Source organism: Python bivittatus, unplaced genomic scaffold (genome assembly GCF_059951505.1).
Source record: "Python bivittatus isolate LINGU-HERP-01145 unplaced genomic scaffold, Pbiv_v1 ctg000470_np1212, whole genome shotgun sequence".
Classification (NCBI taxonomy): domain Eukaryota; kingdom Metazoa; phylum Chordata; class Lepidosauria; order Squamata; family Pythonidae; genus Python; species Python bivittatus.
Genome location: NW_028277065.1, coordinates 149,748 through 221,836, shown reverse-complemented (window position 1 = coordinate 221,836; position 72,089 = coordinate 149,748). Strand labels below are relative to the sequence as shown.

The 72,089-nt window shown below is 36.0% G+C and overlaps 6 protein-coding genes and 1 pseudogene across 7 annotated transcripts; all 7 read left to right on the top strand.

Moving 5' to 3' along the window:
• The first annotated feature begins 73 nt into the window (after nt 1-73).
• On the top strand, nt 74-1,042 carry LOC148215498 (olfactory receptor 6M1-like). The gene has a single exon (XM_088142900.1). The coding sequence runs from the start codon at nt 74-76 to the stop codon at nt 1,040-1,042; it is 969 nt and encodes a 322-aa protein (XP_087999026.1).
• A 15,363-nt stretch (nt 1,043-16,405) lies between these two features.
• LOC148215497 (olfactory receptor 6M1-like) lies at nt 16,406-17,374 on the top strand. The gene has a single exon (XM_088142899.1). It carries the CDS (start codon nt 16,406-16,408, stop codon nt 17,372-17,374), a length of 969 nt encoding a protein of 322 aa, XP_087999025.1.
• A 21,989-nt stretch (nt 17,375-39,363) lies between these two features.
• On the top strand, nt 39,364-40,218 carry LOC148215496 (olfactory receptor 6M1-like; annotated as a pseudogene).
• Nucleotides 40,219-44,066: 3,848 nt separating this feature from the next.
• On the top strand, nt 44,067-53,528 carry LOC112542532 (vomeronasal type-2 receptor 26-like). Its single transcript, XM_088142898.1, has 6 exons — nt 44,067-44,086; nt 45,634-45,925; nt 46,688-47,527; nt 48,389-48,616; nt 49,171-49,297; nt 52,627-53,528. Exons 1-6 carry the CDS (start codon nt 44,067-44,069, stop codon nt 53,526-53,528), a joined length of 2,409 nt encoding a protein of 802 aa, XP_087999024.1.
• Nucleotides 53,529-54,436: 908 nt separating this feature from the next.
• On the top strand, nt 54,437-57,966 carry LOC103049287 (olfactory receptor 5AP2-like). Of its 2 annotated transcripts, XM_088143039.1 has the most exons (2): nt 54,437-54,473; nt 57,029-57,966. In XM_088143039.1, the coding sequence occupies exon 2, from the start codon at nt 57,043-57,045 to the stop codon at nt 57,964-57,966; it is 924 nt and encodes a 307-aa protein (XP_087999165.1). In that variant the 5' UTR covers nt 54,437-54,473; nt 57,029-57,042. The 2 variants fall into 2 exon arrangements, with proteins under 2 accessions (XP_087999165.1, XP_007442270.3); XM_007442208.3 differs by lacking the exon at nt 54,437-54,473 and having other exon boundaries at nt 57,025-57,966.
• Nucleotides 57,967-63,099: 5,133 nt separating this feature from the next.
• LOC103049041 (olfactory receptor 14A2-like) lies at nt 63,100-64,020 on the top strand. Its single transcript, XM_007442207.1, has one exon. The coding sequence runs from the start codon at nt 63,100-63,102 to the stop codon at nt 64,018-64,020; it is 921 nt and encodes a 306-aa protein (XP_007442269.1).
• A 5,084-nt stretch (nt 64,021-69,104) lies between these two features.
• On the top strand, nt 69,105-70,067 carry LOC103048804 (olfactory receptor 5F1-like). Its single transcript, XM_007442206.3, has one exon. It carries the CDS (start codon nt 69,111-69,113, stop codon nt 70,065-70,067), a length of 957 nt encoding a protein of 318 aa, XP_007442268.1. The 5' UTR covers nt 69,105-69,110.
• The last annotated feature ends 2,022 nt before the right edge of the window (nt 70,068-72,089 follow it).

Below are 72,089 nucleotides of genomic sequence, written 5' to 3'. Positions count from 1 at the left end.
AGAATTCATAGAGATAGAAATAACATTGTTGTGGGGGGATTTTTGCTTGTTTATTTTACAGTTACCTGGCCCAATGATCTTGAGTAACAGAGAAAATTTCTCAGAACATGCTGTCACAGAATTTGTTTTACTTGGCTTTTCCAATCTCCAGAAGATGCAGCTGCCACTCTTCTGCCTTGTCCTGATCATGTATGTGTTATCATTAATGGGTAACACTCTTGTTGTCCTCATGGTCCGCCTGGACTCCCGCCTCCACTCCCCTATGTACTATTTCCTCAAACACCTCTCCTGGTTGGAAATTATCATCACCACCACTGTCATACCAAAGATGCTCAGCATTCTCATTTCAGAGAAGAAGACCATCTCCTTCTTTGCATGTGCCATTCAAGTCACATTATACTTCCTTGCAGGAACCACAGAAGTCCTCCTCCTGGGAGCAATGTCTGTGGACCGCTACCTAACCATTTGCAACCCATTGCGCTACACAGCCATCATGAGTAGCCAGGTCTGTTTACTGATGGTGCTTTTCTGCTGGATCATTAGTTTTGTTTGTATTGCAGTTGGAGTAGTTTCCAAATCAGAACTGCCTTACTGTGGCCCTAATGTCATTGATCATTTCTTCTGTGACACAGGACCCTTGACAAAGTTGCTGTGTGCAGATACTAGCCTTGTTCAAGCTATAGAATTTGCCTCATCATGTTTTACATTGCTTTCCTCTGTGTCTGTCACCACCATCTCTTATATCTGCATCATTGTAACAGTGATGAGGATGCCTTCTGCCCAAGGTAGGAATAAAGCTTTTAGTACTTGCAGTTCACATATCAATGTGGCCTCACTCTACTATGGTAGCTCCATATTCATCTACGTGAGGCCATCTGGAAGCTCATCCATGGATTTCAATAAGGTAGCAACAATGCTCAACACAGTGGTAACCCCCTTGCTCAACCCAATTATCTATAGCTTTAGAAATAAAGCAGTTAAAGATGCTTTGAAAGATAGAGTGAAACAGCTTGGTTCTATCTTTGCAAAGTCAGTAGATTAAGCACTACATTTTTTCCCGAAGTTCCCTTGTGATATGGACATATCAGGGCTTAACATAGTTGCCTTTTTTCTCCAATAGAATTCCAGTTCCAAAGCTTTCTGACGAGGCATGAGGGGCTTTAACTGCTTATCAACCAGTTTCCTAGCAGGTCCTAACCATTATAATCTCAGAGACTTGTTGATAATGATGAAATAGAACATACAAACCCGTCATCTTCTGATATGATCTTGTGATATTGCTGAACTATTATTTAAAAATGTGATCTCATCAATCCAGACTATTCAATTAAATAATTTCCTTCATAGTGGAAAGGAAATAAAATGGGGAAAAATGATACTGATACAGAAGTGCCTTTTAAAGGCCGCTTAAGCTCATGCTCTTTCTCTTGATAGAGTTCCATTCTTTTCTTTTCTGTTCTGTTCTTTTCTTTCCTTCTTAAAGAAAAAAAAACAGTTGGTTAAAACTACACTGAAGTGGATTACAAAGCAATGTTAATAGGAATAACTGATCTCTTAGAACAATTCAGCAATAGTTCAGTTTCCATAGAAATTATTGTCTTCCTGCCTTTTAAAAACAAACAAACAAACAAACAAACCTAAGCAGAAATATTGTGGTTATAGTTTAGATATTGCATGATCTTTGTTTCCCAATAGACAGGAGTATTAAATACTCTTTTGCATAACTGGTACTAAAAGGAGACTAGGAATCAGCTATCAATAGACAGTTTCCCCAGGTTGTTCACCCAAACTAGCCATGCCTAAAACTGAAGCACACGATAAACCCACAAGCGCTGTGATCAAATAACTGTATGTGTCAGGTTGTTTAATTTATTTTTTCAGTTGAGGAATTTTCCTTTGCTTCAGAATATCACAGGGGGAGCTGAGTTAAGAAATCCTGCAATTATATAAAATTAGTTCCTGAGCTGTAGCCAGAAGAGATGGAAATATGGAGAAAGTAAAGAAATTGGGAAATTAGAGAAGTAAACTGATGAATAATGTTATATTTATTTGACCCTCTTTATCGGTATGACACATTTAAAATTATGTACTGGACGTTAAAGGACAGGAGAGTGACCAAAATCTACAGTGGGCATACAGCATGTAACAAAATCATTCCATAAAATTTTAATGACATGTCCTGGACAATTACGGAGATGAAAAGAGAATATGGACATATAAATTTTTACAAAATATACACAACATCAAACCTTTACCAAATAGTATCTTGACAATTCAGTTAGACCTAAATTTCCGATTTCATTGATACAAAGTTTCAATATAAGTTCCTAATGTGGTAAACTTGCCTTTCACTTCAAACATGTACCAAGAAACATCTCAACAATTCAGAATATGTTAAATAAACATGAAGAATCTCTTCTGCTTGAAGAATAGTTTTGGCTTATGTTATTGATAGAAATCCTATTAGTAAATACTCCATAAATAAAATGTAAAGATATACCTTAGAGTTTCTCAAATAGTTCTATATCAGTTCAATCAAGTCTGATAAGCATGAAAAATGACAGCCATGAGTAGCCTTAGTTCATTTTCATGGTGAAGTAAGGAGATGATAGATTTAATGATGTTTGATCCTTCATCAGGAAGAAATCTAAGGATATGCGTGCTAAGAAATGATAAACAAAGAAATGATGTAAAGATACAGCAGTAAATGATGTTGAGAATACTTGTATTCATTATGTGGTTGCTGGCTTCCTCTGATATTTCTACAGCTGCATGAAAACTGTGACCCAACAAGCTTAGCCAACAAGCCAAAGTTCAGCAAAGAGCAAGAAAAGGAGAAGGAAAAAGACAAGGAGAAACCATTTCCATTCTACGTATTTTGTCATCCTCATGCAAGGGAAAAAGGGTGTTTGAAGTTTTTGAATGAAAAGGTATTAAATTCAGGTGCAGTGGAAATCCATGAGGAAAAGAACAACATTTGCTGTACAAATGACCTATTTGACATTAGACTTTTGTTCTTGAAAATGGAAGTAGCATACACTTCCCAAGTAGAACATCATATTTTCCATGAAATGTTGACATATTCTGTAATTAAAAATTGACACTTGGCATGATATATAAATTGGGCATGGGATAGCGTGGGGTGGGATCCATTTCCAGCAGCAATCTAAAGCTGCTTAATCACAGATAGGGAGAGGTTATTTTGTTGCTGTGTTTTGAAAAAGCTAAAAACCTCAGATAGGAATATGGTTTCCTGACTTCCATAGAGTAATAGCTCAATTTTCTTTCTGCTACATTCAGCCACACAGGGTAAAACAGAAATCTCATTCTTCCCTTCCTTGATAGTAGCTTCTCCACAATGGATCATTTGAGTACCATCAATTTACTGTATGACTGGGAAAAAAATAAAATAAACATTGCACAGAGTATGTTACCTGCATATGTAGATCACTCAAATATATTTATAACTAGTGTGGAAGCCAATAAAAATAGAGCAAATGAAATAGACGCTTTCCTGGGTCTTCCCCCAACCTCTGTTTTTTCCTTTCTTCTTTCCGTCTTAGAACATCTAGTTATCTCTCTTTTCTAAGACCAGATATGTGTTTTCAGATATTGATATTCAACATATCAAACATTTATATCTTTACAACCTGGAATGGTTTCCAACCTCTGAAACATGAGGATGCAATGCAATCACTAACAGGTTTCTGATCACAAATATTTCTCTTATTGTTGCAAATATTCCACTAAGACAGTGATAAATCTGTAAATGCTCAGTCCTAAAATGAATCAAATTTACTTTTTGGCCATGCAATTGACATATATAAATTCTTGATTGAAGTCTTCATGCATTGTTGTCATACTATAGTGATACAATTTAAAACAGAATCATCTTTCATTTGTGAATACAAACAATTCTAATTTGGTAGCTTAGACATGTACATAAATGACACTGCTCAGTATTCATGTTTTCTATAAACCAACTCTAGAAAGGCATGGTAGCTTTCAAAAAGCAAGTATTCTCAGATTTTATATGTCAAAATTAACAAATCAGTCTGGGCATTGGCATTGATCAAGTTATTAGTCTTCTTGACAACTAAAAACATTGTAGGAAGAAAACCGTGAGGGCCTAGAGTACCCAAAATCCAGAAAGAGTCTGCTGGCACCTTTTGAGAACAATACATTTTACTTTAAGGTATCAACTTTCATGAGCTACAGCTCAATTTCTGAATTTTGTAAATATAAAGCAATTAAAATGCATATTCATTGAAATATGAGCTTCTAAAGATACTTTAGACTTCATCCAAACTAATCCGCACAAGATACTTTTTTTATGTGAGGGACAGAAGAAATATTACAAATACACATTTCTTAGTACAGCTTTCCTTCTCTCAATTTAGTGATGCATAGTCATTTACCAAATGTGTTACTCATGTTTTCAAAGAAATCTATTTGAACTTGTGTATAGGTTTTGAATTGAATTTATTTACAGTCTCAAACCAATAAAACAGAAATACAGAGTATAAAATACAGAAAGACCAATAAACACATATATAAAATAAATAAATAAATATTTTATATAAAGTTTAAAACTATATTTTTTTCACTGGTCAAAAATAAGTAAAATGTTTTATAAATGATCAAATGAAATAAGTTGAAACCTTGATTAAAACAACCAAATATAACACTTTGCTAATGAATCACTGAAGTGCTTTTCAGAAACTATGCGATTAACTTTTTCAATGAATTAAATTTAATATTATAAAACACTAATATTTATTTCCAGAGTCACTGAATTCAGTACAACCTCCATTTTTCATAAAGATGTTAGATCTATAATATTTGGCAGGGTATACTCATTGTCCAAGCAAGGGGGCTCTGTGGAGGACCACTTTCCGGAGTCTACCCTGGAATTCCTCTGAGAGTTTCACATGCTTTCATAAGCATCTGAATGCAAAACATTATTCATTGTTATTTTATCACAAAGATGCTTTTCACCTTGTTCCAAATATTCATTTTTTGGCTGTATTTTCTTCCTAGATATTATAAAAACAAATAGCCTCCCTGTCTCAATGAGGAACAGATGTGAGACAAGATCCATTAAGTATGTTTTCCTCAGTTGCCATGTTTCTTCTGATCAGAAGACTTTGGGGAGCTTATTGTGAACTACAGTATATAATTATCTCAAATCATGGCAATGTTCTTTCTTGCTTAAGTTTGCACAAATGTTCAGTGCACACTTTCACAGTCAGAAATACAACAGATCTATGCCTTTCAGAACTTGACCTGACAGATATTGGGAGAGGAAAGCTGCCAACATTTCTTTTCTTTTCTTTTCTTTTCTTTTCTTTTCTTTTCTTTTCTTTTCTTTTCTTTTCTTTTCTTTGTTCCATGGGTAGTGGGTAGGAACAGGAAGAGTTGTTGAAGATGGATTGGTATGACAAAGCTAAGATAATGAATTAGACTGGGACAGTGAACTTTACTTTGGAGGAAAAAAAAAATCATTTTTATATTTGCCATGATCTTTTCATTGCTATGTCTGCTGTTCTTATGGCTGGTGTTTCTGCCCCAAACTGAATGCAAGACACACCACATAGTTTGCAAGAGGATTGAAGCCCTCCAAATCCCACATGAAAATTAACAGCCAGGTGACTTTGTCATCGGAGGGATCTCTTCTCAGTTCTTCTCCTTTTTCAAGGCTCTGTCTTTCCAGGAACACCCCAGATCAATATTTATTGAAGAACCTATGTAAGGAATTTCTTACGTCAATGAGATATCCATGAGAACATTATTATAATTCCTAAGAATAAAAAGCAAATTTTCCTTTTTTACATATGAGTAAAATAATTTCAAAAACATTGTACAAAATATACCTTTACAGCTTTTTCAGAACATCATTTTCTCATTTCTGCCTTTTGCCTTTCTTTTCCTTTTGTGAGAACTACACTGTCCATCGCACAACATTTTTCAGTAGCTGTCAAGACACAGCTTATTGAACCCCAGCAACTTTTCTTTATTATATTAGGCACTTCTTTTATTTTTGCCTCTATGTTTGACTACAAATTGGTTCTTACTTGTTGTAGTTTCACCTTAATGACAATTGTGTCTCTTATAGTTTGTATTTCACAAAATAAATGAAGACGTTACATGGTCTCTCTTTCTGTCAGTCCTTCAGTTTCCATTCCTTTTTCTGTCATTTCTTGTTTCAAAGATAGATGGGACGCTTCTCTTGATCAATAGCTGCTAAAAAGTAAGCATAAAGGATAAGACAAAGGGCAGGCTGCTCCGAGTGTCAGACATGGGCTGGGAAGAACCATATTCAAATTCTGAATTGACTCAGTGGATGCTTTCTGAACATAATCTTTGTCACAGGGTTCTTATAGGGCAAAAAGAATACAGAAAGAAGAAAAACACAAGAAATGCTTCTCGTAATTAAATCTTGGGTCACTTCTATATACCTACCTTTCTAGTTTTTCTCTTGTAAATATGGTCAGTTTGGTAAATTCCTGAGCCAAATCATGCTACTGACAATGAACACGTCATAATCATGAGCTAACTCAAAATTAAATTAAATGTATAAAAATAAATGAGGCACAAGGGATAATGACTGTAGGATTCACTGGATGAAATCTAAAAGGACAATTTTATAACAGGTCACTATAAAGAAATGACACTATAGTTTCCTCCTTTCAGTTTTCAGGACAAAAACCCCAAAGAAAATAATAACACTGTAGTGAAATTGTAGCCATATTTTTTGACTAATCCCCAATGCCTGGATTTATGCATCACATTAAGCAGGAAAAAAAAAAAAGTCTTATCCTTCTTTAGTGGTAAGTCTGAGCCCAGCCGACTGCTGCTTTTCTAACGTATACTTCCTTTGTATTTGTTGCTTCATCATTCTTTTCCCCCTTCAGACATGTATTTTTTAAAACTGAAAGAACAAATGGGAATTTGATTTCTTTTGACCCACAATACTGCCTTCACCTGCAGACAGGTGGACTCTGTCCACTTATTATAGGCAAAGCACCGGAACTTCAGAGAAACTCATAAGAGTCTTGTTCTCTCCCTAACCTAATTGAATAACTGGTGTGAATGCTTCACAATACAAGAAAAAGTATTTTTCCCTGTCATTTCTCAGTAATTTCAAAGTAATATGTGCTTTATTCCTACTCAAGAATGTGATTGTTGCCACATCCTGAGTGCCATGCTGAGAAACAGATGTCTCTGTAAGAAATATGTGGTTTTGATTAAGAAGGTCTAGAATATTCACAGGTTATATTCATGCTTTCATTGCAGTGCAGTGATAAAGAACTATCAGCAAGTCTTGGCCTTCTGGTTTGCTGTGAAGGAGGTCAGTGGAAATCCAAGGCTCTTGGCTAATGTAACAATGAGATTCCACATCTATGACAGCTACTTCAATGACAACTTAACCTTTCAGACAACCCTGAATCTCCTCTATAGCCTGAAAACAATTCTACCATATTACAAATGTGATTCAGAGAAAAATCTGGTAGCCATCATTGGGGCACTTCACTCAGAAACTTCCTTTCATATGGCCACTATGTCAAAGATCTATAAAATTCCACAGGTAGGGAAATGTATATATGTACACTGACTTTCATAACTCTTGTATCCTTCCCTTTGCCCTGTTCAAAGGATAATATGAACATGAGTGAGTACTGTATGTGAAGGACAGAGAGAGAAAATAAGAGTTTCATACTACAGAGGCTTCATCCAATGATACAGCTGAGTAAGTTTGTCTTACATCCCCCCCATTTAGAAACCCTTGTTTCTTATTTAGAAATCAGCATGATTTTGCTCTAGAAATGACTCATATATGAAGTACTATATATTTGCCTTGTTTTTTTAAAAAAATAAGGCAAACATATAGTACTTTATATGTAAGTCATTTCTAAGAAACATTTCGTATTGAATAGAATTATTCCGAGGCTGAAACGCATTTTATCAGTCCAGCTAGTGATGTTGGAGTTATATACAGATGTCCTTATCACATACTGCAGTTATGTAGGGACCCCTTGTTTCAGAACCTTAGATTTCAGCTCTAAAATCCAGTCTAAACCATACCACTTATATGACATTTCTGAAGTTACCAGAAGCCATTATAGCTGTATACAAAAATGATTATTTTATATTAATAATAATATTAATAATAATTATTATTAAAGTACATGGAGACAAAACCGTAGCTTTATATATAGAACTGTAAAATGCAGTTGAAGATGATAATACCTCCATTCCACATTGTGGTCCTCTGCCAATTTATAGCATTGAAGAACTGCAACTCACCTCATTTGTCCCTTTCCTCTCCTACTTTCTGAAATTCCTTTCTCCTTTAGGCGGCCCAAAATTACATATTTAAAGTAGGAAGTCAAGGAGTAATCGGAATAACAGGCAAGTTTGGCCTTGGAGTACAAAATGAAGCAGGGCAAAGGCTAATAGAGTTCTGTCAAGAGAACAAGCTAGTCATAGCAAACACTCTTTTCCAACAACACAAGAGACGACTCTAGACATGGACATCACCAGATGGTCAATACCGAAACCAGATTGATTACATACTTTGCAGCCAAAGATGGAGAAGCTCTATACAGAGAGCAAAAACAAGACCAGGAGCTGACTGTGGCTCAGATCATGAGCTTCTTACTGCAAAATTTAGGCTTAAATTGAAGAATGTAGGGAAAACCACTAGACCACTCAGGTATGACTTAGATCATATTCCTTGTGAGTACACAGTGAAGGTGATGAATAGATTTAGAGGATTAGATTTGGTAGACAGAGTGCCTGAAGAACTATGGACGGAGGTCCGTAACATTGTACAGGAGGCAGCAACTAAAACCATCCCAAAGAAAAAGAAATGCAAGAAAGCAAAATGGCTGTCTGATGAGGCTTTACAAATAGCTCTGGAAAGAAGGAATGCGAAAAGCAAGGGTGAAAGGGAAAGATATAAGCAACTGAATGCAGATTTCCAGAGAATAGCAAGGAGAGATAAGAAAGCCTTCTTAAATGAACAATGCAAAGAAATTGAGGAAAACAATAGAATGGGGAAGACTAGAGATCTCTTCAAGAAAATTGGAGATATGAAAGGAACGTTTAGTGCAAAGATGGGCATGATAAAGGACAAAAAAGGCAGGGACCTAACAGAAGCAGAAGAGATTAAGAAGAGGTGGCAAGAATACACAGAAGAACTATACAAGAAAGATCTTAATGTCCCTGATGTCTACGCTGGTGTGATCGCTGACCTTGAGCCAGACATCCTAGACAGTGAAGTCAAGTGGGCCTTAGGAAGCATTGCTAACAACAAAGCTAGTGGAGATGACAGTATTCCAGCTGAGTTATTTAAAATACTAAAAGACGATGGTGTTAAAGTGCTGCACTCAATATGCCAGCAAGTTTGGAAAACGCAACAGTGGCCACGGGATTGGAAAAGGTCAGTTTACGTTCCAATTCCAAAGAAGGGCAATGCCAAAGAATGCTCAAACTATCGCACAATTGCACTCATTTCACATGCTAGCAAGGTTATGCTCAAAATCCTACAAGCTAGGCTTCAGCAATACATGAACCGAGAACTACCGGATGTACAAGCTGGGTTTCGAAGAGGCAGAGGAACTAGAGATCAAATCGCCAACATTCGCTGGATCATGGAGAAAGCACGAGAGTTCCAGAAAAATATCTACTTCTGCTTCATTGACTATGCAAAAGCCTTTGATTGTGTGGATCACAACAAACTGTGGCAAATTCTTAAAGAGATGGGAGTACCAGACCACCTTACCTGTCTCCTGAGAAATCTGTATGCGGGCCAAGAAGCAACAGTTAGAACCGGTCATGGAACAACCGATTGGTTCAAAATAGGGAAAGGTGTACGACAAGGCTGTATACTGTCACCCTGCTTATTTAACCTATATGCAGAGTACATCATGAGAAATGCCAGGCTGGAAGAATCACAAGCCGGAATTAAGATTGCAGGGAGAATCATCAACAACCTCAGATATGCAGACGATACCACCCTAATGGCAGAAAGTGAAGAAGAACTAAAGAGCCTCTTGATGAGGGTGAAAGAGGAGAGTGCGAAAGCTGGTTTGAAATTCAACATTAAAAAAACTAAGATCATGGCATCTGGACCCATCAATTCCTGGCAAATAGAAGGGGTAGAAATGGAAGCAGTAACAGACTTCATTTATTTGGGCTCCAAGATCACCGCAGACGGAGACTGCAGCCATGAAATTAAAAGACGCTTGCTCCTTGGGAGGAAAGCCATGGCAAGCCTAGATAGCATATTAAAAAGCAGAGACGTCACCTTGCCGACAAAGATCCGCATAGTCAAAGCTATGGTTTTTCCAGTAGTAATGTATGGCTGTGAGAGCTGGACCATAAAGAAGGCGGAGCGCCGAAGAATTGATGCCTTTGAACTGTGGTGCTGGAGAAGACTCTTGAGAGTCCCCTGGACTGCTAGGAGGTCAAACCAGTCAATCTTAAAGGAAATCAATCCTGATTGCTCATTGGAAGGATCGATAATGAAGCTCAAGCTCAGATACTTTGGTCACCTAATGCGAAGAGAGATCTCCTTGGAGAAGTCCCTGATGCTGGGAAAGATTGAAGGCAAAAGGAGAAGAGGACGGCAGAGGATGAGATGGTTTGATAGCATCACTGAAGCAATGAGCATGAAACTGAGCAAACTCAGGGAGGCAGTGAAGGACCGGAAGGCCTGTTGCAGTATGGTTCATGGGGTCACGGAGAGTCGGACACGACTTAACGACTAAACAACAACAACTAGTTCCAGCAGCCAAAGGCAACCTATACATGGGAAAGGATAATGGGAGTTGTAGTTAAGTAGGACCCCATAATTAAAGCATAGGCTATATTCACTGTCTATACTATAGCCAAAACCAATCAAATCTCCTATGGCTTAGGGCAGTGAGTACGCCTCACCATAGATGTGCTTTATTGGCTCCTTGTCCAAATAACATGCATACAGTGTTTGTACAACTCTAAGTGTGTTATGAAATATGTCCACAGCTGCATGCTACTAATATTTTAAGAAGTTGGTCTAAATTTCACCATTATTTGTTTTTACGAAATAAATTAAATGCTACATTTATTTGATTGATTGTTAGATTGGTTGACTGATTGATTGATTGATTGATTGATACCCATCTTATGCACCATAAACCTAGGTGTCTTACACACATAAAATGACTTTAAACTCTAACATGTGTATTATTACGTATCCATGGTTACAATAGCTTTTTCGCATATAGAGATTTTCAGAAGGATTTTAATTAAAAATCCATCCATCCATCTATCTGTCCACCAATCTTATTGTGGGATATGCTAAATATTCACGCTTTATTAATCTATTTCAGTTCTGTTTCACATTATATTTTTGTGCATCTTGACTTTTTTTTTCACATTATTTTTGGAACTTCAAATATTTTGTTCAATCATTCCCAGTAGAGAGTCATAACTCCATGTGGGACTAGTTAATAAGTTCCTACTTCATTACTACTTTAGTGGAAAAGTTTGTTCATTAAAATGTATTGATATATAGAGGGTTTTTTTTTTCTTTCTTTCTTTCCCATCTTCCTCTGATTTGAAAATTCTTCTTTGAGGACTGCAGAGAAAGAGAATTCATTGTTCAGTCAAGAAGTAATTGTCAGAAAATACATATTCCTTATATATGCGTATGTGTGTGTGTATATACACACACACACACACACACAACCACAGATAGATAGATAGATAGATAGATAGATAGATAGATAGATAGATAGATAGATAGATAGATAAACTTTTAAAAAGAAAGATAAAACTAATGCAAACTAATGTAAAGGATTGTAAATAAGGAATAAAAAGGAAGAAATCAAAGAGGAAGACAAAAATTCAAGAAAAAAAGTAAAAGAAAAAGAGAAAAGAAAGAAAAACAGGTGTAAGGCAGTGGTTTCCGATATTCTGCAATGATATTTTAACCTCTTTAAAGTTAAATCATGATTCTCTTCTTTCTATAGCTCTAAAGGTCTCTTGTTTCTCAGCAACATCCACTCTTTCATCCAGACCAAACAACAACCTGCAAAATACTAATTCATATCTGGTAAACCCAGTCCTCCTCTTTCCTCTACATCTTATAACGCTTTATATTTAACTCGTGGTTTTTTCCCCTCGTCATACAAATTTAGATCTATTTTTCTGCCATTGTCTGAATTGTCTGCAATAAAAGCATCAATTCTTGGCAAAACATTCATTTTTATCAGAGGGATTCTCCTCCACAGGGACAATTTTAATTCTCCCATCTTAATATGTCCTACTTAATTTCATTCCATATCTCTGAATAATTATTTTGAAATAACATACATTTCATATTTGTTATAGTAATAACCAAGTATTTTACTTTTTCCTCAATCTTAAAATCAGTTTTCTCCATCAGTTCTATTTGATATTCTAATTTCAAGTTTTTTGATAAGATCTTTGTCTTCTGGTTATTAATCTTAAAGCCTGCTAAGAGACCAAAGTCCTTTAGTTTCCCATTAATGTTTCTACTCCCTCTAGTGGGTCTTCCAAAACTAACACCAAATCATCCAGATGTGCCCTTAACTTATAAGTTTCTTCTTTAATGTTAACTCCCATAATTTTCTGATATTGTCTTATGTCTCTATTTGGTACCTCAAGAACTAAAATGAACAAAAGTGGAGGCAGTGCACATCCTTATCTTGTCCCTTTTTGAATCTCACAAGGTTTTGTTAAGAATTATATGTGCTCTCTGAGAAGTATAAATCAATCTCACCCATTTAGTAAAATTATCTCCAAGGTTCATATGTTCCAGAACTCTAAACAAGAAAATCCAGTTCAAATTATTAAAGGCCTTCTCTGCATCTAAGAATATGAATGATCTTTTTCCCCCGTTATGTTGTTCCAAGTGCTCCAGAATATCCAAAACATTTCTAATATTATCTCATAACTGTCTTTTAGGCAAAAAGCTACATTAATCTTCATGAATAAAGCCCTATAAAATTAACTTCAACCTTTCAGCCAAATGCATGGTAATTCTTTCTCCAAAGAAACTTCTTGACTTTTGTATAAAGTAGTATAGCGGTGTTTAAACAGTTTTTGCATATTTGCAGTATCTGTCACTAAAATCTTTCCTTCTTTTAGCTGTAATATCACTTTCTTTTCTTTTTCTTTTCACAACCTCTATGCCAACCATTTCCCGATTTAATTGCAAATTCAAAATGTCTTGTTTTTTCATAATTCATCTTTATTTCCATCTCTCATGGTTAACATGGATAATGCCCTCTATAAAAGCTTAATTTAGGGAGTAATAGTTGCCCTCCCTGGGGATTTTTAAATTCTTCTTCCCTCTTTTTTTTTTTTTAATCTCATCCAAAATCATTTGTATTTTCTCTTGCCTTTTTTTTTAAGTTCACTATTATGGTGCATAAAATATCCTCTTACAAAAGCATTACTTGCATCCCAAACCACCCTTACTTCTTTGCCTTTACAGTGGTACCTTGAGTTACGAACGGCTCTGCTTATGAATTTTTCGTGTTATGACCAGCTCCGGCCCGAAAAGTTTGCCTCGTGTTGCAAACCACCTCGAATTACGAACCGGATCCGAGGCCATTTTCCCTCCCATGACACATGGTCCGCAGCCATTTTCCATCCCTGACATGTGGTCCACGGACATTTTTCCGCCCCTGGCACGTGGTCCGCGGACATTTTTCCACCCTTGACACGTGGTCCGTGGCCATATTTCCGCCCCGGACACGTGGTCCGTGGCCATTTTCCGCCCCTGACACGTGGTCTGCGGCCATTTTTCTGCCCCTGATTCTCCCTCCAAGCAATAGCCGCCTCCCTGTCCTCCACGCCAGAACAGATTAATGGTAATTACATTGAACCTTATGGGAAAATTTACCTTGTGTTGCGACCAATTCGAGTTGCAACCAGAGTTACGGAACGGATTAAATTCGGAACTCGAGGTATCATTGTATTTAGATTATTATTAAAAAGGTCCTTTAACTTCTTTTTACAATCCTCCACTACCATTTATAATCCTCCACTACCAAGATATATGTGTACTGAATTCCATTATGACCATGAGGCAGGATATAATATAAAGAAAACATTTATAAAAATTCAGGAGAGAAGTGGCATTCACATCCTCCTTCCTCCTACACATGGTCAGTATTAGCCTTTATAAATGCATTATGGAATTCAGGATGAAATTCAGCCAATAATCTGGCGTTTTGCCTTAAGGTTTGCCAGTAAATATCAACCAAGACAGGAAATGCAACCTTCCTTGGGTGGATGAAAGAATAGGTCATGTCTCTAGGACAAGTGCTTGAGTTTAGCTTAACAGTGGCTTAATTCAATAAGCAAAAATTGCTGGCCAATATGCAAGTGAGGCATGTTATGACGGAGCATCTCCAGAGTTATAAACCGCTTTCCAAACTAAAACTACGAGATAAGTAATAGCAAATATAACAAAGTCATTCCCATTTCTCAGAAAATAAGTGAAGCAGGAATTAAATAACTTTGCTTTGCTTATGCGTTCCTTGAACATTCCCTGTGAAAGTGGGGAGGGACCCACTTACAAAGTACAGTGATAAAATGCCTCCTTTGTGCCATATAACTTCAACAAGGCAATTATTTGCATATGTCTCAAAAACTATTTTTACAATTTATAGGAATGATCAGTATAACTGTTCAGCACACGTGGCAGTTCCTTTTGTTGTATCTTCAAAACAGCAAATTTGTGTGGTAGATTGTCCTAAATGACAGTGATTGCTGAAGTCAGCCAGGGACCTCCTACTGAGGTGGAAACTGAACCTCTATCCTATTAATCCTATTATTTCAGAAGTCATCAAGGTAATATATACAGATAAATGGTTAGTTAGGTCAAAATCCACAGGCACAAAATTCTATGTAACTACAGTTCATCCCTCCAAAGTTGAACTTTTTCTTGAACCCTAACAACTTGACTGAAATAATTTGGAGTTGGGGGACATGCCCCTGTCCTAACCCCTTCAACTGGAAGCCAGCCAGAGCCAAGGTAATTACTTTTTAACTAAAGAGCTCATTCTTCTATCTCATAAACAAGATATAACCTATGAGCCTCAATTATCTCTGAAAGTTCTCACTCAAAATGAAATTTCAATTTTTCTTCCTCAGCCCCATGTATCAATACCAATTAATTATCTCTCAGATTTTACAGAGGTCTTGATGTTAGTCAAATGACAGCGCCTCCTTGCTGTGAGAAGCCAATGTTTATTTAGTTTTGACCCAACAGATTTCCCAGCACACATGCCTGGATCTCCAAAATCCCTACTTAAATCCCCAAGTGATTACTTTAGCTTAAATGAAATAAAGCTGAGAATTATTATAAGCGGGCAGTGGGGATCTTCTGCAGGTCTTTTGTAATAGTTAAGAACTTCAGGCCAAGCAGATAGCATTTCTTTTCTTTTTTTTTTTTTTTGCCTCTACCTTATATTAATATTCTTATATGTTCAGGAAATATATTTTTATCAAGAGTTCAGAGTATGTTTTCTTAGAGAAATAGTCATTCCTTAATGAAGTGCACTGCATAGCAGCTTTTTATTTATCGTATTTAATTATTTAAATATTTTGATTAAGCTTGATCAGTACAAAAAGAGATAGGGATAGAGTTGCTAAAGATTGCTACTAAGTAATATGCAAGAACCACTTCCCTTCATTAATAATTTAATCCTGAACCTTTTGAATTGCATCTCTCCCACCCTCAACTACATATAAAGAATTTTTGCACATACTGAATGAAGAATTCAAAACTGCAAAGAAATTCCTTACCCTGAAGGTAAGTAGTGTTATTTATGATCAACAGTTAGATGATTCCTTTGGAAGTAAAATTGTGTGAAATGTATTTCATACATGCATTCGATCATTGCTTGGCTTTCTGGACACCATCTTACGATTTTCGCTTAGCCAGATAAATGAAGAGAGATTAATTTCAAATTTGTTGTGTTTTATCTTTCACGTCACCAGAAAAAAATCCTAACCATTTTTTAGAAGAAAAACAAAGAAAATAAGCCAGACTTTGGATGAATGTGTCTGTGAGTGTGTGTACATGTGCCCGTGTATGTGCACACGTGTCTGTAAAGTCTATAAATATATATATATATATATATATATATATATATATATATATGTCGTATACACTATATAATATATCCTGTCAGATGGTCTGAATTTCAGAAAGTAGACCCAAGCTCCAAATTCTTCAATGGTTTGGTATATCCAAAAATTATTTCACAATGTCTCCTACTTTGCTTTATTCTCTCGTCCAGGCTCAGAATTCATAGAGGTAGAAATAACATTGTTGTGGGGGGACTTTTGCTTGTTTGTTTTACAGCTGCCTGGCCCAATGATCTTGAGTAACAGAGAAAATTTCTCAGAACATGGTGTCACAGAATTTGTTTTACTTGGCTTTTCCAATCTCCAGAAGATGCAGCTGCCACTCTTCTGCCTTGTCCTGATCATGTATGTGTTATCATTAATGGGTAATACTCTGGTTATCCTCATTATCCGCCTAGACCTCCGCCTCCACTCCCCCATGTACTATTTCCTCAAACACCTCTCCTGGTTGGAAATTATCATCACCACCACTGTGACACCAAAGATGCTCAGCATTCTCGTTTCAGAGAAGAAGACCATCTCCTACTTTGCATGTGTCGTTCAACTCGCAATATACTTCCTTGCAGGATCCACAGAAGTCCTCCTCCTGGGAGCAATGTCTGTGGACCGCTACCTAGCCATTTGCAACCCATTGCGCTACACAGCCATCATGAGTCACCAGGTCTGTTTACTGATGGTGCTTTTCTGCTGGTTCATTAGTTTTGGTTGTATTGTAGTTGGAGGAGTTTTCGCAAACGGAGTGCCTTACTGTGGCTCCAATGTCATTGATCATTTCTTCTGTGACACAGGACCCTTGGCAAAGTTGCTGTGTAGAGATAACAGCCTCATTCAAGCTATAGAATTTGCCTCATCATGTTTTACATTGCTTTCCTCTGTGTCTGTCACCACCATCTCTTATATCTGCATCATTGTAACAGTGATGAGGATGCCTTCCGCTGAAGGTAGGAATAAAGCTTTTAGTACTTGCAGTTCACACATCACTGTGGCCTCAATCTACTATGGTAGCTCCATATTCATCTACGTCAGGCCATCTGGAAGCTCATCCATGGATTTCAATAAGGTAGCAACAATGCTCAACACAGTGGTAACCCCCTTGCTCAACCCAATTATCTATAACTTTAGAAATAAAGCAGTCAAAGATGTTTTGAAAGATAGAATGAAACAGCTTAGTTCCATCTTTGCAAAGTCAGTAGACTAAGCACTACATTTTCTCCTGAACTTCCCTTGTGATATGGACCTATCTGGGTTTAAAATAGCTGCCTTTTTTCTTCAATCGAATTCCAGTTCCAAAGCTTTCTGAAGAGCAACGAGGACTTTTAACTGTTTAGCAGCCACTTTCCTAGCAGGTGCTAACCATTATCTCAGAAACATATTGATGAGGAAGAAATAGAACATACAAACCCTTTCTCTTCTGATATGGCCTTGTGATGTTGCTCAACTATTATTAAAAATGTGATCTCATCCATCCAGACTCTTCAGTTAAATAATATGCTTCATTTTGGTAAGGAAGGAAAGGGGGAAGAAATGATACTGATACAAAAGTGCCTTTTAAAGGATACTTAAGTTCATGCTCTTTAGTTTGGTAGAACCCCTTTGTTTTCTCTCTTCTCTTCTCTTCTCTTCTCTTCTCTTCTCTTCTCTTCTCTTCTCTTCTCTTCTCTTCTCTTCTCTTCTCTTCTCTCCTCTCCTCTCCTCTCCTCTCCTCTCCTCTCTTCTCTCTTCTCTCTTCTCTCTTCTCTCTTCTCTCTTCTCTCTTCTCTCTTCTCTCTTCTCTCTTCTCTCTTCTCTCTTCCCTTGCCTTGCCTTGCCTTGCCTTGCCTTGCCTTGCCTTGCCTTGCCTTGCCTTGCCTTTTTTCTTTTCTTCCTGAAGAAAAAACAATTGGTTAAAACTACACTGAAGTGGATTACAATGCAATGTTAATCAGAATAACTGATCTCTTAAAACAATTCAGCAATAATGCAGCTTCCATAGAAATTGTTTTCTTCCTGACTTTTAAAATCAAAGAAACAAAGAAACAAGCAAACACACCTACGGAGAAATATTGTGGTTATAGATTAGATATAATATGATCTTTGTTTCCCAATAAACAGGTGTATTAAATACTCTTTTATGTAACCAGTACTAAAAGGTGACTAGCAATCAGATGTCAATAGAGAGATGGTGTCCCCAAACTGTCCACCAAAAGTAACCAAGTCTAAAACTGAGGCTCACAATAAGCCCACAAGCGCTGCGATCATATAACGGTATGTGTCAGGTTGTGTAATTTATTTTTTCAGTTGACAAATTTTCCTTTGCTTCAGAATATCAGAGGGAGAGGTGAGTTAAGATATCCTTCAATTATGTAAAATTAAATGTTGAGCTGTAGCCAAAAGAGATGGAAAAATGAAGAAAATAAATAAACAGGGAAAATGGAGAAAGTTGATGAAAAATGTTATGTTATATTTATTTGACACTCTATCGGTTTGACACCTTTAAAATTAGGAACTGGGTATTAAAGCACAGGAGAGTGAACAAAATCTACACTGGGCAAATGGCACCTAACAAAATTATTCTACAAAATTTTAACCACATGCCCTGGACGATTATGGAGATGAAAAGAGAATATGAGTATATAAAACTTTACAAAATATACAGAACATCAAACCCTTACCATATAGTATCTCAACAATTCAGTTAGACATACATTTCCAATATCAATGATACAAAGTTTCAATATAAGTTCCTAATTTGGAAACTCACCTTTCACTTCAAACATGTACCGAGAAACATCTCAATAGTTCAGAATTTGTTAAATAAACATGAAGAATCTCTTCCGCTTGAAGAATAGTTTTGGCTTATGTTATTGAAAGAAATCCTATTAGTAAATACTCTGTAAATAAAATTTAAAGAAATACCTTGGAGTATCTCAAGTAGTTCTATATCAGTTCAATGCAAGTCTCATAAGCATGAGAAGCCATAGCCATGAGTAGCCTTAGTTAATGTTCATGTTGAGTAAGGAGATGATAGATTTAATGTTGTCTGATCCTTCATCATGAATAAATCAAAGCATATCTGCACTAAAGAAAGATAAACAAACACATGAAATAAAGATACAGCAGGAAATGATGTTGAAAATAATTGTATTCATTATGTGGTTGCTTGCTTTCTTCTGATAATTTTACAGCTGTATGAAAGCTGTGACCCAAGACGCTTAGCCTACAAACCAAAGTTCAGCAAAGTGCAGGAAAAGGAGAATGAATAAGACAAGGAGAATCCATTTCCATTGTACATATTTTGTCATCCTCACGCAAGGGAAAAAGGGTGTTCAAAGTTTTTTTATGAAAAGGCATTAAATTTATATGCAGTAGGTATCCGAGAAGAAAAGAACGTTTGCTGTACAAATGACGTCACTTGATATTAAACTTGTCCCCTTGAAAATGGAAGTAGAATACTGTTATTCATATTGTTATTATTCTTACTCTTGTTCTTATTATTGTTATTGATTGCAGTCTTCATACATGGTAGTCATACTATAGTGATACAATTTAAAACAGAATCATCATTCATTTGTGAATACAAACAATCCTAATTTGCTAGTGTAGACATGTACATAAATGACATTGGTTGGCATTCATACTTTCTAAAAACCAAGTGGAGAAAGGCATGGTAGCTTGTGAAAAGCCAGTATTCTCAGATTTTATATGTCAAAATTTGCAAATTAGTCTGGGCATTGGCATTGATCGAGTTATTAGTCATTTTGACAAATAAAAACATTGTAGGAAGACAACTGTGAGAGCCTAGAGTAGCCAAACTCCAGAAAGAGTCTGCTGGCACCTTTTGAGAACAATACATTTTATTTTAAGGTATCAACTTTCATGAGCTACAGCTCAATTTCTGAATTTTGTAAATATAAAGCAATTGAAATGCATATTCATTGAAATATGATCTTCTACAGACACTTTAGACTTCATCCAAACTAACCCTCGCAAGATACTTTTTTTTTAGGTGAGGGATAGAAGAAATATTACAAATACACATTTCTCAGTACAGCTTTCCTTCTCTCAGTTTAGTGATGTATAGTCAGTCACCAAATGTGTTACTCATGTTTTCAGAGAAATATATTTGAACTTGTGTACAAGTTTTAAATTGAATTTATTTACAGTCTCAAACCAATAAATCAGAAATACAGAATATAAAATACAGAAACACCAATAAACACAAATATAAAATAAATTAAAAAATATTTTACATGAAGTACAAAACCTTTCTTTTTTCACTGGTCAGAAATAAGTAAAACATTTTATCAATGATGAAATGAAATTAGTTTAAACCTTAATTAAAACAGCAAGAAACTTCCCTTCATCTCATTTGTCCCTTTCTTCTCCTACTTTCTGAAATTCCTTTCTCCTTCAGGCTGCCCAAAATTATATATGTAAAGTAAACTACCTTTTCCAGCAACCAAAGGCAACCTATACAATGGGAAAGGATGATGGGAGTTGTAGTTTAGTAAGACCTCATAATTAAAGCATGGGCTATATTCACCGTTTATACTATAGCCAAAACCGATCAAATCTCCTATGGCTTAGGGCAATGAATACGCGTCACCATAGATGTGCTTTATTGGCTACCTTGTGCCACAGAAGGTGCATACACTATTTGTACAGCTCTAAGTGAGTTATGAAATATGTCCGCACCTTGATGCTACTAATATTTTAAGAAGGTGGTCTAAAATTCACCATTATTTGTTTTTTAATAAATAAATTAAATGCGACATTTATTTGATTGATTGTTAGATTGGTTGACAGATTGATTGATTGATTGACTGATATAAACACCCATCTTATGCACCATAAACCTAAGTGTCTTACACACATAAAATGACTTTAAACTCTAACATGTGTATTATTAAGTATCCATGCTTACAATAGCTTTTTCGCATATAGAGATTTTTGGAAGGATTTTAATTAAAAATCCATCCATCCATCTATCTGTCCACCAATCATGTTGTGGGATATGCTAAATATTCACATTTTATTAATCTATTTCAGTTTTGTTTAACATTATATTTTTGTGCATCTTGACTTTTTTTTCACATTATTTTTGGAACTTCAAATATTTTGTTCAGTCATTCCCAGTAGAGAGTCATAACTCCATGTGGGACTAGGTAATAGATCCCAACTTCATTACTACTTTAGTGGAAAAGTTTGTTCATTAAAATGTATTAATATATAGAGGGTTTTTTTTTTCTTTCTTTCCAGTAGTCCTCTGATTTGAAAATTCTTCTTTGTGGACTTGAGAGAAAGAGAATACATTGTTCAGTCAAGACGTAATTGTCAAAAAATACATATTCCTTATATATGCCTTATGAAAAAGGCTCTCAGTTTCTCTCATCTTTATTTCCTTACATTTGGAAGCCAAAGGGATGACAAGGAAACTGATGTTCAGGAACCTTCACACATTTCCCTCATTTATATTATTGTTGAAAGACATTAGGCAGACATCCTGTTTCCTTACGTGTCGAGGCCATAAAGTTATGGCAGAAAGTGACCCCAATCTTCTAGCCTTCAGAAGACCCTCTAGTTGCTCTGCCGATACCTCTGCATTCCACAAAACAATAAATATCAGAAGATCAAAGGGGTGCCCCGATTTTTGACTAGCAACCAATAGGTCATGGGGAAGACAGGTTTCCCCCAATAATAAGGAGGATCCCAAATTTATGCCAATTTTAGCCAATCAATTTGTTAATTGCTGTATCTCTGTGTAAGAAACATGTATAAAATCATCTTCTTTGGGTGTGATCGGGGTTCTTCTCTGCCTTAAGGGGAGAGCCCAGCTGACTCTATTGGCCTGGTTTCAATAAAACTTTAAAATCTCAGCTGGTGTTGTCATGTCTGATCTACTGCCGGACTGAATCCTAATTGGGGAGAGTCAGAAACTCTCAAATTCTGCTAACAATAACAATTTATATTTAACATGTGGGGGTTTTTTTCCCTTGCCATATAAATTTAGATCTATTTTTCTGCAATTGTCTGAATGGCACATCAGTTGTCAAAAGAGGTATTGTCTGCAATAAAAACATCGATTCTTGGCAAAACATTCATTTTTATCAGAAGGATTCTTCTCCACAGTGACAATTTTAATTCTCCCATCTTAATATGTCCTTCTTAATTTCATTCCATGTCTTTGAATAATTATTTTGAAATTATATACATTTCATATTTGTTATAGAAATAACCAAGTATTTTACTTTTTCCTCAATCTTAAAATCAGTTTTCTCCATCAGTTCTACTTGATATTCTAATTTCATGTTTTTTTGATAAGATCTTTGTCTTCTGATTATTAATCTTAAAGCCTGCTAAGAGGCCAAAGTCCTTTAATTTCTCATTAATGTTTCTACTCCCTCTAGTGGATCTTCCAAAACTAACACCAAATCATTCAGATGTGCTCTTAACTTATAAGTTTCTTCTTTAATGATAATTCCCATAATTTTCTGATATTGTCTTATGTCTTTATTCAGTACCTGAAGAACTAAAATGAACAAAAGTGGAGGCAGTGCACATCCTTGTCTTGTCCCTTTTTGAATCTCGCAAGGTTTTGTTAGTTCTCCATTAAGAATTATATGTGCTCTCTGAGAAGTATAAATCAATCTCACCCATTTAGTAAAATTATCTCCAAGGTTCATATGTTCCAGAACTCTAAACAAGAACATCCAATTCAAATTATCAAAGGCCTTCTCTGCATCTAAGAATATGAAAGATTTTTTTTTTCACTATCCTGCTCCAAGTACTCCAGAATATCCGAAACATTTCTAATATTATCTCATAATTGTCTTTTAGGCAAATCCTACATTAATCTTCATGAATAAAGTCCGGTAAAATTACCTTCAACGTTTCAGCCAAAAGCATGGTAAACAATTTATAGTCTTTCTCCAATAAAGATATTGGTCAATAATTTCTTGTTAAAGTCAAATGTTGTCCCTCTTAAGGTATTAGTGCTCAATGCAGCTATCGGGAATCTTTCCAGTCTGTAGAATAATATTAATTATTCTTAATACTAATAGTAATAACAATATTCATTGTTTCTTCTAAAGGTTGTAAAAGCTCATCCTTAATCATAAGCTAGCAACCCATGTGGACCTGATGCCATTTCTATTTTCATCTTTTTAAAAGTTTCAGACCATTCCCTTATTTTTATAGATCCATTCAAAATTTGTCTCTGATCCTCTGTAATCTTCAGTAAATTCTGTTTATATAAATATTCATCAACTTTTTCTGAAGAAACTTCTTGATTTTTGTATAAAGTAGTATAATACTGCTCCCACAGTTTTTGCATATTTGCAATATCTGTTACTCCAGTCTTTCCTTCTTTTAGCTTTAATATCACGTTCTTTTCTTTTTCTTTCATAATTTATATGCCAACCCTTTCCCCGGTTTCTCTGCAAATTCAGAATGTCTTGGTTTTGCATAATTCATCTTTATTTCCATCTCTCTCACTGTTAACGTGGATAATACCCTCTGTAAAATCTTAATTTGGTGAGTAGGAGTTGCCCTCCCTGGAGATTTTTAAATTCTTCTTCCTCCTTCTTTTTTTTTTTTTATCTTATCCAAGATCATTTGTATTTTCTCTTGCCTTTTTTTTTTAAGCTCACTATTATGTTGTATAAAATACCCTCTTACAAAAGTTTTACTTGAATCCCAAACCACCCTTACTTCCGTGCCTTATTTTGGGATTCTCAAAATATTCCTTTAATTTTTTTTTTTAATCCTCCAGTTCCATTTATAATCCTCTGCTACCAAGGTATATGTGTATTGAACTCCATTATGACCATGAGGCAGGATATAATATAAACAAAACATTTATAAAAATGACAGGGCCTCCATGCTCTGGGAAGCCAATATTTATTTAATTTTGACAAAACAAATTTCCCAGCAGATATGCCTGGATCTCCAAAATCCCTACTTAAGTCCCCAAGTGATTAGTTTAGCTTAAATGAAATAAAGCTGAGAATTATTATAAGCTGGCAGTGGGGATCTTCTCCAGATCTTTTGTAATAGTTAAGAATTTCAGGCCAAGCAGATAGCATTTCCTCCCCCCACCCCCGTATCTTATATTAATATTCTTATATCTACAGGAAATTTCAAGAGTTCAGAGTATGTTTTCTTAGAGAAATATTCATTCCTTAATGAAGTGCACTGCATAGCAGCTTTTTATTTATCATATTTAATTATTTAAATATTTTGATCAAGCTTGATCTGTACAGAAAGAGTTATGGATAGAGTTGCTAAAGATTGCTACTAAGTAATATGCAAGAACCACTTCCCTTCATGTTATTGCTTAATCTTGAATCTTTTTTATTGCATCTCCCCACCCTCGACTGTATATAAATTATTTTTGCACATACTGAATGAAGAATTCAAAATTGCAAGGAAATTCCTTACCCAGAAGGTAAGTAGAGATATTCATGATCAACGGTTAGATGATTCCTTTGAAGGAAAATTGCTTGAAATGTATTTCATCCATGCATTCGAACATTGCTTGGCTTTCTGGTCACCAACTTACCATTTTTGCTTAGCCAGATAAATGAAGAGAGATTAATTTCAAATTAGTTGTGCATTATTTTTCAAGTCACAGAAAAAAACCCTAAGCATTTTTTGGAAGAAAAACAATAAAAATAAGCTAGAGTCTGTTTGAATGTGTCTCTGAGTGGGTGTGCATGTGTGTGTGTGTGTGCGTACATATGTCTGTAAAGTCTATATAGATATGTCATATACCCTATATAAAATATCCTGTCAGGTGGTCTGAATTTCAGAAAGTACACCCAAGCCCCAAATTCTTCAATGGTTTGGTATATCCAAAAATTATTTCACAATTTCTCCTACTTTGTTTTATTCTCTCGTCCAGGCTCAGAATTCATAGAGGTAGAAATAACATTGTTGTGGGGGGACTTTTGCTTGTTTGTTTTACAGTTGCCTGGCCCAATGATCTTGAGCAACAGAGAAAATTTCTCAGAACATGTTGTCACAGAATTTGTTTTACTTGGCTTTTCGAATCTCCAGAAGATGCAGCTGCCACTGTTCTGCTTTGTCCTGATCATGTATGTGTTATCATTAATGGGTAATACTCTGGTTGTCCTCATGATCCGCCTGGACTCCCGCCTCCACTCCCCCATGTACTATTTCCTCAACCATCTCTCCTGGTTGGAAATTATCATCACCACCACTGTGACACCAAAGTTGCTCAGCATTCTCGTTTCAGAGAAGAAGACCATCTCCTTCTTTGCATGTCTCATTCAAGCTACAATATACTTTTTTGCCGGATCCACAGAGGTCCTCCTACTGGGAGCAATGTCTGTGGACCGCTACCTAGCCATTTGCAACCCATTGCGCTACACAGCCATCATGAGTCACCAGGTCTGTTTACTGATGGTGCTTTTCTGCTGGTTCATTAGTTTTGTTTGTATTGTAGTTGGAGGAGTTTTCAAATTAGAACTCCCTTTGTGTGGCCCCGATATCATTGATCATTTCTTTTGTGACACAGGACCCTTGACAAAGTTGCTATGTAGAGAGAACAGCTTTATTGAAGCTATAGAATTTGCCTTACCATGTTTTACATTGCTTTCCTCTGTGTCTGTTACTTCCATCTCTTATATCTGCATCATTGTAACAGTGATGAGGATGCCTTCTGCCGAAGGTAGGAATAAAGCATTTAGTACGTGCAGTTCACATATCACTGTTGCCTCACTCTACTATGGTAGCTCCATGTTCATCTATCTCAGGCCATCTGGAAGCTCATCCATGGATTTCAATAAGGTAGCAACCATGCTCAACACAGTGGTAACCCCCTTGCTCAACCCAATTATCTATAGCTTTAGAAATAAAGCAGTCAAAGATGTTTTGAAAGATAGAGTGAAACAGCTTACTTCTGTCTTTGCAAAGTCAGTAGACTAAGCACTACATTTTCTCCTGAACTTCCCTTATGATATGGACATATCAGGGCTTAACATAGCTGCCTTTTTTCTCCCATCAAATTCCAGTTCCAACGCTTTCTGAACAGCTACCTGGACTTTAACTGCTTACCAACCAGTTTCCTAGCAGGTCCTAAGCATTATGATCTCAGAAACCTGTTGATGATAATGACATAGAACATGCAAACCCTTCCTCTTCTGATATGACCTTCTGATGTTGCTCAATTATGTCCAAAAAATGTTATTTCATCAACCCAGACTATTCAATTAATTTATTAGCTTCATAATGACAAGGAAGGAAAATGGGGAGAAATGATACTGATAGAGAAGTGCCTTTTAAAGGTAACTTAAGCCCATGCTCTTTGGCTTGATAGAGCCCCATTCTTTTCTCTTTCCTTTTTTTTTTCTTTTCTTTTCTTCTTAAAGAGAAAAAACAGTTGCTTAGAACTACACTGAAATGAATTACAGTGCAATGTTAATAGAAATAACTGATCTCTTAAACAATTCAGCAATAGTTCAGTTTCCATAGAAATTATTGTGTTCCTGCCTTTTAAAAACAAACAAACTGAAGAAGAAATATTGTGGTTATAGTTTAGATATGATTTTTGTTTCCCAATACAAAGGAGTATTAAATACTCTTTTGCATAAATGATACTAAAGAGAGACTAGGAATCAGCTATCAATAGAGAAATAGTGTCCCCAAATTGTTCACCGAAAGTAACAAAGCCTAAAAGTGAAGCACACCATAAGCCCACAAGCACTGTCATCATATACTGCATGTGTCAGGTTGCTTAATTCATTTTTTAGTTGAGGGTTTTTCCTTTGCTTCAGAATATCAGAGGGAGAGCTGAGTTAACAAATCCTGCAATTATATAAAATTAATTGTTGAGCTGTAGCCAAAAGAGATGGAAAAATGAAGAAAATAAAGAAACAGGGAAAATGGAGAAAGAAACTTGATGAAAAATGCTATATTTATCTGACACTCTTTATCGGTTTGACACCTTTAAAATTAGGAACTGGGTGTTAAAGTACAGGACAGTGAACAAAATCTATAGTGGGCATACAGCACGTAACCAAATCATTCTACAAAATTTTAACCACATGTCCTGCACTATTATGTAGATGAAAAGACAATATGAGCATTTAACATTTTACAAAATATACAAAACATCAAACCTTTACCAAATAGTACCTTGACAATTCAGTTTGTTTGATCCTTCATCAGGAATAAATCAAAGCATATGTGCACCAAAGAAACATAAACAAACACATGAAATAAAGATACAACAGGAAATTATGTTGAAAATAATTTTATTCCTTATGTGGTTGCTTGCTTTCTTCCAATATTTTTACAGCTCCATGAAAGCTGTGACCCAAGATGCTTAGCCTACAAACCAAAGTTCAGCAAAGAGCAGGAAAAGGAGAATGAATAAGACAAGGAGAATCCATTTCCATTGTACATATTTTGTCATCCTCATGCAAGGGGAAAAGGGTGTTCAAAGTTTTTAAATGAAAAGGCATTAAATTTAGATGCAGTGGAAATTCGAGAAGAAAAGAAGGACATTTGCTGTATAAATGATATCACCTGATATTAAACTTTTCTTCTTGAAAATGGAAGTAGCATACTGTTATTCATATTTTTATTATTCTAATGCTTACTCTTATTTTTATTATTATTGATTGCAGTCCTCATGCATTGTAGTCATACTATAGTGATACAATTTAAAACAGAATCATTCATTTGTGAATACAAATAATTCTAATTTGCCAACGTAGACATGTACGTAGATGACATGGTGTGGCGTTCATATTTTCTAAAAATCAAGTGGAGAAAGGCATGTAGCTTGCAAAAAGCCAGTATTCTCAGATTTTATATGTCAAAATTTACAAATCAGTCTGGACTTTGGTATTGATCGAGTTATTCATCTTTTTAACAAATAAAAACATTGTAGGAAGAGAACAGTGAGGGCCTAGAGTAGCCAAAATCCAGAAAGAGTCTGCTGGCACCTTTTGAGAACAATACATTTTATTTTAAGGTATCAACTTTCATAACCCACAGCTCAATTTCTGAATTTTGTAAATATAAAGCAATTGAAATGGATATTCATTGAAATGTGACCTTCTAGAGATACTTTAGACTTCACCCAATCTAGCCCTCACAAGATAGCTTTTTTTTATGTTAGGGAGAGAAGAAACATTACAAATACACATTTCTCAGTACAGCTTTCCTTCTCTCAATTTAGTGATGAATAGTCATTTACCAAATTTTCAAAGAAATCTATTTGAACTTGTGTACAGGTTTTGAATTGAATTTATTTACAGTCTCAGACCAATAAATCAGAAATACAGAATATAAAATACAGAAACACCAATAAACACAAATATAAAATAAATTTAAAAAATATTTTATATAAAGTATAAAACCTTTCTTTTTATACTGGACAAAAATAAGTAAAGCATTTTATAAATGATCAAATGAAATAAGTTTAAACCTTGATTAAAACAACAGAGTATAACACTTTGCTAATGAATCATTGAATTCAGAAACAATGCAATTAACTTTTTCAATGAATTAAATTTAATATTATAAAACGTTAAGTTTTATTTCCAGACCGACTGAATTCAGTACAATCCATGAGCACATTATTATAATTCCTAAGAATAGAAGCAAATTTTCCTTTTTTATAGATGAATAAAATAGAAAATTTCAAGAAGACTGTACTAAATATATGTTTACAGCTTTTTTAGTCGCATCACATTTTTCAGTAGCTGTCAAGACATGCAGCTTACCTGAGCCTCAGCAACTTTTCCATATCATATTATACATTTCTTTCAATTTTGCCTCTATGTTTGACTACACATTGGTTCTTACTTATTGCAGTTTCACCTTAATGACAATTGTGTCTCTAATAGTTTGTGTTTCTCAAAATAAATGAAGACATTGCATGTTCTCTCTTTCTGTCAGTCCTTCAGTTCCCATCCCTTTTACTGTCTTATTTCTTGTTTCAAAGATAGATGGGATGATTCTCTTGATCAATAGTTGATAAAAAGTAAGCATAAAGGATAAGACAAAGGGCAGGCTACTCCAAGTGTTAAACGTGGGCTGGGAAGACCCATATGAATGCTGTGAATTGACTCAGTAGATGCTTTTCTTAACATAATCTTTGCCACTGGGTTGTTACAGGGCTAAAGAATACGGAAAGAAGAAAAGTGCAGGAAATGTTTCTCATAAATAAATCTTGGGTTACTTCTATCTATTTACCTTTCTGGGTTCACTCTTGTAAATATGGTCAGTTTGGTAAAGTCCTGAGCCAAATCAGGGTACTGACAATGAACACAATGAACGCAAATCAGGGTACTGTTATAATCTTGAGCTAAATCAAAATTAAATCCATGAAAATAAATGAGGTGTAAGGGATAATGACTGTAGGAATAACTGGATGAAATCTAAAAGGACAATTTTATAACAGGTCAGTATAAGGAAATGACACGATAGTTTCCTCCTTTCAGTTTTCAGGACAAAAACCCCAAAGAAAATAATAACACTGCAGTGAAATTTTAACCATATTTTGTTGACTAATCCCCAATGCCTGGATTTATGCATCACATTAAGCAGGAAAAAAAAAAAAAAGTCTTATCCTTCTTTAGTGGTAAGTGTGAGCCCAGCCGACTGCTGCTTTTCTAACGTATACTTCCTTTGTATTTGTTGCTTCATCATTCTTTTCCCCCTTCGGACATGTATTTTTTAAAACTGAAAGAACAAATGGGAATTTGATTTCTTTTGACCCACAATACTGCCTTCACCTGCAGACAGGTGGACTCTGTCCACTTATTATAGGCAAAGCACCGGAACTTCAGAGAAACTCATAAGTTTCTCCCTAACCTAATTGAATAACTGGTGTGAATGCTTCACAATACAAGAAAAAGTATTTTTCCCTGTCATTTCTCAGTAATTTCAAAGTAATATGTGCTTTATTCCTACTCAAGAATGTGATTGTTGCCACATCCTGAGTGCCATGCTGAGAAACAGATGTCTCTGTAAGAAATATGTGGTTTTGATTAAGAAGGTCTAGGATATTCACAGGTTATATTCATGCTTTCATTGCAGTGTAGTGATAAAGAACTATCAGCAAGTCTTGGCCTTCTTGTTTGCTGTGAAGGAGGTCAGTGGAAATCCAAGGCTCTTGGCTAATGTAACAGTGGGATTACACATCTATCACAGCTACTTCAATGACAAGTTAACCTTTCAGACAACCCTGAATCTCCTCTATAGCCTGAAAACAATTCTACCATATTACAAATGTGATTCAAAGAAGAATCTGGTAGCCATCATTGGGGCACTTCACTCAGAAACTTCCCTTCATATGGCCACTATGTCAAAGATCTATAAAATTCCACAGGTAGGAAAATGTATATATGTACAGTGACTTTCATAACTCTTGTATCCTTCCCTTTGCCCTGTTCAAAGGATAATATGAACATGAGTGAGTACTGTATGTGAAGGACAAAGAGAGAAAATCAAAGTTTGATGCTACAGAGGCTGCATCATTGGATTGTACATTGGATTGTAAAATTGTTGTTGTTGTTGTTCAGTCGTTAAGTCGTGTCCGACTCTTCGTGACCCCATGAACCATATCGCGCCAGGCCTTCCTGTCCTTCACTGCCTCCCTGAGTTGGCTCAGTTTCATGCTCATTGCTTCAGTGATGCTATCTAACCATCTCATCCTCTGCCGTCCTCTTCTCCTTTTGCCTTCAATCTTTCCCAGCATCAGGGTCTTTTCCAAAGACTCCTCTCTTCACATTAGGTGACCAAAGTATCTGAGCTTGAGCTTCATTATCAGTCCTTCCAATGAGCAATCAGGGTTGATTTCCTTTAAGATTGACTGGTTTGACCTCCTAGCAGTCCAGGGGACTCTCAAGAGTCTTCTCCAGCACCACAGTTCAAAGGCATCAATTTTTCGGCGCTCAGCCTTCTTTATGGTCCAGCTCTCACAGCCATACATTACTACTGGAAAAACCATAGCTTTGACTATGCGGATCTTTGTCGGCAAGGTGACGTCACTGCTTTTTAATATGCTATCTAGGCTTGCCATAGCTTTCCTCCCAAGGAGCAAGCGTCTTTTAATTTCATGGCTGCAGTCTCCGTCTGCGGTGATCTTGGAGCCAAATAAATGAAGTCTGTTACTGCTTCCATTTCTACCCCTTCTATTTGCCAGGAATTGATGGGTCCAGATGCCATGATCTTAGTTTTTTTAATGTTGAGTTTCAAACCAGCTTTCGCACTCTCCTCTTTCACCCTCATCAAGAGGCTCTTTAGTTCTTCTTCACTTTCTGCCATTAGGGTGGTATCTGAGGTTATAGATGATTCCCCTGCAATCTTAATTCCGGCTTGTGATTCTTCCAGCCTGGCATTTCTCATGATGTACTCTGCATATAGGTTAAATAAGCAGGGTGACAGTATACAGCCTTGTCGTACTCCTTTCCCTATTTTGAACCAATCGGTTGTTCCGTGACTGGTTCTAACTGTTGCTTCTTGGCCTGCATACAGATTTCTCAGGAGACAGGTAAGATGGTCTGGTACCCCCATCTCTTTAAGAATTTGCCACAGTTTGTTGTGATCCACACAATCGAAGGCTTTTGCATAGTCAATGAAGCAGAAGTAGATGTTTTTCTGGAACTCTCATGCTTTCTCCATGATCCAGCAAATGTTGGCAATTTGATCTCTAGTTCCTCTGCTTCTTCGAAACCCAGCTTGTACATCTGGTAATTCTCGGTTCACGTACTGCTGAAGCCTAGCTTGTAGGATTTTGAGCATAACCTTGCTAGCATGTGAAATGAGTGCAACTGTGCGATAGTTTGAGCATTCTTTGGCATTGCCCTTCTTTGGAATTGGAACGTAAACTGACCTTTTCCAATCCCGTGGCCACTGTTGCGTTTTCCAAACTTGCTGGCATATTGAGTGCAGGACTTTAACACCATCATCTTTTAGTATTTTAAATAACTCAGCTGGAATACTGTCATTTCCACTAGCTTTGTTGTTAGCAATGCTTCCTAAGGCCCACTTGACTTCACTCTCTAGGATGTCTGGCTCAAGGTCAGTGACCACACCAGCATGGACATCAGGGACATTAAGATCTTTCTTGTATAGTTCTTCTGTGTATTCTTGCCACCTCTTCTTAATCTCTTCTGCTTCTGTTAGGTCCCTGCCTTTTTTGTCCTTTATCATGCCCATCTTTGCACTAAACGTTCTTTTCATATCTCCAATTTTCTTGAAGAGATCTCTAGTCTTCCCCATTCTATTGTTTTCCTCAATTTCTTTGCATTGTTCATTTAAGAAGGCCTTCTTATCTCTCCTTGCTATTCTCTGGAAATCTGCATTCAGTTGCTTATACCGTTCCCTTTCACCCTTGCTTTTCGCATTCCTTCTTTCCAGAGCTATTTGTAAAGCCTCATCAGACAGCCATTTTGCTTTCTTGCATTTCTTTTTCTTTGGGATGGTTTTAGTTGCTGCCTCCTGTACAATGTTACGGACCTCCGTCCATAGTTCTTCAGGCACTCTGTCTACCAAATCTAATCCTCTAAATCTATTCATCACCTTCACTGTGTACTCACAAGGAATATGATCTAAGTCATACCTGAGTGGTCTAGTGGTTTTCCCTACATTCTTCAATTTAAGCCTAAATTTTGCAGTAAGAAGCTCATGATCTGAGCCACAGTCAGGTCCTGGTCTTGTTTTTGCTGTCTGTGTAGAGCTTCTCCATCTTTGACTGCAAAGTATGTAATCAATCTGGTTTCGGTATTGACCATCTGGTGATGTCCATGTGTAGAGTCGTTTCTGGTGTTGTTGGAAAAGAGTGTTTGCTATGACTAGCTTGTTCTCTTGACAGAATTCTATTAGCCTTTGCCCTGCTTCATTTTGTGCTCCAAGGCCAAACTTGCCTGTTATTCCGATTACTCCTTGACTTCCTACTTTAGCATTCCAATCCCCTATGATGAAAAGGACATCTTTTTTTGGTGCTAGTTCTAGAAGGTGTTGTAGGTCTTCATAGAAGCGGTCAACTTCAGCTTCTTCAGCATCAGTGGTTGGGGCATAGACTTGGATGACTGTGATGTTGAATGGTTTGCCTTGGATACGCACTGAGATCATTCTGTCGTTTTTGAGGTTGTACCCCATTACTGCCTTTCCCATTCTCTTATTGACTATGAGTGCAACTCCATTTCTTCTAAGGGTTTCTTGCCCACAGTAGTAGATATAATGGTCACCTGAATTAAATTCTCCCATTCCCGTCCATTTCAATTTGCTGATTCCCAAGATGTCGACGTTCAATCTTGTCATCTCATGTTTGACCACATCCAGCTTGCCTTGGTTCATAGATCTTACATTCCAGGTACCTATACAATATTGTTCTTTACAGCATCGGACCTTCTTTTCGCTTCCAGATACATCCACAGCTGAACGTCCTTTCGGTTTTGGCCCAGCCGCTTCACTCTTTCTGGAGCTACTTGGAAATGCCCTCCACTCTTCCCCAGTAGCATATTGGACACCTTCCGACCTGAGGGGCTCATCTTCATATCTTTTAGCCTTTTAACATTGTCCATGGGGTTTTCTTGGCAAGGATACTGGAGTGGGTTGCCATTTCCTTCTCCAGTGGACCACATTTTGTCAGAACTCTCTGTCATGACCTGTCCGTCTTGGGTGGCCCTGCACGGTATAGCTCATGGCTTCACTGAGTTACGCAAGCCCCTTCGCCACGACAAGGCAGTGATCCATGAAGGGGATTGTAAAATTACAATCAAGTAATTTTAAAGTCTTACATCCCCCCCATTTAGACACCCTTGTTTCTTATTTAGAAATCATCACCATTTTGCTGTAGAAATGAGTTATATTTAAAGTACTTTATATTTGCCTTTTTTAAAAAAAAATAAGGTGTGTGTGTGTATATATATATATATATATATATATATATATATATACACACATATATAAAATAAGGTGGATAGATAGATATAGATATAGATATAGATATAGATATAGATATAGATATAGATATAGATATAGATATAGATATAGATATAGATATAGATATAGATATAGATATAGATATAGATATAGATATAGATATATCTTTATATGAAAGTCATTTCTAAGAAAAATATTGTACCGAATAGAATCATTCCTAGGCTCCAACACATTTTATCAGTCCACCTGATGATGTTGGAGTTATATACAGATGTCCTTATCACATACTGCAGTTATATAGGGGCCTCTTGTTTCGGAATCTTAGATTTCAGCTCTAAAATTCAGTCTAAACCATACCACGTATATGACATTTCTGAAGTTACCAGAAGCCATCATAGCTGTGTACAAAAATGACATGTGTTTTTATTAAAGTACATGGAGACAAAACCATGGGTTTATTGATAGAATTGTAAAATGCAGTTGAAACTGGTAACACCTCCATTCCACATTGTGGTCCTCTGCCAATTTATAGAACTGAAGAACAGCACCTCATCTCATTTCTCCCTTTCTTCTCCTACTTTCTGAAATTCCTTTCTCCTTCAGGATGCACAAAATTACATATCTAAAGTAAACTACCATTTCTAGCAGCCAAAGGCAACCTATACATTGGGAAAGGATGATGGGAGTTGTAGTTTAGTAAGACTCCATAATTAGAGTATAGGCTATATTCACTGTTTATACTATAACCAAAACCAATCAAATCCCCTATGGCTTAGGGCAGTGAGTACGCCTCACGATAGATGTGCTTTATTGGCTACCTTGTGCCAAATAACATGCATACAGTGTTTGTACAACTCTAAGTGAGTTATGAAATATGTCCACAGCTTGATGCTACTAATATTTTAAGAAAGTGGTCTAAAATTCACCAATATTTGTTTATAAAAAATAAATTAAATGCTACATTTATTTGATTGATTGTTAGATTGGTTGACTGATTGATTGATTGATATAGACACACATCTTATCCAGCATAAACCTAGGCTTCTTACAAACATAAAATGACTTTAAACTCAAACATGTGTATCAACGTATCAACACTTACAACAGCTTTTCCGCCTATAAAGATTTTCAGAAGGATTTTAATTGAAAATCCATCCATCCATCTATCTGTCCACCAATCATATTGTGGGATATGCTGAATATTCACGTTTTATTAATCTATTTCAGTTCTGTTTCACATTGTATTTTTGTGGATCTTGACTTTTTTTTCACCTTATTTTTGGAACTTCAAATATTTTGTTCAATGATTCCCAGTAGAAGGTTTTAACTCCATATGGGGCTAATTAATAGATCCCATCCTCATTACTGTTTAAGTGGAAAACTTTGTTCATTAAAATTATTGATTTATAGAGGGTTTACCGCCCCCCCCCCCCTTTCCAGCAATCCTCTGATTTGAAAATACTTCTTTCGGGACTGCAGAGAAAGGGAATACATTGTTCAGTCAAGAAGTAATTGTCAGAAAATACATATTTCTCATATATATGTATGAGAAACTTTTAAAAAGATAAAAAATAATATGAACTAATTTGAACTCATGTAAAGAAAAGAAGAAAAAGGAAGAAATCAAAGAGGAAGACAAAAATGCAAGAAAAAAGTAAAAGAAAAAGAGAAAAGAAAGAAAAACTGGTCCAAGGCAGTGGTTTCCAATATTCTGCAATGATATTTTAACCTCTTTAAAGTTAAATCATGATTCTCTTCTTTCTATAGCTCTAAAGGTCTCTTGTTTCTCAGCAACATCCACTCTTTCATCCAGACCAAACAACAACCTGCAAAATACTAATTCATATCTGGTAAACCCAGTCCTCCTCTTTCCTCTACATCTTATAACGCTTTATATTTAACTCGTGGTTTTTTCCCCTCGTCATACAAATTTAGATCTATTTTTCTGCCATTGTCTGAATTGTCTGCAATAAAAGCATCAATTCTTGGCAAAACATTCATTTTTATCAGAGGGATTCTCCTCCACAGGGACAATTTTAATTCTCCCATCTTAATATGTCCTACTTAATTTCATTCCATATCTCTGAATAATTATTTTGAAATAACATACATTTCATATTTGTTATAGTAATAAGCAAGTATTTTACTTTTTCCTCAATCTTAAAATCAGTTTTCTCCATCAGTTCTATTTGATATTCTAATTTCAAGTTTTTTGATAAGATCTTTGTCTTCTGGTTATTAATCTTAAAGCCTGCTAAGAGACCAAAGTCCTTTAGTTTCCCATTAATGTTTCTACTCCCTCTAGTGGGTCTTCCAAAACTAACACCAAATCATCCAGATGTGCCCTTAACTTATAAGTTTCTTCTTTAATGTTAACTCCCATAATTTTCTGATATTGTCTTATGTCTCTATTCGGTACCTCAAGAACTAAAATGAACAAAAGTGGAGGCAGTGCACATCCTTATCTTGTCCCTTTTTGAATCTCACAAGGTTTTGTTAGTTCTCCATTAAGAATTATATGTGCTCTCTGAGAAGTATAAATCAATCTCACCCATTTAGTAAAATTATCTCCAAGGTTCATATGTTCCAGAACTCGAAACAAGAAAATCCAGTTCAAATTATTAAAGGCCTTCTCTGCATCTAAGAATATGAATGATCTTTTTCCCCCGTTATGTTGTTCCAAGTGCTCCAGAATATCCAAAACATTTCTAATATTATCTCATAACTTTAGGCAAAAAGCTACATTAATCTTCATGAATAAAGTCCTATAAAATTAACTTCAACTTTTCAGCCAAAAGCATGGTAATTCTTCTTTTTCCAAAGAAAGTTCTTGACTTCTGTATAAAGTAGTATAATACTGCTTAAACAGTTTTTGCATATTTGCAGTATCTGTTACTAAAGTCTTTCCTTCTTTTAGCTGTAATATCACTTTTTTTCTTTTTCTTTTCACAACCTATATTCCAACCATTTCCCCGATTTCTTTGTAAATTCAAAATGTCTTGGTTTTGCATAATTCATCTTTATTTCAATCTCTCTCACAGTTAACATGGATAATGCCCTCTATAAAAGCTTAATGTGAGTAATAGTTGCCCTCCCTGGGGATTTTTAAATTCTTCCCTCTTTTTTTTTTTTTATCTCATCCAAAATCTCATTTTATCTCATACAAAATCATTTGTATTTTCTCTTGCCTTTTTTTTAAGATCAATATTACATTGTATAAAATATCCCCTTACAAAAGCTTTACTTGCATCCCAAACCATCCTTACTTCTGTGCCTTTATTTAGATTATTATTAAAAAGGTCCTTTAACTTCTTTTTGCAATCCTACACTACCATTTATAATTCTCCACTGCAAACCCACTTACAAAGTAAAGTGAAAAAATGCCTCCTTTGTGCCATATAATTTCAACAAGGCAATTATTTGCATATGACTCAAAATCTGTTTTTATAATTTCGAGGAATGATCAGTATTACTGTTCAGCACACGTGGCAGTTCCTTTTGTTTTATCTTCAAAACAGCAAATTTGTGTGGTAGATTGTCCCGAATCATCGTGATTGCTGAGGTCAGCCAAGGACTTCCTACTGAGGTGGAAACTGAACCTCTATCCTATTAATCCTATTATTTCAGAAGTCATCGATAACATATACAGATAAATGGTTAGTTTATCCATTTATCCATCCAAATGGATAAATGGTTTAGTTTTTCCATCCAAAATCCATAGGCACAAAATTCTATGTAACTACAGTTCATCCCACCAAAGGTGAAGTTTTTCCTCAGCCCTAACAACTTGATGGAAATAATTTGGAGTTGGGGGATATGCCCCTATCCTAAGCCCTTCAACTGGAAGCAACCCAGACCCAAGGTAATTACTTTTTAACTAAAGAGCTCATTCTTCTATCTCATAAACAAGATATAACCTATGAACCTCAATTATCTCTGAAAGTTCTCACTCAAAATGAAATTTCAACTTTTCTTCCTCAGCCCCATGTATCAATACCAATTACTCATCTCTCAGATTTTGCAGCGGTCTTGATGTTAGTCAAATGACAGCGCCTCCTTGCTGTGGGAAGCCAATGTTTATTTAGTTTTGAGACAACAAATTTCCCAGCACAAATACCTGAATCTCCAAAATCCCTACTTAAATCCCCAAGTGATTAGTTTAGCTAAAATGAAATAAAGCTGAGAATTATTATAAGCTGGCAGTGGGGATCTTCTGCAGATCTTTTGTAATAGTTAAGAATTTCAGGCCAAGCAGATAGCATTTTCTTTTTTTTTTTATTATTCCCTGTATTTTGTATTAATATTCTTATATGTTCAGGAAATAGTTTTTTTATCAAGAGTTCAGAGTATGTTTTCATAGAGAAATAGTCATTCCTAAACACAATGAACTGCATAGCAGCTTTTTATGTATTGTATTTAATTATTTTAAGATTTTGATTAAGCTTGATCTGTACAGAAAGAGATATGGATAGAGTTGCTAAAGATTGCTACTAAGTAATATGCAAGAACCACTTCCCTTCATGTTATTGCTTAATCCTGAATCTTTTTTATTGCATCTCCCCACCCTCGATTGTATATAAAGTATTTTTGCACATACTGAATGAAGAATTCAAAATTGCAAGGAAATTCCTTACCCAGAAGGTAAGTAGCGATATTCATGATCAACAGTTAGATGATTCCTTTGAAGGAAAATTGTGTGAAATGTATTTCATCCATGCATTCGAACATTGCTTGGCTTTCTGGTCATCATCTTACCATTTAGGCTCAGCCAGATAAATGAAGAGAGATTAAATTCAAATTTCTTGCATTTTATCTTTCACATCACCAGAAAAAAAACCCTAACCATTTTTTGGAAGAAAAACAAAGAAAATAAGCCAGACTCTGTATCAATGTGTTTGTGAGTGTGTGTACATGTGCATGTTTGTGCACACACATGTCCATAAAGTTTATAAAAATATAGATATATTATATACCGTATATAAAATATCCTGTCAGGTGGTCTGAATTTCAAAAAGTAGACTCAAGCCCCAAATTCTTCAATGGTTTAGTATATCAAAAAATTATTTCACAATTCCTCCTATTTTCTTTTATTCTCTTGTCCAGGCTTAGAATTCATACAGGTAGAAATAACATTGTTGTGGGGGGATTTTTGCTTGTTTGTTTTTCAGTTGCTTGGCCCAATGATCTTGAGCAACAGAAAAAATTTCTCAGAACATGGTGTCACAGAATTTGTTTTACTTGGCTTTTCCAGTCTCCAGAAGATGCAGCTGCCTTGTCCTGATCATGTATGTGTTTTCATTAATGGGTAATACTCTGGTTGTCCTCATGATCCGCCTGGACTCCCGCCTCCACTCCCCTATGTACTATTTCCTCAACCATCTCTCCTGTTTGGAAATTATCATCACCACCACTGTCACGCCAAAGATGCTCAGCATTCTCGTTTCAGAGAAGAAGACCATCTCCTTCTTTGCATGTGTCTTTCAAGTCACAATATACTTCCTTGCAGGAACCACAGAAGTCCTCCTACTAGGAGCAATGTCTGTGGACCGCTACCTAGCCATTTGCAACCCGTTGCGCTACACAGCCATCATGAGTAACCAGGTCTGTTTACTGATGGTGCTTTTCTGCTGGTTCATTAGTTTTGTTTCTATTGCAGCTGGAGTAGTTTCCAAATCATGACTGCCTTTCTGTGGCCCCAATGCCATTGATCATTTCTTCTGTGACACAGGACCCTTGACAAAGTTGATGTGTGCAGATACCAGCCTTGCTCAAGCTATAGAATTTGCCTCATCATGTTTTACATTGCTTTCCTCTGTGTCTGTCACCACCATCTCTTATATCTGCATCATTGTAACAGTGATGAGGATGCCTTCTGCCCAAGGTAGGAATAAAGCTTTTAGTACTTGCAGTTCACATATCACTGTGGCCTCACTCTACTATGGTAGCTCCATATTCATCTACATGAGGCCATCTGGAAGCTCATCCATGGATTTCAATAAGGTAGCAACAATGCTCAACACAGTGGTAACCCCCTTGCTCAACCCAATTATCTATAGCTTTAGAAATAAAGCAGTCAAAGATGTTTTGAAAGATAGAGTGAAACAGCTTACTTCTGTCCTTGCAAAGTCAGTAGATTAAGCACTACATTTTTTCCTGAACTTCTCTTGTGATATGGACATATCAGGGCTTAACATAGCTGTCTTTTTTCTCCAGTCGAATTCCAGTTCCAAAGTTTTCTGAAGAGCCACCCAGGGCTTCAAGTGCTAAGCAATCACTTTCCTAGCAGATCCTAATCTTTATAATTTCAGAGACTTGTTGATGATGAAGAAATACAATGTACAAACCCTTCCTCTTCTGATATGACCCTGTGATATTGCTCAACTATTATTTAAAAATGTGATCTCATCAATCCAGACTATTCAATTAAATTATTACCTTCATAGTGGCAAGGAATGAAAGTGGGGAGAAATGATACTGATAGATAAGTGCCTTTTAAAGGCCACTTAAGCTCATGCTTTTTGGCTTGATAGAGCTCCGCTCTTTTCTTTTCTTTTCTTTTCTTTTCTTTTCTTTTCTTTTCTTTTCTTTTCTTTTCTTTTCTTTTCTTTTCCTTTCCTTTCCTTTCCTTTCCTTTCCTTTCCTTTCCTTACCTTTCCTTTCCTTTCCTTTCCTTTCCTTTCCTTTCCTTTCCTTTCCTTTCCTTTCCTTTCTTCCTAAGGAAAAAAACGATTGGCTAAAACTACACTGGATTACAATGCAATGTTAATAAGAATAACTGATCTCTTAAAATAATTCAGAAATAGTTCACTTTCCATAGAAATGTTTTCTTCCTGACTTTTAAAAACAAACAGACAAACCTAAGCAATAATATTGTGGATATAGCTTAGATATAACCACTATCTTTTATCTTTGTTTCCTAATTGACAGGAGTATTAAATACTCTTTTGTGTAACCAGTTTAGGAATCAGCTATCAACAGAGAGATAGTGTCTCCAAATTGTCCACCAAAAGTAGCCATGTCTAAAACTGAAGCACACAATAAGCCCACAAGTGCTGTGATCATATACTGTACATGTCAGGTTGCTTAATTCATTTTTTAGTTGAGGGGTTTTCCTTTGCTTCAGAATATCAGAGGGAGAGCTGAGTTAACAACTCCTGAAATTATATAAAATTAGTTGTTGAGTTGTAATCAAAAGAGATGGAAAAATGCAGAAAGTAAAGAAATACAGAAACTAGAGAAGGCAACTGATGAAAAATGTTATGTTATATTTATTTGACACTCTTTATCGGTATCACACCTTTAAAATTAGGAACTGGGTGTTCAAGCACAGAGAGTGAACAAAATGTACAGTGGACTTATGGCACCTAACAAAATCATTCTACAAAATTTTAACCAAATGGCCTGGACGATTATGGAGATGAAAAGAGAATATGAGTATATAAAACTTTACAAAATATACACAACATCAAACCTTTACCAAATACTATATCAATAATTCAGACAGACATATATTTCCAATTTTAATGATACAAAGTTTTGATATAAGTTCCTAATTTGGTAAATTCGCCATTCACTACAAACATGTACCAAGAAACATCTGAACAATTCAGAATATGTTAAATAAACATGAAGAATCTCTTCTGCTTGAAGAATTGTTTTGGTTTATGTTATTGATAAAAATCCTATTTGAAATGATGTTGAAAATAATTGTATTCCTTATGTGGTTGCTTGCTTTCTTCCGATAATTTTACAGCTGCATGAAAGCTGTGACCCAAGATGCTTAGCCTACAAACCAAAGTTCAGCAAAGAGCAGGAAAAGGAGAATGAATAAGACAAGGAGAATCCATTTCCATTGTACATATTTTGTCATCCTCATGCAAGGGGAAAAGGGTGTTCAAAGTTTTTAAATGAAAAGGCATTAAATTTAGATGCAGTGGAAATTCGAGAAGAAAAGAAGGACATTTGCTGTACAAATGATCTCACCTGATATTAAACTTTTCTTCTTGAAAATGGAAGTAGCATACTGTTATTCATATTGTTATTATTCTTATTCTTACTATTACTATTGTTGTTGTTGTTTGCAGTCTTCATGCATTGTAGTCATAATGTAGTGATACAATTTAAAACAGAATCATCACTCATTTGCGAATACAAAGAATTCTAATTTGCTAGCATGGTCATGTACATAAAGACATTGCTTGCATTAATATTTTCTAAAAACCAAGTGGAGAAAGGCATGGTAGCTTGCAAAAAGCCAGTATTCTCAGATTTTATAGGTTAACAAATCAGTCTGGCCACTGACATTGATCGAATTGTTAGTCTTTTGACAAATAAAAACATTGTAGGAAGACAACAGTGAGACCCCAGAGTAGCCAAAATCCAGAAAGAGTCTGCTGGCACCTTTTGAGAACAATACATTTTATTTTAAGGTATCAACTTTCATGAGCTACAGCTCAATTTCTGAATTTTGTAAGTATAAAGCAATTGAAATGGATATTCATTGAAATATGATCTTCTAAAGAAAGTTTAGACTTCATCCAGACTAACCCGCACAAGATACCTTTTTTAGGTGAGGGATAGAAGAAATATTACAAATACACATTTCTCAGTACAGCTTTCCTTCTCTCAATTTAGGGATGAATAGTCATTCACCAAATGTGTTACTCATGTTTTCAAAGAAATATATTTGAACTTGTGTCCAGATTTTGAACTGAATTTATTTAAGGTCTCAGACCAATACATCAGAAATACAGAGTATAAAATACAGAAACACCAATAAACGCAAATATAAAGTAAATGAAAAAATATTTTCTATAAAGTATAAAACCTTTTTCCCCCCTCTGGTCAAAAATAAGTAAAACATTTTATAAATGATCAAATGAAATAAGTTGAAACCTTGATTAAAACAAGAAAATATTACACTTTGCTAATGAATCATTGAAGTACTTTTCAGAAACAATGCAATTAACTTTTTCAATGACTTAAATTTAATATTATAAAACATTAAGTTTTATTTCCAGAGCCACTGAATTCAGTACAACCTCCATTTTTCATAAAGAAGTTAGTTCTACAATGTTTAGCAGGGTATACTCATTGTCCAAGCAAGGGGGCTCTATGAAGGACCACTTTACGGAGTCTTGTCTGGAAAACCTCTGAGAGTTTCACATGCTTTCATAAACTTCTGAATGCAAAATATTATTCATTGTTATTTTATCACAAAGATGCTCTTTGCCTTGTTCCAAATATTCATTTTCTGGCTGTATTTTCTTCCTAGTTATAAAAACAAATAGCCTCCCTGTCTCAATGAGGAACAGATGTGAGCTGAGCTCCATCAAGCATGTTTTCCTCAGTTGCCCTGTTTCTTCTGATCAGAAGACTTTGGGGAGCTTATTGTGAACTACAGTATATAATTATCTCAAATCATGGCAATGTTCTTTCTTGCTTAAGTTTGCACGAATTTTCAGTGCACACTTTCACAGTCAGAAATACAACAGATCTATGCCTTTCAGAACTTGACCTGACAGATATTGGGAAAGGAAAGCTGCCAACATTTATTTATTTATTTATTTATTTATTTATTTATTTCTTTCTTTCTTTCTTTCTTTCTTTCTTTCTTTCTTTCTTTTCTTTTTTCTTTTCTTTAATTTGTTCCATGGGTAGTAGGTAGGAAAAGGAAGAGTTGTTGAAGATGGATTCGTCTGAGAAAGCTAACATGATGAATTAGACTGGGACAGTGAATTTTACTTTGGAGAAAAAAAATCATCTTTATATTTGCCATGATCTTTTTGCTGCTATGTCTGCTGTTGTTATGGCTGGTGTTTCTGCCCCAAACTGAATGCAAGACACACCGCATAGATTGCAAGAGGATTGAAGCCCTCCAAATCCCACATGAATATTACCAGCCAGGTGACTTTGTCATCGGAGGGATCTCTTCTCAGTTCTTCTCCTTTTTCAAGGCTCTGTCTTTCCAGGAACATCCCAGGTCAATGTTTATTGAAGATCCTATGTAAGGAATTTCTTACCTCAATGAGATATCCATGAACACATTATTATGATTCCTAAGAATAGAAAGCAAATTTTCCTTTTTTACATATGAGTAAAATAATTTCAAAAACATTGTACTAAATACATGTTTACAGCTTTTTTACAACATCATTTTCTCATTTCTGCATTTTGCCTTTCTTTTCCTTTTGTGAGAACCACACTGTCCATCACACCACATTTTTCAGTAGCTGTCAAGACATACAGCTTATTGAACCTCAGCAACTTTTCTATATCATATTATGGACTTCTTTCATTTTTGCCTCTGTTTGACTACAAATTGGTTCTTACTTATTGCATTTTCGCCTTAATGACAATTGTGTCTCTTATAGTTTCATTTTTCAAAATAAATGAAGACATTGCATGTTCTCTCTTTCTCTCAGTCCTTCAGTTCCCATCCCTTTTACTGTCTTATTTCTTGTTTCAAAGATAGATGGGAAGCTTCTCTTGATCAATAGCTGGTAAAAAGTAAGCATAAAGGATAAGACAAAGGGCAGGCTGCTCCAAGTGTCAGACGTGGGCTGGGAAGACCCATATTCACATTCCGAATTGACTCAGTAGATGCTTTTCTTAACATAATCTTTGCCACTGGGTTGTTACAGGGCTAAAGAATACGGAAAGAAGAAAAGTGCAGGAAATGTTTATCATAAATAAATCTTGGGTTACTTCTATCTATTTACCTTTCTGGGTTCACTCTTGTAAATATGGTCAGTTTGGTAAAGTCCTGAGCCAAATCAGGGTACTGACAATGAACACGTTATAATCTTGAGCTAAATCAAAATTAAATCCATGAAAATAAATGAGGTGTAAGGGATAATGACTGTAGGAATAACTGGATGAAATCTAAAAGGACAATTTTATAACAGGTAAGTATAACACAATAAATGACACAATTGTTTCCTCCTTTCAGTTTTCAGGACAAAAACCCCAAAGAAAATAATAACACTGTAGTGAAATTTTAACCATATTTTGTTGACTAATCCCCAATGTCTGGATTTATGCATCACATTAAGCAGGAAAAAAAAAGTCTTATCCTTCTTTAGTAGTAAGTGTGAGCCCAGCCGACTGCTGCTTTTCTAACGTATACTTCCTGTTGTATTTGTTGCTTCATCATTCTTTTCCCCCTTCAGACATGTATTTTTTAAAACTGAAAGAACAAAGGGGAATTTGATTTCTTTTGACCCACAATACTGCCTTCACCTGCAGACAGGTGGACTCTGTCCACTTATTATAGGCAAAGCACCGGAACTTTAGAGAAACTCATAAGAGTCTTGTTCTTTCCATAACCTAATTGAATAACTGGTGTGAATGCTTCACAATACAAGAAAAAGTATTTTTCCCTGTCATTTCTCAGTAATTTCAAAGTTATATGTGCTTTATTTCTACTCAAGTATGTGATTGTTGCCACATCCTGAGTGCCATGCTGAGAAACAGATGTCTCTGTAAGAAATATGTGGTTTTGATTAAGAAGGTCTAGGATATTCACAGGTTATATTTATGCTTTCATTGCAGTGTAGTGATAAAGAACTATCAGCAAGTCTTGGCCTTCTTGTTTGCTGTGAAGGAGGTCAGTGGGAATCCAAGGCTCTTGGCTAATGTAACAGTGGGATTCCACATCTATGACAGCTACTTCAATGACAAGTTAACCTTTCAGACAACCCTGAATCTCCTCTATAGCCTGAAAACAATTCTTCCAAATTACAAATGTGATTCAGAGAAAAATCTGGTAGCCATCATTGGGGCACTTCACTCAGAAACCTCACTTCATATGGCCACTATGTCAATGATCTATAAAATTCCACAGGTAGGAAAATGTATATATGTACAGTGATTTTTATAACTCTTGTATCCTTCCCTTTGCCCTGTTCACAGGTTAATATGAACATGGCTGAGTACTCTATGTGAAAGGCATGGAGAGAAAATAAGAGTTGATAATACAGAGGCTTCATCCAATGATGCAGCCGAGTAAGTTTAATGTGTTACATCCCCTCCATTTAGACACTCTGTTCTTATTTAGAAATCATCACCATTTTGCTGTAGAAATGACTTATATATAAAGTACTATATATTTGCCTTATTTTTTAAAAGAAAAATATTGTATTGAATAGAATTATTCCTAGGCATGTTTTATCAGTCCAGATATTGATGTTGGAGTTATACACAGATGTCCTTATCACATACTGGAGATATATAGGGAGCCCTCTGTTTCAGAACCTTATATTTCAGCTCTAAAGTCCACTCTAAACCATACTACTTATATGACATTTGTGAAGTTACCAGAAGCCATTATAGCTGTCATCTAGAGGGCACAGCTGCTAACCACTTGTTTGTGAAAGTGGCTTAGAAAAAGAGGAAAATGGCTTTATTTCTCTAATTCCAGGAAGCTGTCAATTTGTATTTCTATTTTGATATTAGCAATGCTAGTTATAGGGCATTTATTTTCATATGAGAAAATCCATTCCTCTCTCTCTTAAGTACAAGTGTGTTGGCCAAGCTACATCCACTCCTCATTTATTAATCACACATAATTTTATTGTACTTATGACAAAAATTTGTTTTTGCTTAGGTCTCTTATTACTTGTTTGGTCCTCTGTTGACTACTAAAGTACAGTTCCCTTTCATTTACCGGGTGGTTCCCAGTGAAAAGTATCAGTATATTGGTATTGTCCAACTACTTAAACATTTCCAATGGATATGGGTTGGGATCATCACTCTGGATGATGACAAAGGAGAAAGCTTTGTTCAGACCTTAGTGCCATTGCTTTCCCAGAATGGTATTTGTTCTGCTTTCACTGACAGAATGCCCTCCATGACAAACTTCTTGGAAATCCATGATGCATATATGAAGACAGAAAAAAGGCTCAATTTTTTCAGGATCAATGAAGTCAAAGCACTTGTGGTATATGCAGAAACCCATTCTGCACTGAGTCTGAAATTTTTGCTTTCTCAAAATAACAACGTATCAGACACTCTAGACAGGGTATGGATTATGACAGCCCAATGGGACTTCCCAGCCTTACAGTTTCATAGGGATTGGGATACACTGGTCTTCCAAGGGACTTTGTCCTTTGCAGTTCATTCCAGGGAGGTTCTGGGATTCCAACATTTCCTTCCAACCATAAATCCTAATTTACTAAATGAAGACAATTTTATGAAGGATTTTTGGGAGCAGGCCTTCAGCTGTTTATTTTCAAATTACCATATCGATGAAGAGGACATGGAGTTTTGCACTGGGACAGAAGAATTGCAGAGCCTTGCTGGACCTTTTTTTGAAATGAAGATGACTGCCCAAAGCTACAGTGTATATAATGCTGTCTATGCTGTGGCACACGCTTTAGATGCCATGCAGTCACTGGATTCCAAGCACAGAGTGATGAGAGCACTTTGGAGCCCACAACCTTGGCAGGTATTATCTCAGACCCAAAGCAGTTTTATTGTCATAAATACACAATTGAAAAGCAACACTATGTTAAGTTCATACAGCTACTGATCACAATCACAAATAATTCTGTCTATATCTTCTCAGGTAATTTCCCCATAAATTGCAAGAAGTGTTTCTCACTTAAGAGTGGGACAAGTGTCCCCAAATATGGCTGGTGTTTATTTGTATGCATTTATTTGTTAGAGTTATATCCTGCTTTCAATACAGAAGCTCAAGACAGTGTAAATACCACTGTCTCCTTCTATATATATTTTTTTCCTTGCAGCAGCAAGCCTATGCGGTAAGTTGGGCTGAAAGTCACTGAATGAGGTTCCATGGATGAGAGTGGACCAGATCCTGAGTTTGTTTGCTGTCATTGCAACACTTTAACCAATATACCACCCAGATTCTTTAGCAATATGTCTTTCTGAAAGTTAAGAGACTTTGGTCCTGAGAAATCTAAGTCATTTGTTTCTTGTACAGATGTAATTCTTGATTTCAGCAAATTATCTTTATTAAGATAGGAGCGTACGTGGTAAATTCTTAGTACTAGCAAGTTCCTTCTTGTTTTCTTTACTAATAGACAGATACATCTGCATCACTTTCTACAGTTCACATTTCTTTTCCTCCAAAATTATTATTACATTATTATTATCTTATTGTTTCTTTCAGCTTCTCCACATCGGTTTCTATTATACTTGCTTCAATGTGTTGTATCTATCTAGCTAACTAGTGTTTGCTATTAATCCACACTGCGGATCTTAATGGATATCAATTCAGTATTTATATGAAACAGTAATAATAATGACACTTCACACTTCATCCTTTTGCCATCTTTGGTTGCAGCTTCATCCTTTCTTGAGGAGAATTTCATTTAACAACAGTGTTGGAGACCCAGTGTCTTTGGATGAGCAAGGTGAATTGGCAGGTGGATTTGATATTATCAACTGGATTACTTTCTCAAACAAATCATTCTCCAAGGTGAAAATAGGAAAGTTGAATCCACATGTTCTATCTACCATACAATTATCCATTAATGATGAGAACATCATCTGGCATAGCAAGTTCAATAAGGTAGAGTCTTGCTGTAGGCTGTTGAGATAAGAAGGTAAAGAAAATTTCCTTCTTTGGAAGAACATTTGCAACATTTGGACTTTCTACATTAAAGGCAGGAGAACTATCTATTATCTGTCTTGCTGCCTGTCTGCCTGCCTGTCTGTCTTCTGTCTCTCTCTCTCTCTCTTTCTCACCATGTTTATTTCACAGAAAATATTAAAATAATGCATCAGATAAATTTATATGAATAAAAATGTATGGAAGTAATACATATGAGGGAAGTCTCCACGTGTTACAGAAATCTGAGAAAAATCTTTGAATATGCATTTTAATGGATTTTACAAATTATTTCAAGAATCAGAATAGTGATTCTGATTCTTGAATAGAATGTTAGCTTACTAAAGAAAATAATAAGACAACTTTTTTCAAGGTATCGAGGTCAAGGTCCCAGAATTATGTCCTAGAATGCCTAGATATGTTTCACATAAAGGCTTTCTCTTCCAGGGCTTTCAATGAGAAAAACCCTATGATAGCATTTTTACTAAGCTTTTCCCTTTCTTATTTATGAACAGACACCACCTTCTTCAGTATGTAATGACCATTGCCACCCAGGTTCTGTTAGAAAAAAGAAAGACGGGAAACCATTCTGTTGCTATGACTGTGTTTCATGTCCCAAAGGGAAGATTTCTAACCAAAATGGTAGGTAACACAATACACTGTCATGTTACAATGATTAGATTTTATCTAGCCTTTTCATCAAACAAGTATGTCGTTTGCATAAAATGTTAAGTGATTATGATATATGATTGTTTGGGGTTTTAATGTGAATTTTAAACCTGGCCTACATCTTGGATAGGATTGCCTATGGGAACAAATCTGCCTAGTGCCTCACCTGCCATTATTGTTTTAGATTATTTTAATTTTTGAAAAATAAATAAACCAGAAGCAGTTACGCTACAAAGCAAAAAAAAATAGCCTCTAGTAGCATCTACACATTCTGTATGGGTCTAGCTCAGTGTGGTTTAATATGACTTGCACTGACTTTCTGGACAAGTAAGAATATTTTTCCCCCAATAATTTGTTAAGGGAAAGTGGTGTAGCATAATTAACATGAACCAACCAAATGTGCTTTTTCTAAATTAAAATCCACTTCAGAACATAAGCATTGTTAAGTTTTATATTTTTCCAAATATTGTAATACAGTTCTTTCATGCATATGAAAATATACAGGAGGGAAAACTTGACAGAAATAAAAAGAATATGTATTAGAGAAAAAAAGCCTGACAGAGAAATGTACCTGATTATTTTACATAAAATGCATTTTGCATAATAAATTTACTCTTTGGGAATCTTGAAGTTGTACAAAGGAAATCCAACTAGTTGGCTACAAATTGAATCTGAAGACTCCTGTTGTCAAAATACATGCTCTAATATAGAACTCACCTTTAAAAAGTAATGGTCAAATGAGAGAGTTGAGTAAAGACATAGATAGTTCAAATGGTTTATACTTATCCCCTAAAAAATAATTTCTAACCCTATTTGTATTACGTGCTTAACTAGGTCATGGTAGGATGGATAGAGCATTGGATTTAGCTCCAAGCATGCCTCATCTTGTTGGGGGCTAAATTGGCTTCACCTAGTCAACTGATGAGAGCCAGGTTGGCATAGTGGTTAAGGCATCAGCCTAGAAAACAGGAGACTGTGAGTTCTAGTCCTGCCTTAGGCAGAAAAACAGCTGGGTGACCTTGGGCCAGTCCCTGTCTCTCGGTCCTAGGAAAGAGGCAATGGCAAACCACTTCCTAAATCTTGTCAAGAAAACTGCAGGGCTTTGTCTAGGCAGTTGCCAGGAGTCAAAACTGACTCGAAGGCACGTGTGTGTACACACACACACACACACACACACACATCAACTGATAATCTCCATTGTTCCTCTTGTAGTTTGAACTGTTTACTAGGGAGTTACCTGAGTCTCCTGAATCTTGAGTCTGACAACGTTCTAAAGAGGTTTACGAAAATAGGAAGTCCTGTTTCTGTCTCCACAGTAGTTTTGCACAATCACATGGAGGGATGTGAAAAGGAGACAGAAAATGGTTGGATGCATAAAGCAGGAAATTGGAAGTGGCCACTCCTCTGCCATATTTGTAATAGCTGGAAAACTAATTTTTTAATATAATTTTTATTGAAAAAAAAATTAACAAGATAAAAGCAATGCAAATATTAGAAAAGAAACAAAGAAATAAAGAAGAATAGGGAATAAGAAAGTAAAAAAAATAGAAAGAAATAGAGAAAGAAATAGAGAAAGAAAAAGAAAAAGAAAAAGAAAAAGAAAAAGAAAAAGAAAAAGAAAAAGAAAAAGAAAAAGAAAAAGAAAAAGAAAAAGAAAAAGAAAAAGAAAAAGAAAAAGATTATAAAGCAGCGTCTCACCTTTTTGACAGTGGTTATAAGTGCATTTATATTTTACCCTATCTCTCTGAGGTTACATCATAATTTCCTTTTTCCATAAGCTACCCTTTCTAATTGTCAAACCCATAAATCACACTTTTTTTTTCCAGCAAAAAATCCATAAGGGCTTTCCAGTCACTAATAAATGTAATTGTTGATCTTTCTCTAAGCAAACTAATTTTACCATCTCTGCTAGTTCCATCATCTTCATCAACCATTCTTCCATTGTGGGTATATCAGAGTCTTTCCATTTTTGTGATATAGTAGTCTCGCAGCAGTGATCATATATAAAAATAGTCTTCCATGGCTCTTTTCTAGTTGTCTGTCCATTAACCTCAACAAGAAGAGTTCTGGTTTCAGTTGAATCTTAGTCTTTAAAATTCTTTGGATCAGTGTATGTATTTGAACCCAAAATTTTCTGGCTTTTTCACAAATCCACCAAGCATGACAAAATGTCCCTTTGTGTTGCCCCCATTTCCAACACAAATTTGAAGTGCCCTTATATATTCTGGCTATTTTTTCTGGAGTCATATACCAACCATGCATCATTTTATAGAAATTCTGTTTTAAGTTATAACACAATGTAAATTTCAATCCTTTCAACCACGTGTTTTCCCATTGTTCCAACAATATTATGTCCAAAATTCTTAGCAGCTGGAAAACTAAAAATTGATCACTGATGATAGTCCTAGTCATTGTGTGTTATGTGTTGCTGGCACACAAAAGAGAATCAATTGAGTGAAGAGTGGTATGGCTAGGTTTTTTGTATCATGCAAATAAAGCCTTTAATGTTATGGGATTGCAACTTAGGCTGGGTGATCACCAAGTGTAAAATTCCTCTCTCTCTCCCTCTCTTTCTTTCTCATCTGTGTAGATTCCTTGATCAGAGCTTAACATCGGTATAGTTAATGTCAGTGAGATGGACAGAGAGACATTTGGAAAGAGAATAAATTCCTCTTCTGCTTTGCTAAGGATAATATTGTGATAAGAAAACCTTGAAATTTGAACAAATGAAGCGATATATAAGTTGAGTCTTGAACCAGCATTTTAACATGCTGGTTGATGTGGAAACAGTAAACCTTAAGGATCTTTCAGAGAGATTTATATAAATTGTTGTCAGTTAGCCTTACTTGTGAATTTCTACATGACTTTTTAACTAGTTTTCTAATAATTTTATATTGTGAGCTTTTGTTTTCACCCTGTATGGAAATACGCAAAAGAAAAATATCTAAATATATTCATTCCAGACAAAATGCAGAAGCTAGATTTCAATGTTTGTATCTTCCTTGCTATGATACTAAACAGATATAAATTTAAGAGAGAGAAACCCTATTAACTGAATATTGATCATCTGTATGAATTAAATAACTTTTTAAGTGGCCCAATGCTACATATTTTAGTTGTTTATTTATTTTTTTTAACGCAAGGAAAAGGACAAGATTCTTCCTAGAGATTTGGGAAGTTGGAGCTCCACCTCACCCCATCCAATTCTTAGGATCCCAAAAAACAAAACAAAACACAGATCCTTCATATAAACAGGCACTTATTCAAGACACTGAGATATTACTGTTTTCTCTTTTTTCCAGACATGGACAACTGTATCCAGTGTCCAGATGATCATTATCCAAACAGTAACCAAGATGGATGTCTCCCCAAGACTTTAAACGTTCTGCTTTATAATGAAACATTGAGCCTCAGCTTAGCTTTTATGGCTATTTCACTCTCTGCAATCACAGCTTTGGTGCTTAGGATTTTCATTAAGTACCAGCACACTCCTATTGTCAAAGCCAATAACCAGGACCTTACTTACATTCTCCTCATCTCCCTCTTGCTCTGCTTCCTCTGTGCCTTCCTATTCATTGGCTGGCCTCACACTATAATCTGTCTCCTCCGGCAAACCACATTTGGCATTATCTTCGCTGTGGCCATTTCTTCTGTGCTGGCAAAAACCATCACTGTGGTTCTAGCATTTATGGCCACAAAGCCAGGATCCAGGATAAGGGGTTGGGTGGGGAAAAGGCTGGCCACTTTTATTGTCCTCTCCTGCTCTCTTTTTCAAGTAGCTCTTTGTACTGTGTGGCTGTGTACTTTTCCTCCCTTCTCAGACTTGGACATGCATTCTTTGACTGAGGAAATTGTGGTAGAATGTAATGAAGGGTCAGTGTTTATGTTTTACTGTGTTCTGGGCTATCTGGGATTTCTGGCTGTAATCAGCTTCATTGTAGCTTTCTTTGCTAGGAAGTTGCCTGATACTTTCAATGAAGCCAAGTTCATAACATTCAGTATGTTGGTGTTTTGCAGTGTCTGGGTCACTTTTGTCCCAACTTACCTAAGTGCCAAGGGGAAATACATGGTGGTTGTGGAGATCTTCTCCATCTTGGCCTCCAGTGCTGGTTTGCTGGGTTGTATCTTTTTCCCTAAGTGTTACATAATTGCCCTAAAGCCTGAGCTGAATAGTAAAGAGCTAATAACAAGGAGAAATAAATAGAAATCTGTTTTTGGGTTGCTGATTCTTTTGAAGAACATCAAAGGCAGTCTCCCACTGCAAACAACAGAGGTAATATTTAGGATATGAAAAACAGAGGACATAACCAAAAGCTGTAAACAATTGTAAATCCTTGCACATTTTGAATCTGTGCCCAAGTTAACAAACTTCTCATATTTATTTCATGCAAATGTGGTGATAAATGCATAATAATTTTCCATCAGTCATAGGATCAACCAAGAATATATACAAATGTTTGGGAACATGCATATTGGAACTACTCTGGAAAAACATACATTTGTAAGAGAATGCATCCCACTGTGGGCCTCATTTCTCAGAAGCCCAGTTAGTGTGGCCATTACTGAGAATTCTGGGAATCAATATGCTTTACTCTTGAACAGTGCTTCTCAACCAGGGGCCCTAGGATATTTCAATGGGGCCACAGGTTGAAAACATGTAACAGGCAAAAGCAGTGCATTATACTGCAAAAACTGTCTTGTTTATGCCAGAAAATGCACCAGTTACTGTCCCATGTCTGTATCCAGTAAAGGGACCTGGGTGGTGGGGAGGGGGGCAAAGGAGAAAAGCAAGGGGAAGGGAGTGGCCATGGGCAAAAAAAGGTTGAGAAGCACTGCTCTAGAAGAAGCTCAGGCTGGATAATGCTAATCTGGGCCGATGCACAATTAAATAGAGAATCATACCATATGTAACCCATGATCATTCTATACTCCTTAGGTCTTCCCAGCTACCCTATAAATAAAGCTACTCTCTCCTGGGCAAAATCAAAACAACCAGAACATTTTGCTGAAAACAGTTACTGTTGTCACATATATAAATTTATTAAAAATATATTTATCAAGAAGTTTAAAAAATCAGTATTATGCCATAAACTTGTATAATACCCCTTAATCATTTTTTCATATGCGGATATTAATTTGTTTTATTTTTCTTTCCTTCCCACTTCCTAAAAATAGGTATCCAAAGCCTGTCAGAGTCATAACAAATGTTGCTTCTTACTTATGGTTTTTTTTTTTTTTAACGTTTTAAATTTGTCCTGTCAACTTTCCATTATATGATAATTACCTGAGCCTATTATATATTCTGGGCTTCAGGGGAAATTAGATCAAAAATCTTATATTCTAATTAGAATTGTAAAAGTCAAACAGACAAGAGGGAAGATTATCTTTAAGGTATTCCATCTTCTGAGGGACTGACTTTACTAATCATACAACATAAGACATCCTAGCCTCAGATATCCTAAAAAAAATATGCAGGTAAAGTATCTATTATCACATATATACCATGCACAAATTAACACATAGAGATACATACATAAACAGCAGTGTCTGCAGATACCACAATGATGCCAGAATCTTGACATGCACAAGATATAATTACACAAATGCTACAATGAAGTGTGTGTGTATATACACAGACACACACGGGTGAATATACACACACCTACCTACCTACTGAGACCTTCACTGTTTCATAAGCCGAGTATTGGAAGACTTTCATAAATAGCATGAGAAAGCTAATTAATATAAGCTTTTCTCATGGTTGGGTCTTTTAATCACTGCACACTCTGTAGTAGTCACTTTTTTGTCTGGCTGTTTCATTAAAAGGAACATTTTTTTAAATCAAATCAAAGCTTGCCCTCAACAGTTGTGTAGTGGAAAACTTTAGAGAAAATTCCAGGTCACAATGATCAGAAGTAATATGTGAGGCTAATTATAGAAATGAAGCATTTATGCAGCGCCCATTTCTTCTGGGCACATTTCCCTGGAGTATCTGTCTTCTCTGAATAAGTAATAGTTCAGGGCTGCAACTGAAAGAGACAGAGGCTGAAGAGCTGCTCCGGTTGGCACTGGTGATTTTGAAAGTTTCTGCTATACATGTAGCAAGATTTCTGCCATCAATGAAATAAAATGTGCAATTTCAAGCAGGTAAACATTGTAACTCTGTGTGTGTGTGTGTGTGTGAGAGAGAGAGAGAGAGAGAGAGACAGAAAGAGAGAGAGAGAGATTGTATCCATGCAGGGTTCAAAATATTCAAATATATAGAATAAGTTAGTGTTTGTTTCATTTTTTCTCAAAAGGAAGGTCTGTTCAGTCCTTGAAACATCCTAGCCATTGGAGTCTAGGCCTAAACCAGTTTGAAATTGTTTGTGATTACAGACTTAAAAAGAGGAAGTAGGTTGACATTGAGAAAGATAGCAGTGATTTCACAGAGAAGCTTGTTCTTTTTTTTAAAAAATGGTTTCTTTAAGAAGAATATATAAAGGGATAATAACAAAAGCAACAATGACGAACAATTTGGCATCATACAGTTGGAAATCTAATGCAGGATGAGCAACACCCATACAGCAACCTGCAAATAGAAGTGACAAAGGCTATGCCCGTCCAGCACTCTTCTCTTTACACAGCCATGGGATCTGAATTTATGTCATGGACCTAGTGAAGTCAAATGTATGCTTATTTTCTAACAGCTGTTAAATTAAGACTAGACCCATATAGATTTATCAATACCTGCAATTGTGGGTTATGCTTGGCACTTGTGTTGTTCTATTTACACATCCTAAGGCAAATTAGACTTAAAATCCCATTCATTTCATTGGGATAGTATGCTTTAAATAAAACAAAATCTGGAACCAACCCCTTCTTAGGTTTGCGTTTGGAGCTAAAGTGAAAGGTTCATTCATACAAACAAGAAATCATGAGGCAATCCAAAAAATGATAACTAAAACTTGAATTTGGATGGGGGGGGGTGTTGAGTGTGAGGGTCCCATTTTGACTTTCTCCTTTTGCAATAAAACTAAAAATTAGGAGTTCTCACCAATCTCTTAATACATTCCCCTCCCCCCTCTTATTTTATGGCCTGCTTCATAATTAATTTCTAATAGTCTATCGTATTTATATTATTCCTTTTTTGCAACATTTGAATGCAAAAAAGGAATGAATAGTGCAAAAGACATATGGTAGATGGCTTGGTCATACAGAGAGAATGAATGAGGGTCCATGCTGCCCATCTCCCCCAGAGGGGGATTTACAAAACAAATATGTGAAGGAAGAGTGAGGGGAAGAGCAAGAAAATTATAGAAATGAGAAATATAAGGAACAACAACAACAACAAAAACCCCTGTGAAACACTGTATGGATGTGGTGGAAGCAAGAATGGTTTGCAAGGATGAAAATGAATAGAGAGATATAGAGAATAATGTCAGCTTAAATTAGAATCAGATCTCCTTTTTAAAAAATCTCATGATTTTAATTTATTGACTTTTTGTGACTTTTTCTGTGCTTTCTCTAATGTTGCCTTAATATATGTATTTATTTTACAATATATACTGTGCTTCAAAGCCCTTACTCTGTGCTTAAGCAGAGCTGGTGGCCTCTGAAAGCTCTGGGGCTTTTATTTGCATGAGAAAGTTCTCTGTTTCAGGCCTTATTCTTTGGGAGAAAAGATAACCAGAAAAATGTTCTATAATATTCCTTCACAGATGAATCCTCCATATGAGATGATACAGAATGCAACTTCTGCCACTGAATTTATACTCCTGGGACTCTCCAGTGACCCTCAGGCCCAACTCATTCTCTTTGGTGTCTTTCTTATTATTTACTTGGTGGCTGTGGTTGGAAATATACTTATCCTTCTTGTAGTCAGCTTAGATGTCAGGCTTCATAACCCCATGTATTTCTTCCTAGGTAATCTCTCTGTAGTAGATATTGGGTACACAACTTCCACCATTCCCAAGATGTTGATGAATTATCTCTCTAATGATAAACGAATCTCCTTCTCAGGCTGCTTGTCCCAGATGTACTTCTTCATCTCCTTTGGTGGCATTGAGTGTCTTTTGTTGGGCATCATGGCATATGACCGATATGCAGCTATTTGCCACCCACTGCATTATGGCATGCTTATGCGGCCCAAAGTGTGCATCTGGCTTGCAGTAGCTGCTTGGATTCTTGGCTTGTCTAACTCAGGTGTCCACACTGGCCTTATGACCCTTTTGTCCTTCTGCCAGGACAATGTCATCCAACATTTTTTTTGTGACATCCCACCTCTCTTCCAACTCTCTTGCACTGACATTCAGACCAATCAAATTGCTACTTTTGTGGTTGGAGGAGGTGTAATCATGGGTTCCTTCTTGGTGACTCTGTTGTCATATCTATATATAGTCTTAGCAATCCTCAGGATTCGGACTAAGGAAGGACGTCGCAAGGCATTTTCCACCTGTGCCTCTCACTTGACTGTAGTGAACATCTACTTTGGCACCATCATCTTCACCTACATACGCCCTAATTCTACTTACTCTCAAGAGCAAGATCATGTTTTACCAGTGCTTTATGGGATTCTAACACCTATGCTTAATCCAATCATCTACAGCTTAAGAAACAAGGATGTACAAGGGGCATTCCATAAAATAATTCAAAGAACTTAGAGGAAAAGGCTTAGGCACCAAATGTCCAGTGTTAACCAAAAACTTAAAAAAAATTAATTTCAAGGCAGCATGTTCTCATTTGTATAATGCTGGATTGGACAGTGTCTCAATCATAATGAATTTATTATGGTGAACAAACCTATCTCTCTAGTTTTGCAGAACCTAATACTTGATGCTAGACAATTCACCAGGATACCCAATCTTCTTTTTAATAACTATTAAGCCCTTGAAATATGATATACATCAGAATCTAGGAATAATGTCTTGAACGATGATTGGCCCTGTGGGCTGGATTGGTTCTCCTGATCAGATGTTCTCATCCCCAACATATAAATAATGAATGTGGTAAGGCCAACTGAGTTCTACTAAAGCCAGTTTGCCCCCCATTCTCATTATGGTTAATTATTCATGGAAAATAAAAATCACTGTTGTTAAATCAGAGTCCTAACAGAAGAGGGCTGTGGTTCCTATTAAGATCTCCATGCATGTATCTTTGTGGACATAAGGTCTGTTTCCTGAAGACGCTTGTACTGTATGCATGTGAAAGACTATGTCATGTGCATGGCATGACCTTCCACCCCCAATTCATATAGAAGTAACCATTTCCTATACTGTCATAAGAAGGTATGGTCTTCTTTAGTTTAAAGCAATTACTGATAAACTGAGCATCTTCTGTGATTGTTTCCAAACAATCTGGGCATAGTTAATTATTTGTGACTTAAATTGTTCACTTCTCAATTCCTTCCCAAATTCCCCCCCCACACACACACACACACCATATCAGATTTCTTATATCTATAGAGCTATGGTTTATATTGATAGAACTATGGATTTCCAAAACAACCATAGCATGGCAGTAGCTACAATAGAAAGTCAATAGAAGTAAGAAGGAAGGCACTCAGTGACAAATGAGCAATATCTTGGAAAGAAAATGGGACACTCAAAATTTCTCTGAATGGTGACTGAAAAGACTGACACCCTGAAGCAATATCCCTAGTACTGTACATAATAAATTATAGTGCAGTCAAAACATTTCTACTTAGAAATAAATTGCACTGAATTCAGTGGAATTTATTGCCAGGTAAGTGAGTACTATGTGACAGCATGTAATAGTCTAGAGCTGTAAGCTATCTTTTAATGTATTCAGGAGGAGGAGGAGGAGGAGGAGGAGGAGGAGGAGGAGGAGGAGGAGGAGGCGGAGATTGCTGGAAAACCAAAACCAGCTTAGGAGAGTGCATACTTGCAGAACTTCACTCTAAGCAGGAAGTAGGAAAGAAATATAGAAGTAGAACTGTACACATTTAGTCAACCCTGTATGCTCCACATAGATCCAGGAGAGGTAGATAACTTTTAGATGCATGGCCAGGCACACAGAAATCAAACTGGTGTTTTATGTCTTTGCCATTACAAAGTCAGAAGAGTGGGGGTAAGCATGCATGGTGTAATGATATACTTCCTGAAATGTGAAACATGATTTATTTTGCTAATAAAAAGGAAAAAAAATCACAGGAAGGTGTGTTGTATCTATGCTGTAAGTTGGATCAGATTGCATGAACTCATATCAATAATCTATACTACATTTGTACAAAACATTTCCTTTTACTTAGATCTCTTTACTTATTTGGTCCTATAATGAGTACTAAAATGCAGTTCCTTTTCATCTACCAGGCAATTTCCAATGAAAAGCACAAGTATATGGAAATTGTCCAACTACTTAAAAATGTCCGATGAACATGGGCTGGGATTCATGATGATAAAGGAGAAAGTTTTGTTCAGAACCATCTACCAATAGTTTCCCAGAATGGTATTTATTCTGATATAAATGATGCAGTATGTCCTGTGAAAACTTCTAGGAAATTTGTAGTATTTATCTACAGACAGAAAATAGGCTCCATTTTTTCGAGGAACAACAATAACAAAACACAAAGTTAAAATAAAGTACATTTATTCTAGCAGTGAGCAGAACCTAGCTAACTATAACTGATCTCCAAAAAGATAAGTAAGGTTGAACTTGGAAGACCACCACAAAATATCAGGCTGTAAACCAATGGAAAATCAAAGAAATATACTAGAAAAGGCAATCTCAAACCATTCCCAAACTGTGGGTAAGAAAACTACATGTCCATATAGTCACTAGAAGCTGAACTTGAATAAGGAAGATATTTTAGTGTATTTCAGTCTCTAATCTGGGACACTGGCATTTTACACTTACAGTTTAAACTCCTTCTGCTTGTACTCATGCTGGCTTAACTCAAACATGTTTAAGAAAATCCTGTCCAGACTAACAAAAAATGGCAAGACATTCATCCCAGACAGTGGGCTATCCCCTCCTCCCATTGGACAATTACCCTGCTGTTGTGCTCTCCCACCTTTTTGTTCCTGAAGTTGGATCTTCTTGGACATGTAAACATTTATACATGGGTATGAGTATGTCTATACACACAAGGATAAGGATAACTGAATTTATATATCCAAAGTTAAAACATCAGAATACACATACATGCAGGTGCAACAATCAGCTGTTTAAAAATCCATTCTTATGATCCTGTTTCTTTCTTATGTCTTTTAAGGGTATCCTTATCATAAGTGCCAGAATAACACAGTGCCAGTAGCTCTTGCTTTGTAAATAGATGGTTCCTGGTTTGAACCCCATTCTATTTTTTTTCTTAAATACACTGTGTTTCATTCCTTGAACTTCCTAATTCTCCTCCCCCTCCTCCCCCTCCTCCTCCTCCTCCCCCTCCTCCTCCTCCTCCTCCTCCTCCTCCTCTTAGAAGCTAGAGATGAAACTCTTTTACCTCAGGTGACTAGAAAAACAATGAAACAGCACACACTCCTGGACTTTTAAAAAAATATGTCCATAGAAAAGTAGGAGTATTAAGCAAAAAAAAAAAAAAGGTTTTGAATCAGAAAACTTGTATTTATAAAGCAGAAGTTATAGCCATTGTGCTATTATAGTATTAATAGTAAGACTAGCTCTAAAACACATTAAAAAGCCTGGTAAGCATTGACTTAGTTGAAGAAGCATTCCTGCCTCATTGAAAGAGGCAGTGGACTGTTGAGGTTAGCCTGCCACAAATTAACATGTTATCTGAAATGCACAGAAGCACTAGAGATGATATAACAGAAAAGTGTACTTCAAAAGTGGAGGATAAAATGCACTCTAAGATCACTTTTACAGTGAGTGGAATATTCAAATAAAGTGATATTGTTTGCTCCTACCCTAGAGAAACAAATGTTGGCCATTTTGATTATGAGGCAGCTGGACAGTAAAGATAAGCCTATTGATTGTTTTATTCTTCATGAGGACATCCTATGCATCTAAATCATGGTTGGCTTCTGATGTTGTCCAGTGGAAATTTTTGAGAAAGAAATCCAACTCACAGTTCTCACAAGTAATGTGTGATGCTAATTATAGAAAACAGGCAATTATGTATCACCCAACTCTTCTGGGTATATTTCACTGGAATATTTGAATTGTCTGAAAGATTATTAGCTTGGGCTTTGATGGAAGGAGACAAAAGCAAAAGAGATACTCATGTGGGCAGAGACCATTTTTAAAGTTTTCCTTATGTCAAGATCTTTTCCAGGACAAGATTGTAGAATGGAGCAACTCCAAGCAGGTAAAAATTGAAACAATGAAAGTAGAGACAGATTAGATAGATGATAGATAGATAGATTTTCAAATTTTCAAATACATACAGTACAATGAGGTTCTTCCCCCTTCACACACACACACACACACACAATTGGTGCTCAAAAGTAAAGTCACCCTTGAGTTGCACTCAACTCCTGGTACCTACATGGACATGTCCATGCGGTTTTTGCAAAAGTGATCATAAAATTATTTTGATTTAATTTGTCTCAGGTTTTCACTTTTTCCAGATTATAATTTATTTCATTTTCTTGTATGGAGTACAAACAAGAAAATCTATATGAGTTTCCTCAAGCATTGATTTAATAGATACAGTTTGAATATTATTTTTTCTGATATCTAGATCTGTGTATTGTTGGCTAGGCATGCTTGGTTTATAAGTATCTGAAATGGGAGATTTGAGGAAGCCATGGGGAGCAGGACTTTCTGGGCAGCAAGGAATATACATTGCTATTAGCTGGTATCTCCTGGAATATCAGGAGCCACATGCCAATAAGTGGGTAGGTCCAGATAAAAGCAAATTTTGGTTTCAGCTTTTTAAAAATAAATTAATTACTGCTAAGCTGATTACACCATATTTCATTATATATAGTTCATTATATTTTATTATTTCACAATAAAAAGTATAACTTAGCAGATACTGTACTTTTATAGGAATTCTGAGACCTTCCCCAAAGCTTGAAGGGGGTGGAACTAAGGCAAGGCTGTATATTTCTGCTTTAGTTCTTTCCTCTGATTTGGTTATAATTGTCAGGAAATAGTTACCACTACTAGTTACAAGAAGAAGAAAGCTCCATTTGGCATCACATTTCATTTGGTTGAAACCACTTTTCTTTTCCCCACTGGTCAAGATCCTGGTAGTCTTTGGAACTAAACTAATTTTCTGATCAAATCTGCAGCCCAAAACAGACAATTAGAGAACTCCTGCTTAAGTTCCCTACCCCCAAGGAGGTGAGTAGAGGGCCCAAAAGTGGGTATTTGCTGTAATGGATACCCTTCTATGGAACAGCTTAAACTCCAAGACAAGGATGGCCCCATTCTTATGGCCTTCAAGAAGACCTCTGTTTTTGGAATTGATTCTGGAGCTATCAATTGAAGTCTTAGTTTTTATTATAGTTATTGTGTTCTTTATATTTTATACTGCACTAGGAGTAGTACAGGAGTAGTATGCTATTCTATTATATACTTTGTAAACCACCTAGATTCCAGTTAGATTGAGGCAGCATATCTATTTCATGAATAAATAAATAAGTCTTCTTGCAGCCATTTTATGAATAGCAAGTCTATCTAAAGCATTCATTTTATGGAAATGCCCATAAAATGATTGCAAAATTCAAAATGTGTTCACCAGTCCAAAAGTGAGGAGGCAGTGCTATAGCATGACAGGGGAGAACTTCAGACTAGGAAATATGATAGCATTTATCCTATTTCATATATCATTTCATTTTCTACAGGACCCTGAATTTTCTCAGGAAAAAATGTCTAATAAAAGTACAGTGACTGAATTCCAGCTTCTTGGATTTTCCAAGATTCAAGAACTTCAGATTGTCCATTTTGTTACATTCCTGGCAATTTACCTGGTGGCCCTGATGGGCAATTTCTTGATCATCACTGTCATATCCCTTAACACCCACCTTCACACTCCTATGTACTTCTTCTTGGTAAATTTATCTATTGCTGACCTTGGTGCCATTTCTGTCACTATTCCCAAAACTATGACCCACACCAGGACAATTTCCTATATTGGATGTGCTGCCCAAGTGTTTTTTCTCATCTTTTTTATGGCTGTAGATGTCTCTCTCCTCACAGTTATGGCATATGACCGGTTTGTTGCCATTTGTGATCCACTGCACTACGTAATAGTGATGAGCAGGGCATCCTGTGTGCAAATGGCAGTCATTGTGTGGGTCAGTGGTCTTCTCTATGGATCAGTCCATGTTGGTGGCACCTTCTCTATCACCTTTTGCTCCAATGTTGTCAACCAGTTCTTTTGTGAGATCCCCCAGTTATTGAGACTCTCCTGCTCTAACCTGTATCTCATGGAGGTTGGGATTCTTGTTCTCGGTGCTTGTTTGGTGTTCAGTTGCTTTGTTTTCATAACAATTTCTTATGTACAAATCTTCAGAGCAGTAATGAAAATACCCTCCATGAAGGGAAGACAGAAAGCATTCTCTACCTGCTTGCCTCATCTAATTGTTGTCTCCTTGTTTATCTGCATCTGTGCCTTTGCCTATCTGAAGCCAATCTCAAGGCCTCCATCTGATTTTGACCTGGTGGCCGCTGTGATTTACTGTTCTGTGCCATTCATGATGAACCCAATCATTTACAGTATAAGGAATAACGATATCCAAACTGCTGTACGGAGGCTCCTTAACCATCTCACCCTCTGGGTTGTTTAATGTTTCCTTTCACTCACTTTCCTCAGATGTACAGGTAGGAAGACAGCTGAATATAACTTTGTATGTAAGCAGGATATAGATTGAATAAATATGTAAAAAACTAAATTTAAGAGGAATTTGAAGTGCAGCTAAGCTGCTAAAACATTCTACAGTATGTCTTCTCAGTCCCATCTATAGGTAGACCTTGTCTCATTTTGAGACAAATTGCTCCAATCTTTGCTGAGTGCTTCTAGTACAAAAAAGATTCCTGTTAAGGCTGTTCCACTGTTGAAGACTTTTTACCATGAGCATGTTTCTACTAATCATTCACTGAAATCTCTTTCCAGCCAACTTCTACCCACCTGTTTAGACTCCACCCTCTACAATAAGTCTATCTAATGTTAATTTAATCTTTAATCTGCACTAACCTTTTTGGACTAAACATAATTCCATTTTCATTTCCTCAGATTGCACCTGTACCACAATATAAATATTATTGAATAATGAGACAAATTGTGAGCCCCAGTCCTGTGGTCTGTGATATATGAAGGCATTCTACAGTAGATCTCAGCAAGTTTTAGAGTCTGTTGTGCTGAATTATGATATGACTTTGTTATAAAAGCTGAAAGTATAATCCTACTCAGAAGATTGGGAGAGAAAGTCAAAATGGGAATCATCTGCATGTTTATACATGACTACCCCATAGTATAGTGAGATCAAATAGTTTGTTCATTTAGAAACTATATGCAGAAAAATAGAGTGTGAGCACAAAGGTATTTTGCACACATTTTTTACCAACGAGGTGGATTTGCAGTGAAGATTAAGAGCAAGTCTGTACAAATAGCATGCCTAATCTTTTAGCCTCTCTTGATCTAGAAGTTTTGCTCCTTAGATACTGTGCATTTATCTTCACCTATAGGAAATATGCTTCCTTTCCACTCAAGGATTGGGCAGCTCAAAATAAAAAAATTAAAATGCTTCTAAAAATGTAAAGGTCCTTTCTCTCTAGAAGTTTTGGTGAATCATATCTTTCATTGGAGAGATTCCAGCACTGCAGTGATGGTGGAATCTGAAATATTTGACTACCAAGTAGATAGAAAGAAATAGATTCTGACATAATGATTGTATTTCTTCAACATATTAAAACACTGTTCTGACTTTTCATTCCTTTTTTTATGTTTTAAATAAAAAGAATGCAATAAAATGTGATGCTCATCATTAATATTGTAATAAGATTAGGATTAGATTAGATTAGATTAGATTAGATTAGATTAGATTAGATTAGATTAGATTAGATTAGATTAGGATTTTGCATGGGTCATGAAATTTTATATTGGAATCCTGACTCAAAATAGAGAAGTATAAAGGAAGATTATATCTCCTCATAACATAAATAAAGGCTGTCTTCTGTTTATAACTAGTTCTCCCTTTGTGCCATTTACACTTGAGACTGTGTTAATGAGTAGTGAAGATTCAATGGTCCCCAGAAAATTTAGTATGGGCTAGAAATAAACCCAACATTTTGCTCACATTACTCATCAAGCAGAAAAATGAGTGGATTGCAAATCAAAAGCCACCAAAAATGAAAGGTTAATATTTTCATGACTTCAGAGTTGTCACTGGAAAGTATCAACAATGGAATGAAGGTTTGTTCCTGACCCTCCTATTGCTGTGAAAATTGAACTTCTGCTCTTCCAGGTATAAATTATGTCAGACTTGTTGAGAAAGAGGCAAGCCTGCTGCTCTTGTATTAGGTTTAACCTTCTTGAGGTGTGTCCAAAGATCTGAGTACAGCAGAGAGCATTATTATTTCTTTGTCTTCTTTTGAACATCAGGTCCTTTGCTACATGTGTCCTGTCCAAAATTCTTTTATAGAAGAATTCTAAAAGAAAGTTTCTGTTCATTATAAGTGCAAGCTAAAACCACTCTAGCATTTGTTCCCCCACATTTTTATGTTGCTCTCATGTTGCCTATCCCATGTTACTGACTTATTTTGAGGCTTGAGTCAATACGTTTGTGGCTCCACATGTATCTAGCATCCAAGCAAAGCTTGGCCTTATGGGTGGTTTGCTTTTCTATTGGTGCTCCACCACCCATGCTGCTTCCTGGGTGCAAACAAGCTCTGCCTTAGCATCTTCTCTGACCTACCTCTGGTAGAGAAAGAATATCAATTATTCCAAATTACTGTAACAATTACTGGGCTTGCTTTCCCTTGCTCATATAAAAAATATTTCTCATTTAACCTGCTCATAATCCTTCTAGACAGTTTTCTAATCCATGTTAAAAGAGCCTTGACTTGATTTTCTCCATTAAATAAGCTGTATACACCAAATTCTTGTCTCACTCTTCTGCTCCACCTCTGAGCGCAAGTAAGCCTATAATGTTCGCCTCCTTCCCTCTCCATACACACATATCAATGTAGATATGATATGATTTCCATAATCTGAAATCATGATTAGAGTTATTGCCAAAAATTCATGAGTGCAAAAAGACCACCATGGTATCCTTCCAAAAATCAAATCAGAAAGAATTGCAGTTTGGCAATAGAGTATTTCTCCCCCCCCCCCCACTTTTCATATTATTTGCTTAAATGTATGCAACATAAACTGCAGATATGGATGATTGAAGATGAAGCAATTTCTTCTTCTTCTTCTTCTTCTTCTTCTTCTTCTTCTTCTTCTTCTTCTTCTTCTTCTTCTTCTTCTTCTTCTTCTTCGCATTTCACTGGGATGGAATAAAAATGCTCTCTTAAATAGTTTAGGTCTTCAGGTGAATCAAATTTCAAAATCTTTGACAACATTTCATTTCCTTCAAGTGAATTGACCAAGAGGTTCCTCCCCCCTCCCCCCCATATATAGATAAAAATGTTTCACACCTAGGTAGAAATGCTATTCCTTCCTAAGACTAAACCATTTCAAAAGGTCCACCTAAAGGAGTTTTAAGTTTAAGTAGAACTGATTAAAAAAAGAAAACAAATATTCATTTGAAGAGTGTTAGCATAAAAAGAACTGCCTAAGAAATGATTTTTTTTTTTTTTAAGGCCCATGAAACTGATATATTTGGTACCACAGAAGTGGATGGGATATTAAATGGTGCTCATTAATATCCCTTGTGTATTTATGTGAGCACAAAAGGAAGTTGAATTTGTAATTTTACAAAAAGTTCCTGTGAAGTTTAGCTTTAAAATGTATATAGGAGGTTCCAGAGCCATAATTTGATGTGTATTCCTAATTTACCTCCAGTTCAATGGCAATATGTAGCCAAACTTGGTTGATCTCAAAAAAATTAGCAGGCTAGACCCAGTTAGTCCTTAGACTAGAGATCACTAGAAAATGCAGGATTGAAAGCTGGACTGGGACATCAAAAAAGCATCCTAGAAGGTGGTGGCAAACTGCTTCTGTATTGTTACCAAAAAAACCCCCACTCTACAGTATGTATCTCTCTGTGTGTGTGCACATGCGCACACGTCCGTGTGTGTAATTTTATTTATTTATTTATTAAATGTATATGATGCCCATCTCCCCCAGAGGGTGACTCTGGGCAGCTCACAATTAAAATCCAAATGGTGACAATGGTAAAAATATAAATATCCATATTAAATTAACTAAACATTAAAAATAATTCTATATAAAAAGACTAATACACACACATACATACTGTGTGTGTGTGTGTGTGTAGAGAGAGAATGTATGAAGTATATGAAGTCATCAGAAGTAGTATTCAGGTTGAATTAAATACTAGTGGATCTCAAGGATGGTGGGTGGGTGGGTGGGTGGGTGCGTGGATCCATCCATCCATCCATCCATCCATCCATCCATCCATCCATCCATCCATATATCCATCCTACTTATTAATTAGATTTATATCTCTAATTTCCTCCTGGAGCTCAAAGCATTATACTGCCTTCTTTGGTTTAAGTTTTGGATTATTTTTTTTTTTACCATAACAAGAACCCTTTGAGTTACATCTGTCTGAGAAACAGTGTGACTAGCCTAAAGTCACCCCATGAGCTTCCTTGGCTGAGGATAAATTGAACTTGGGTCTCCCCATACCTATTCCAAACCTTAATCTCTTCACCACCCTGGATCTCCTACTGTCTCTCCCAGAATGTTACAACAAATAAAGTAGCAAAGAGATCACTTATCCTTTTTAATAAATCACTACAGCATTGTGGTAGTATTTATGATTGTAGCAGTAATTAGAAAAGCAATTAATGAAACTGCAAATATATTTATCTATAACCAACAGCAGAGAGGGCTAGAAGGATTAGTTTGAAAATCTATGACAAAATAGTAGACAAGACATATGGTAGCTTGAAGTTCATTACAATTCTGTAGGTCAGGTCCAATTAATCTAAAAATACTTTTATTAGAAGATGTAATTTTTTTAGTCAAAGGAAATATAATTGATCATTTTTTTCTTCTTTTTTAGATTACAATTTTAATCTGACTGATACAATATCAGGCAAGTATACTCCAAGTGGAGAATTAAATGTAACATGATTGTTGAATCAAATTGTAATTTTTGGGTTCTTATGCTTTCCAAGACAAAATTGAGATAAATAATGTTAGTATTCTCTAAATACTATCCAGATCTAGTATCAGCAGCCCAGGAGTATGTACCCAAATAGAACCTCAGGGGCAGAGGACTGAATTCCTATTTTTTGCTCTGATCATTTCATAAATCATACCAGGTGTTAGTAGTCCAGAAGAAGCTAGAAGCAGAGTAATATAACCCCTGGAGATTCAGTTGTCAAACAAATGTACAATATCATGTTGCAGGACAAAAACTTATATATACCAATTTATGGTATATATAATATAATCATATATCGATTTCCTTAGATGAAAAATTAATCCTACCTGATCAGATCCTCAGCATTAGATAAATTCATTGATAGGGTCTCCTTTCATAATGGCAATGTTAGTAAAGTGCAGAACTATGCCACTCAACATTATCTCAACACTTTGTCAGAAATGTAAATCCTACTTGATGGCCCTCAATACTTAATTTACCTTACTATGGTTTCTTTCTGTACATATAGTTCTTCCTGAGGATAAAATCTGCCTTGAAAATCCTGATGTGTTCTTTGGAGAGAAATCAATAGCAAAATGGAAAGGAAGAACCATACAAGTTTGAAAGAATTCATTCTTTGGGGGCTAACAGATGACCCTAAACTCCAAATCATGTTCTTTGCTGCAGGACTGTTTATCTACATTGTAACTTTAACAGGGAATTTGATTATAATTATTTTGATAAAGATTGACCAACACCTCCATATTCCCATGTATTTCTTACTCAGCAATCTGTCCTGTACAGAGATCTGTTACATCACCACTACCATGCCAAAGATGTTGTGGGACCTCCTGTCAGAGACCAAGTCTATTTCCTTTAGTGGCTGCTTTCTCCAAATGTACTTCTTTCTGACTACTGCTGCCACAGAAGGTGCCCTCCTTACTGTCATGGCATACGATCGTTATGCAGCCATCTGCCAGCCATTGCGCTATACGTTACTCATGAGTCAGCCTGTCTGCCAGTGGCTGGTGGCAAGTTCATGGGCCATTGGAAATCTTAATGCCATTATCAATACTGCCTTTGTTTTCTCCCTGAATTTTTGTAGTTCCAATAAGATAGTGCATTTCTTTTGTGACATTCCACCTCTTCTACATTTATCCTGTTCTGACACTTCCCTTACTGAGATGGTGACATTCATTGTCTCAGGAAGCATCATGATAACCACTGTTTCCTTCATTGTCCTCTCCTACTTCTTTATAGTCTGGGCAGTGCTTAAAATCCGCACAACTCAGGGCCAAATCAAAACATTCTTCACCTGTGCTTCCCATCTTACTGTAGTTAGCATCTTCTACAGCACTGCCATCTTTACCTACATGCGTCCTTCCTTTAGTCGCTCAATGGAACAAGACTGCCTAATCTCTCTGCTGTATACAATAATCACGCCTTTGCTGAATCCTCTGATCTACAGCTTCAAAAACAAGGAAATGCAAGCAGCATTTCTGAATATTCTTGGAAAGAAAGAAAATTGTCAGCTCCGAAAATTCTTGCAGTAATCAAAGAAATGGGTGTAATCAATTGTGATATGCCCAATAATAAGTTGATAAGAGAGAGTGACTGCTTCTTCTCCTTCTCCTCCTACAGTATATCCTTCCTGATCAGTTCTCGAGAGTGAGAGATAATTATAGTTTTGGTGTACATTAATGGGTACAATAGAAGAAAAGCAAAGGGATATTGGTTGTCCAAGTGGTTGTATACTCCCATAGAACTGGTGATTATTTCAACTCCTATTACTTGATGAACTTCCTGCTGAACTGTGCTGTATCAGTGACACAATGGAAATTAATACAATATGAGTGGAAATGAAAAGACTTTTCCTTATTTGTTTTGGAAAGAAGTCTCAGCTTTAGGCCTGAGCTTAAATGTAAAACTTCCAGACCAGCAGTTTAACATCTGGAAGGATGTAGGAATATAAAGCCTGCCTGTATTAGTGATACATTAGCCCAGTGACAGCTAGTCAATATTATGTTTTGTTAGTGCAGTAATCCTCACGATAATGCCCAAATTGCAGAAAAGGCATGAAACTGGTATTAATTCTTCAAGTCACTGTGAAATATGAATGAAATAAAATTCTTAGTAGTCAGTGTACTTGATGATGGTGAAGATGATGAAATATATGGCAAACATATGGCAATTCTGCAATCAGAAAATATGATGCTGAAAGGATTACTTCCCTTCCATACACTGGTGGAGATCACATTAGCAGTGGGCTAGAGGTGAATAGAATACAATGAGGTTTGTTCTTGTCCTCCAGAAACTGTTGGTGGCCTATACTCACAATAGGGCAATCTCACAGTGCAATTATATCCTTAGAGTAAAGCCAGTGGATTCAATGGGACTGAGATTAGAAATGAAAAAGATGCACCCCATTCTCATCCATATTTCTCTGGAAGGCTCCTTACACTTTAGACTTTCTTTAGTGGAAGATTCACTGGATTCATCCATGATAAGTCATTAAAATAAGATGATTGAGTAAATTATTATGCATCATATCCATGGCAAAAATTGTGTCAGGAGAAGAGGGGGAAAAATCATTTTAAAACTGGAGAACTAAATACAGATATGAGCTGTCTTCACAGTTTGCTAGAAATTATTTATTTATTTTTTAAATTTAAATGAGAAATGAAATGCAATAAAGGCAACGTCATGAGGACATATTCTTCAAAAACAGCAGAACACCATCATGATACATTTAGAGGAACATGCTCCCATTATAGTGGAAACAATATCAGGATCAGTAAAGTTTGTCCACAATTGAGTAGTCAGATATAACTTTATAAAATACAACAAAATCAGCATACATATAGGTGAGAAATGGCTTCTTAAAAATGTATTTTGGGGATAAATTAATATAAGATTCTACTTCCACCACCTCAAAATGATAGACTCCTCTCTTATTGACTCTTCTCCAGGTAGCATGGGGATGACATATTAATTTATTCTGACACTTTCTTATTCAGACACCTAGATGATTTTCTTCTTCTTTTCCTTTTCTTTTCTCTCCTGTTTACTGTTTACTGTTCCCTTTTTCTTTCCTTCACTCTTTTTTATTCCGCTCAGCTGTTATTGACTCATAATCCTCTTTTAGGTCCTATCTGCAAGTTTTCTTAACTATTTCCCTCCTTCCTAGTAAACAGTTTTTGGAACTTGCATTCTGCAAATGCAACATCCTGTCATTTCACCACTCCAACACCCTCTATTACATGTTCAACTACAAGGCTATATTCACGTTCCTCAGCTTCCCATACACACTGTTTGGTAATGAAAGATAATGAAAGAAGCAATGAAAGATGTGTTGGGGAGAATACTTACATTATTGTGAAAAGGGGCTTATCAATTAATTAGATTGGATTGATAGAATCTTATTCTATGTTTTCCTTTTGATGGTGCCATATATCTGGCAAGAAAAGAAAGAGAACACAATGGAAATCATCTACTTATCCCTCACTGCATTCTCCTAAAGTAGATATCAGGCTGAAGACAATCTGGGAGAGAATTCAGGGACATATTTAAACGCA

Coding starts and splice junctions, on each gene's coding strand:
- LOC148215498 (XM_088142900.1), top strand. CDS start 74: ATGATCTTGAGTAACAGAGAAAATTTCTCAGAACATGCTGTCACAGAA.
- LOC148215497 (XM_088142899.1), top strand. CDS start 16,406: ATGATCTTGAGTAACAGAGAAAATTTCTCAGAACATGGTGTCACAGAA.
- LOC112542532 (XM_088142898.1), top strand. CDS start 44,067: ATGTTTATTGAAGATCCTAT. Junction 45,926..46,687: donor TGATCTATAAAATTCCACAG/GTAGGAAAATGT, acceptor GTTTTTGCTTAG/GTCTCTTATTACTTGTTTGG. Junction 48,617..49,170: donor GGCATAGCAAGTTCAATAAG/GTAGAGTCTTGC, acceptor ATTTATGAACAG/ACACCACCTTCTTCAGTATG.
- LOC103049287 (XM_007442208.3), top strand. CDS start 57,025: ATGAATCCTCCATATGAGATGATACAGAATGCAACTTCTGCCACTGAA.
- LOC103049041 (XM_007442207.1), top strand. CDS start 63,100: ATGTCTAATAAAAGTACAGTGACTGAATTCCAGCTTCTTGGATTTTCC.
- LOC103048804 (XM_007442206.3), top strand. CDS start 69,111: ATGGAAAGGAAGAACCATACAAGTTTGAAAGAATTCATTCTTTGGGGG.